This window comes from Chenopodium quinoa, unplaced genomic scaffold (assembly GCF_001683475.1).
Source record: "Chenopodium quinoa cultivar QQ74 unplaced genomic scaffold, ASM168347v1, whole genome shotgun sequence".
In the NCBI taxonomy this organism is placed as follows: Eukaryota; Viridiplantae; Streptophyta; class Magnoliopsida; order Caryophyllales; family Amaranthaceae; genus Chenopodium; species Chenopodium quinoa.
The window spans coordinates 2,035,079-2,107,167 of NW_018742899.1; the positions used below are offsets into that span (position 1 = coordinate 2,035,079).

Sequence of the window (72,089 nt, forward strand, 5' to 3'; positions counted from 1 at the left end):
ACAGGCTTGTTCCATGTTAGCAGCTCGTCTTATTTTCTACTTTGCCAATCTAACGAAATGTTCAGGTCTTTGTGTGCGTGACGCCTAGCTACAAACTCTATATGATTCAACAGGTGCCACACAGCTTTGTGCATCAGCGCATATTCGCTTTAGACGAATTAAGATGTACTTCCGTGAAACTGTCTAAACTTCCAAGGATTGGAAGATCAAACCTCGAATGTGTTAGGATTTTATCTCCTTCAATCCAACACTCCAAGGGGCATCTCGTAAAGGCTAAGACCACTTATTTCGCATCATCAGAAAAAAGATTGGCATTTGTGAGCAAAAGACCAAGATGTACTATCTAGAGCAATCCTTCCTGTATCTATCAATTCCTTCAAACCTAAAAACAATTCTATCAGACACGGTAAATCGAGTATGGAATTAGAGCTCGAGTGGGGCATCAACCACATCACAAGTTGCGGACCTATCGAGATGCTTCCTTGCAGAACCCAACAACGGTTGTAACTCAATAGAGTGACCAGGAACCCTTGTAAACGCGAGCAGGAGAATAGAGATCGGTCTATCTTGTCTTAGACTAGCCCTACTACATCCATCTTGGCTATCTCGAGCTTATTCATCAGCTTGGGGCAGGAAGGTTGATAGACACAGAAAGATAAAATCTAGATTTCATAGCAGAGAAGCGAAAGCCGCTCACAAATTCTAAATTGGAGAGCAGAAGCCACTCGCTTCACTAAGGGCAAGGAACAAAAACCACTCAATTCTTTTCTTAGTGAAATTAAGGAGAGCAGCCAGCCCTTTTTTATTATATTGATTTTTTGCGGGTAGGTTAAACTTTTTCCTGAAGCATAGATGAGATTAGAGATGAAAAAGATGCTAGCATGAGTAGAAGATCATTGATCATACTTTCTTGCCTTAGCTACTGTTGAGTAAGAGGGATTTCTACTTGCCTTAGATCACTATCTAGGAAGAGAAACTCATAGCACAGACAATACTTACCCGTGAAGGTAGTTTACTTGCTTACTTGTTAAAGTAAGGAAGAAACAATACTTGCTATTAACAAAACGGAGTCTCAAAAACCTATTTATCGCACTGGTCTCAAAAACGAAATTCTCGTATTTTCAGGCAGAGCATCAGTAAAAGATCACCTAGAGGCCTATGAAAGTTACATTTTTTCTTAAGTTAAGAAAGATTGTGCCTATAAAATTAGGAAGGATGTCTTTAATTTAATCAGCAGCCAAGGCAAAGAGAGAGTCCTACCATCACGATGGATTTGAGATATAAAGAGATAGCAAGCCGAAAGGACGACGGGAGATAGATGATCGTTCGGACAGAAGATGTGGACTAGTTTTAGCCTAGCTCCAAGAATAAGGTACCAGGACCTCTTTGAGCACAAGATTTGAGCGGTTAATGGAGAGCACCAAACTCATGCGTTGGCTTTGGGTTGAGGATCAAGGAGGCCGGATTTCCCTCTATGAACCTCGGCGTGAAGTGGTCCTTTGATATCTCTGCCTGCCTTTACCCAGCGGAAAGACGTGACGTTTTGTCGGAAAGGTCTCTCGAGCCTCTAGGAGCCGAGGAATTGCCCCTGACTCTATCTATCGTGCTGTGAAATTGAAAATTGTAGTAGCCGTGGCGAAGCGAAATCAGTTTCCAGTTGCAGTTGACAAAAGAGTATTTCATCCAAAGAATTTATAAAAAGGGATTTGCTCAAACCTACGGATTATCCTTAGCAGAAGAAGAAGAGCTAACACGAGCAGGATACCCAGACATTCATACTTCCCTGAACACAAACAAAATATTTATTTTCAGTTGAATGAATTGTTCGATATCTCATTCCAATTTCAAGGATTGTATTCAGGCCTAACTCGCACTACTTTCAAGAGCTAGCTTTCACACTCCTTCTCTATCTAAGATCCATAGCTTGAACAAGATAACTGCACTAGGATACTCAGTAAGGAGTCAAGCGCATCCGCAGAAAGAACAAGAGCATCTATCCGAAAGAGCCACATCAAGAACAAGAGCAGGTACCGTATGTGCCGCAGGAATGGGATAACTATTTGAAGTCAAGGAGAGGACCAGATGAAAGAAGAGCCGACCGAGGTTGAATGAATTATTTCACCTAATAACAAAAAGGGTAGAGTTTGGCACAAGTCAAAGGGGAAAGGAAAAAGAGAGTTCCAAACGAAGGACCCAATCTCAAGGGGCAAAGCGCTCCACTTTTAGCTTAGTAAGTACACTTCTAGCCGGCTCCTTCCTTGACTTCCGAAGTGGAACGATCGAACAAGGCTGCGCCTATCAATAAGGGGCGTATGCTGACTCCTCTTTCCGGTTGGACTTCTACTTCTCAATCCTTAGTCGAGCCGTACGCGGAAAAGGCCTAAGGGTCAAATCTCTCCAACTCGGGTACATTCCGAACCTGGTCAAATCCATCGCCTTCCTAGATCCAACTGGCTTTTCTAGCTCTTTCTCTTCGGTCTTCCTTAGGGCCTAAACTCAATTTCCTTCTTAAGTCAGAAATAGCGGGCCATTAAACAACAGAACTCTAAATTCTCTTTCTGTCTGTCTTTATAAGGTATCAGAGGAGGGCAAATCATTCCTCAATCATAACCAGTTTGGTTTTCTAGTGGTTTTGGTGGGTTTTAGGGTTTCCGCGGTTGGCTCACAGGGGAGGGGAAGCGTTTTTCGTGGTGGTTTGGGGTGAGATTAGGGTCCGGCAGTTGGCAGTGGGGGAAATGAGAGGACGTGGGGGTTGGGTTAAAGAGAAAGAGAGGAGGTGGGGGACGGGGGAGGCTAGGCGTCACCGGTCGAGAATGGGGGAGACCAATCGTCGCGGACCGGGGTAGGGCTCCTGGCCGACATCAGTGGCTAGGTGAGGTGGTGAGGGGTTTGGGTTTTATGTTAACCATGGTTAGTGAATTTATATTAAAATAGCTACATATTCTCTTTGGTAATTAATAATTCAGGTTTACTAAAGATAATAAGATTTTTCGCAATTCACCACTGAGAAAATACAAAAGGACAGTGTTACCAAAGAGAATTTCCCTTTATTTTTTTTGTTTTCCCACTTCTCACTCCTCATTGTATTCCTCTTCTCATGCTTTTCAACCTTCCATGAGGATGATTTCTCTCTCCTACCTTCCATGAGGATGATTGGTACAACATTCAAACAAATTCATGCAAGAAATTTACACAAAGATCAAGTAATTTGAAAACCCCAAATCGATTTTTGGGGTTTTTATGTGTGATTTTGGCAAAATTCTCAAGCAACTCCACAACAAAAGCATATAAACAAGGTTGTTTGGTTTCTGGGTTGATTTGGTGGAGTTGGGGTTGCTTGTAGTCGTCATCGTTATCTTCTTTGGTGCCATTGGAGTGGCTTGGAAGGAGATATATTGAAGAAGAAGATGAAGAAAAGGGGTTACTTATAAAATTGGTTACCTGTTGAGGGGTTACTGTCTTACTGGTAGTATTGGTTACTTGAAATTATGGAAAATTTATTATATGGGTTACTTGAAATTAGTGGTTATTTTTGTTCAAAAAAATAGAAAATAAATAGGGGTTACTTATAATATGGGTTACTTGTTTTTGTCTTCTGTTTTAGGTATGTTATGAAATAGGTTACTTGAAATTAGGGGTTGCTTGAAATTAGGGGTTACTACTTAAAATTAGGGGTTACTACTTGAAATTAAGGGTTACTTGAAATTATGGGTTGATTACAAGGGGTTACATGAAATTAGGGGTTACTTGAAATTGTGCGTAAGTGTCAGTCTCCGTTATGCGCGTCAGACTCTGTTATTTTTGCTGAGTTGGCAGCAGACAACACGGTGTGGCCTGCTGCACCAAAAAAGTGCTGATGTAGGATATTTTGACATACTAACCTGAAATATATTTTATTGAACTGAAATTATATTTATTGAACTAAAAGTATTTTTACCAAAGAAACATTATTTTTCATGGTTAAAACATTTTTTCACCGATTCTCTAGTATTTTTGTAAAGAAATTATATATATTTTAAATGGATCTTATTTTAAAGAACTTTTTAAAACAAATTTTATGATGGAAATCGTATCGAATTATAAGATATTTACTAAAAGTTATGATTAATTTTGTATATGTGAAATATTAGAAGTATATCGATAATAAAACTCTATACAACATTTTTATCTTTAAAAATCTATCTACTTAGCATCATATGTGCCACAATAATACCTATTTGTCGCCTACGTGGCGTGACATTTGGCGAAAAACTGGAATGTCAAGTGTCGCTGTCTCATGGCCTGGCTACGAGACCGGTTTTATTTAATTATTAGTGATATGATATGATATGATATTAGATTGGTGAAATTATGTTCTCGTACGTGTAATTTTTTAATATTAAATTTTAGTACTCGACAAAAAAAAAATATTAAATTATAGTAGGGGTTATTTTTATTTTTATTTTTATTACTTTTTAATCATAATATAAATATTAGATGACCAAAATTTTGCATTAGGTAAATGTGTAAACTTTCGAAATTAGTTGGCCAAAGAAGCAAAAGGAGTATATTGCTCATGGTACTCGCATTAAAATATTAAGATATAAGGTCACGGGAGTCGCAACTTAATTTGTAGGTTTAGATTTTTGTTGGACCGGACTACCCTATCGTCAATCATGGGTTTTTATTCATTTGGAATCATCAATGCTATGGAAGGATTTTTGCTTAAATGGGAAACGGGTAGTGGGGACTGAATTCCCCCCATCCCCTCCCCTCTCCCCCACCCCCTAAAAATATACATATTGTTAATTACAGTCTTTTACATGTTGTCGATTACAGTCTTTTTAAAACAAATTCAATTATAACCAAAAATTACTATTAACTTGTGAATTGACACCCAACCCTATTATCCATTCAAACTAACCTCAATTAAAAGTTTGGATTAAAAATAGGATTGCATGTCAATTAAAAACTCAATAGCACACCTTGGTTGTAATTTGTATTTTTTTTTTTAAGGACTCCAATTGGCTTGGCAAAATCTATAACTATTACTAAAAACATAACCGCTAACATCATCTCTTCTTCTAACTATACACATGTCAAGATACGTGGTATAACATTTTTCTGCCCAAAATATATGTGATGTCATCTCTTTATATTTTATATTATTTTAGTTAAAATTTTTGTCATCTATTTCGCTATTCATTTTATAATTTGAAAATTTATTTTGTTAATTAATATCCAAATTTAGTCCAATAACTTTGTAATTGTGACAATATAACAAATTTTTTTGTCAAAATCGTGCATTGCACGAGACTACCTAATGTATACTATAAAGGGCTACAACTGGAAAATTTTCCTTGTTTTTTACTATATAGATCCGTGGTGTGTGTCACGAATAATGTTAATATATTCTCCGTTTAGAATAATTGAGACAGTTGACTTTTTTTGTCAATTTTGACCATCTTTTATTGCTGTTACATAAACTAATTTTTTAATTAAAACATGATATTTCAATAATATACATTAAGATAAATCCAACAACAACTTACTTATCAATTTTTAATAGCAAAAAGAAAAAAAAGAAAAAAAAAAAAGGTCAAATAAAGTTGACAAAAAAAGTCAAGTGACCCAATTATTCTGGGGTGTTGTGCATATTTGCATATCATATTAATTTAAGACCAATATATAGTTAAATATGATTTGTTTAAATTTCGTTGTTTAAACTTCTTTGTTTTTTCTTTTTTTTTTTTTTTTTAATTGACATGCTCTGATTTAGTACCATTTATACATAATGTAAAATATAACTATGTGGAATCTTGTAATAAATTTATCACAACATATAGTTTAAAAATATCTAACTTCTTATAATTTCCCTATCATATAATATAATTATTAATATTTAATTTATGTATAACAAACGCGATGAAAAATAAAAAATGTTAACTGAAGGATGTATCTAAATTAATTTAATTAGTAGTAGTTTCAAAATAAATCAATAAAGGAACGGGGAAATAGTTAATTATGATGCATGCCCAGGCCACAAAAGACTATCGAATGTAGGCAACTATTGTTGTTACGTTGATGGTTGAAAGACTTTAATTAATTTGTGTAATAAATAGGTCACAATTTAAAAATTTATCAAACTATCCAATAATTAGAAATAATTTTTGTAGTTGTGGTTCCCTTTAAATTTTTATTTATTATAATTAGGTTATTTGGATACATACATACTTCGTATTATTTTTTAGCCAAACAAATTGAGTGGTGGATGGAGAGTCACGACTTCTATAAATAGGATAATAATCTAGTGAAGGGATTACACAGTCTACATTACTAATCTTCTCTCAAAAAAAACACTGCACTATCGTACAGACGTGCATAGTGATCGAGCTGTTCGTTGATTGAGAATTTACAGTATGTAAAATGGAGTACTTTATTTTATACATTATATATCTACTAATCTATAAATATCTTTTTGTACTTTATTTTATACATTATATATCTACTAATCTATAAATATCTTTTTGTTGCATTTCAATTAAATTTTTATATTTAACTAATTTTATTTGAATTACACAAAAGGTAATAATATCTTAATTAGGATATACTCTATGGATTATTCGTTCAAGTAGCTTATATATAATGTAAATACTTGAATAGAAGCTAAGTTTAGTATAGTGGGAAAGATTACACCTTTAAACTCTGAGGTTGGAGATTCAATCTTAGTAGAGCCACTTTTAGGGTAGGTATCCCTTACCCTTTCCCCCTCACTTTCAAAGTCTATCTATTGTGTTATTACATCCGTTATATATTATTTGTAACAAATGAATAATTTACATCACCCTTTTATTGCCAATAATATGAAACTATTCTATTACGTACGTAGTTACTCGGCGCTTTTTTCACTAATTAATCATATTCTTTGGCTTATATAGGTTGCTGAATTGAAGAAGTGTGATCATACATTGAATATCATGGAAGCGCCTCGAAACCAAAATTCAGCGGCAGTCCTGTCACTATCCCATTGCATGCTGACATGGCATTTTGCGGATTCTACAAAAAAAGACGAGGAAATGAAGAAGAAGACACACTCAATAATCGACATTTACCGGCGCATGAGACTTCTGCGGTTGGCCATTCAAGGGATCGAAACCGAGTCGAAGGATATGATCATCAGCATCCCTGAAATGGCGAAACCCTTCAACTCCATTGTCTCCGGAATGCCGGAGGAGACATGGATTGGAGTGGTCAGTTCCTTGATACAAGAAGTAGTTTCAATGAAAGATGTTCTCAAAGACATAACAAAGTGTAGCACTAAAGATGGTTTGTTCTATGATAATGTCCTAGACGACGACAGCCAACCTAAACATCTAATTTTCTTACTAACCCTTTGGTATTGGTTAGCTGCATGGTCCTATCCCAACGAACCCGAAAATAGTGGTGCAAAGGATGAGTTCATTCAAGCTATGGAGGCGCACCACAAAACGTTGGGATTTCTTCTTGTTGACACTTCCCCAATTCACCCTAGTGAGAAACAAGAGCTTCAAGTTCTCTTCTCCAAGCTCTTTCAAATGCTGAAATAAGACCCTCAGTTTTGGGCTGGTATTTTGGATCTATTTGCTGACAGAATGGTCAATCTAGGAAAAATTCGTCGACAAGTAAAGACGCTTCTGTATACTCCAGCTGCTCTCAATGATGACTCAAGCCTACAACATAAGGTATACATATAAACTTTTAGAGGGCGTTTGGTATGAATAATGAAAATGGTTTAAAAAGGAAACAAATAAGAGAAAGGAAAGAAATTATTATTTAACACTTACATTTCTATTTGTTTAGTTTAACCCTAAAAAGGACTCACTTAAACCTAGCTCATTTTCTTTTCGTTTCAGTACGGTATGGGTAATTATTATCTTGGGTTTTAGAGACGTAACAAATATATAGAAACCATTACACCTAGACAATGATAATTGTTACCTAAACTTTTTAACCAAACACTTAGTAATGTTAATGGTTTAATTGAATCTATTTTACCTTAAAAACGCTCTTACCAAACATGCTCTTAGCTTTTACTATATCACTTGAACAACAATTTAATATTTTTCAAAAAAAAAAAAAAAAAAAAAAACCCATTAAAAAAACCGGATCTTTAATATTTTTATATGATTTTTATACTCACACACCTTATCACCTGCCTTTAATTATGTACTAATCGTTTTGCAGTCAGGAGCCATTGAAACTCTGGTGAAGCCTCCCCGGCATACCTTATCATTAGTATCAACACTTTGGAAATTTGGGAAATAGGTTTTGCCTGGCTTAGGAGTCGAAGCCGCTCTTCAGCTTGGCGAGAAGGTATATGATGCGGTGGCGCATAAAAACTTTGTCATGGTTGCACTGGACGATATTGGCCCGGAAGCTAAACGTCTAGCCCACAAAGTTGCTAACGAGTATGATAATTTGAAAGAGAAGATTCATGACGAAGTCAAACAACTAGTTAAAATTGTGGGAGAGGGAGCTGAACATCTTGTTTAGATATTAGAGGCTGCTAGGCATTAAGACAGGTTTTTTTTGTCACTTTTTCCTGTCTCGGCCAAGAAAGTGACCTAGATGAATAAGGCAGCATATATATCCCATATATCTTGGTGTATTATGTAGATCATTGTATCAACTATATATGTATGGTTGTGTTCTTTGTTTCATGCTATTATGTATGTGTTTATGCCATTAATTATTTTAATGTATGTCATGGTTTGTTAATGGGAAGTCAAAACCACCTAGTTCCCCTTTATCATTATATATATATATATATATATATATATATATATTATATATATATATATATATATATATATATATATATATATATTATATATTATATATATATATATATATATATATATATATGACCCGATAGAGGAGGTAGCATCGGATACTTAATCAAAACCAATGCTTGTGATGCTAACTATGCTAAATTCCTAGCCATTCTTGCTGCCTCTACTTGGGCTAAGGCTAAAAATTGGAGTGATGTTATCATTAGCTCAGATTCTAAGACAACAATGAAGTGAATTTCTGGAGGGCGAAAAAAAAAAAAGACATATATTTTAACATATCTCATGTTTGCATGGAGTTTCTATCTGGAAACCAGGTGAAGAAACTTCAGTGTATAACCAGGGAGCAGGTCAAGCAAGACAATCTCCTAGCATCCCAAGCTGGTCAGGTGCTTGGTGGGCATGAAGTGCATGCTTTGGAATCTGGCTGACAGCCCTTTTGATGGTAGTACAGGTGGTTTCTTCCCCTGCGTGGGTGTTTTAAGCTCTTTCTTTGTTGAGCCTATGAACTTTATGTATCAACTAGCTACAGATTTTACTTTAACTCTTATGGTCTGTAATAACTCTAACTTAGCTCATTCGGAGCACCCTTAATTAATCTAGCTTTTAAACTTCTTTAATTAAAAAAAATAAAAAAAAAATGATTGATATATTATATTAAGTAAATATATTGCTTCAAAAAAAAAAAAAAAAAAAATATTAGGTAAATATATTTGCCAAGCTTAAGTTTTTATACACTTTGTATAAATTTGTTCAGATTGGGTATAAATTGTGATTTGGGTTAGTACTCTGTAGTTAAATTTCTATTTGCACATATATATTATACGTCTACGGGGTTTGAGTTTAAATGATTTGTTGTGTAAATTTGATAGCTAATTCGTGTCCTGTACTGAATTTTATAGGTTTTTTTTTTTTTTTTTTTTTTTTTTTTTTTTTTTTTTTTTTTTTTTTTTTTTTCTCTTTATACTTTTGCTGATGTGAGACTATTACAAATGAACCACAACTTCACGATGCTATTACAAATAACAACAACTTCACAATGCTATTACAAATGAAAAACAACTTCACAATGCTATTACAAATGAACCACTTCACATTTCTAAATGAAAGCCACAAAAGTGGGATATAAACCACAACCTCACAATGCTAAAGAGAAAGCCACAAAGGGCTGGATGTAAACAAAATTCGATTTAATTAAGTTATATATTGAGTACCATCCCTGAGACTTTATCAATTGACATCCTCGTTTACAATTTATATAAAATTTAAAAAGTGCAAAATATAACATTTGGTCACTTTCCAAACGTCCTTTCCCTTTGCTGAAAGGAGCGCAAGGCTTGGAGGAACTCAATTTCTCCAAATTCCGGTGCGGAAACTTGGGAGAAATATAGCTCGGTTTGGGCTAGCTGCCACATCAAATAATCACTAACACGGAGGCGACCACCAGTTCGTATAAGCAAGTCAGGGTGAGGCCCGCCACGAGTCCATAGCTCTTGATCCAACATGGCCTCGTCGATGGCTTTGGGTTCAACCAATCCAGCCTTGACCTTTTCACAAATGTTCCTAGTAGCTTGCAATATATCTCCAGTCCCAGAATAACATATTGCTAACATCAACTCCAACTTTTTTGTGTGCTTTGTACTTGTTGCATTTTCCACTTGTTTTATAACGTCTTGCAAAGACTTGGGAAGTAGCCATCTTTCTCCGATCATCGACACTTTTATTTCTTTCCTGCAATTTCATAACATGCATGACTGCATGAGCTACATTTACTAAACTGTAAAACGATTCAATTTTACATAATTATTAGCATCATATTATTTGCAAACTAATTACAATTAGGCTTATTAGGGTTCTGCCATAATGGTTAATCATCACCTTATAAAATTCTCCAGATTATTCTCTAAATATCTTTCAAGTTGCCCAAATAATAGATCATTGGCTTCCTGCAATTGATTCAAATGAAAATATAAGTTCATTTTACCTTCTAGAAAAATGAAGCTGGATCAATTATATATAAAATCAATCGTAAAAGTTTAACAATAATACTTCCTTCGTTTTCTTAATTGCACCACTTTTTTTGTTTTTTGGGAATTTGCATATTAATTGCACAATTTTCCTATATGGTATGTTTTTTCACATTTTGGTTATGTTCATACACAAAATTCCCTACCTACCCTTGGTTACATGAGATTACAACCATTATTACCCTTTTTTTTTTTGGAAAGAAACCATTATTACCCTACTTTTTCAATTTTTCATTTGTTTATTTCACATGGGCACTTTTGACATACTCCGATCCATTTTTTACATTTTTTCTTAAATCCCGTACCAATCCAAATAGTGTAATAAAAAAATCGAGGAATTATATCCTAATCATCCCATTTTCAAGTTCAAAAACATATTATCCTTTAAACAAATTTCTACCCGTGAAAAATAAGCTATTATTCATCTTATCAGTTTCAACTAGTACATACCATAATTAGTTTCACATAATTTATTTATATATCAGTTTCAATTTTTTTTAGTAATAATAAACGGTATTATTTGTGAGACATAAAAAATTCGTTTGTTGCAATTAAAAAGAAACTAACAGAGGCAGTATAATAATCGTTGAAATAATCAGAGAAGATATTAAAGGAACACTCACTTGGCCTCTTTGTAAGTTTTTGAAAGAATACATAAAAGTGGTGGCAGTAGAAACTCCCCACTTAAGACAAAGGTCAGCAAAGAGGGTGTTAGATTGAAAGAAGGCATCATAATTTAGAGGTTTTCCTTGAGCCTTAAGCCACCTCCTAGTTCCATCTAATATTATTGCAACATGTTTCGGAATAAGCTCTTTTTCGAGGGTTGCCTCAAGGTATTTTTCATCAATTTTATGGCTCCCATTTTTCCTAACTATAGGTAGCATTGAGGTGCAGTTTGAGAGGTTGTTTTTGGTTGCATGTAAGTAATTGCTATACATTTTAAGGTTTGGCTTGAGCGGGAAAATAGAACTACCACAACCAATTAAACTTTGCATTTTCAAGGGGGGTGTGTATGTGTATGTTTGTTTGTGTGTGGGTGGGGACTAGAGAAGGAGTTGAGATGACCTATATATATAAGCACAATAATAATGGTCGTCACCGAAAAAATAATAATGTGTTATATTAGCCACCTTACGTTTTTGAATTGGTGTATTGAAAGATTCCAAAAAAATACAAAGTAAAACATTTTGTTTAGGTCATCATGTATGTGCTGAATTAGTGCATTTGTCTTGACTTCAAAATAGCAAAAGTTGTATGATGGAATAAAATAATTTAATTTGCTTAAGAGAATATTTAAGTCAAAAGAGTGTCGCCGGTTGTCACTTATGGCAGCCAATCGTAGGGGCAACCATGGTGTTCTATAAAATTTCTACCGTAGTCAAGTCAACTACAATCGACTATGGACGACTACGATCGATTATGGTAAACGTTAATGTATTATTTGTCTAATTTTAGTCGTCTAATTCGAAAACAGAGAAAGCGTGATTTGGGAGGGAATATATGATAAAATCTTTGCCTATATTTTAATTGTTTCAAATATGTAAATAAATAAAAATAAAATCTGAATATAAGGGAGGAATCTTTTTTATAAAAAAAGACATCACCCTAAAAAATATGTTTATTAAATATTGTTTAATATTTTTATCAACAATACATAGTTTTTATTAACAATAGTTTAAGTCCCATGCAACACACGATTTTGCTTAACCTAATTATGAGTTACAATGCTAATTTAACAATAATTTGCAAAATAAAAAAATAACTATGTTTTCAATTGAAACAAAATAACTTGAATTTGTTTTTTTTTTTTTTTGAAAAAATTAAACTTGAATATTATTTATATATTGATGTTGAAAGTTATTTATCATTGTTAGTTTTTATAAATTTAAGAAATTTAATGATTATAGATTTTTATTTTATAATGAAAATTTATGTTAATTACTACCCTTGCAATGTACTTATATATCTCATCCGCCCCTATTTTGTTGGCATACTTTGACTGGCACAATATTTTTTACAAATTTAATTAACTTTTTTTCTTTTTTATGGCAATAGTTAGTGTTCAATTTATATTTATAGATATTGAATAAATAGTGTTATTATTATTACAATTAAATCAATGAGTATATACTAAGTGTCAATCCCGGTTAGAGTGGAAAAAAAAAAATCCAACAAAAACATACAAAGTTTAATTGATAGTATATTCAATTGTAATATATTACCTTATACGTAGTATATATGAAAGATATGTTAAAAAAATTTTGTTTATTACAATATAGAATATACTTCATATATAATTGCCAAAAAAAAGAGATGAAGATTTGGCAAAAAAGGAAAAAAAAAAAAGGCGAAAAAGGCGGGAAATATTCTTGCTTCTTGGTTTCGCCTTTAGTACATAATTATTGATACTTAGTTTTTATAATTTGGGGAGGGCGTACAGGTACAAGTATTGACGTACTTTATAATATATATATATATATATATATGTATATATATATATATATATATATATATATGTATATATGTACATATATATGTATATATGTACATATATATGTATATATGTATATATATATGTACATATATATGTACATATGTACATACATATGTACATATGTACATACATATGTACATATGTGTATATATATATATATATATATATATATATATATATATATATATATATATATATATATATATATATATATTTATATATATATATATATATATATATATATATATATATTATGGATTGTTATAACTTCACAAGAATATTCTTTCTTGTTAAGATTATAATAACGTATATTGTTTAAGTAATAGAATACATCCTTTATAACTATTGTTATCATTAAAGGATATCTATTCTGTCCTTTATTATTATTGTTAACATTATTAAGGAATATATTTCAAACAAATGTTAACAAGAAATAGGTTGAAATGTGTTGATTTGAAACATGTTTACTTCGGTTTGAAAAGAGTTTCTTCTTTATCATAGTAAATGACAAGAGTTGACAAATTGAACCTATGATCAGTATTATATTAAATACCCTAACACATTGGGAATGTCCAATCATTCTTTGGTATCAAATTAAACATAATAAGATCTAAGATGATGATTTGATGAACTAGCTGATTAATGTATTTGTTATTTATAATGAGAAATACCACTTTAACAAAATAAGTATATGATAGAAGTATAAAAATTGAGTATATGATCAATCTCATGCATATAGTACATACCCTAACATATTGGGACTACCTAGTAGTTATTAGGACTGTTTAAGGGCCTTTTTTGTTCATCTTATTTTTACTTATTTCAGGCCTAATAAGGCCATGTTCACTTAACCTTAAAAAGATAATATTGAGTAATTATAATTTCAGTTCAGTTTAATTAATTTCAGTTCATTAAAATAAGTTTAGTTTAGTAAAAATAATTTCAATTCAGTAAAAATAAGTTCAGTTTAATAAAATTCAGTAACTATAAAGAAGAAATATAATAGAAAATTAGTAAAAATAATTCCAGTTCAGCAAAAATAATTTCAGTTCAGTAAAATTAATTTCAGTTCAGTGAAACTAATTTAAGTTTAGTAAAAATCATTTCAGTTCAGCAAAAATAAAGCGAAGTAAACGGGGCCTAAGTCTAAATACGTGCAATTTGGAAATAAGTTTTATAAGTTTAGGTAAGTTAAGATAAGTTCAGATAATTGCAATCAAGTGAATAAAAATCGCTATGCAATCATTTTACATCTAATATATATTATTGCAACAGGTTTTGGAATAAGTTCTTTTCGAGGGTCGCCTCAAGGTATTTTTCATCAATTTTATGGCTCCCATTTTTCCTAACTATAGGTAGATTGAGGTGCAGTTTGAGAGGTTATTTCTTGTTGCATGCAAGTAATTGCTACACATTTTAAGGTTTGGCTTGAGCAGGAAAATAGAGCTCTACCACAAGTCCACAACCAATTACACTTTGCATTTTCAAGGGTGTGTATGTATGCTTGTTTGTGTTAGGGTGGGAAGACTGCGGGCTAGAGGAGTTGAGATGACCAATGATACCACGTTAAAGGATTAACTCAACCAAAAAGTTTAATTGATAATTGAAGCCCAATTCAAGATTGGTTTATATACTCTATCATTGTCAAATCCTTAAAAAGAAGTAAACAGTGTGTCAGCCAATTAATCCTTGAAAGACTACTTCATATAATACTGGAATTATTTTAGACTTTAATCACTTCCACGTATTTAGTGAAGATCAAAAGTAGAATAGTTGACTTATATACAAATTAAAGCTTCATCGTGTGAAGTTGTGAGCAAAAACTTATTTGCACGACCTTCATTTCCAGCTGTATTTTTATTCATGGTATACAACTAATTATTTATACGAGTTAGCCTTAGGATTTAGGAATTACAATTATATTATGCAACTCTTTCGCCATTGTTAACATACCCATTACATTTATTTAGATGGAAACCTTAGAGCTTACAAACAACAAAGCTCAAGAAAATTTGCTGGACGAAATCAAAGAGCTACAACTCTCCCTTCCAAACGAAACATGGTTTGTTTGGCCAATGTACCTCTATCAAGGTTTATGGTGCCTAAGTTATATTTTGGAGGGTATAATCTCATTCAAAACCCACTTTCAAGCTCATGATACTGATATCATTTTAGCCAGTCTACCCAAAACCGGTACAACGTGGCTAAAATCCCTTATTTTTGCCATTGTAAATCGTACAAAATTTTCTGATGATTTCACTCAACACCCACTCCGCACCAAAAATCCTCATGCACTCATCGAACACCTAGAGATAAATGTTTACAAAGAAGTCAATGGAAATAAACCAGACTTATCTGAAATACCCTCACCTCGACTCTTTGCTACCCACGTGTCGTATTTATCACTACCAGATTCTATCAAGAATTCAAAATGTCGAATTGTTTATGTTTGTCGAAATCCTTTTGACACCTTCGTTTCAATATGGCATTTTTTCCTAGAGTTTGAGCCGTGTAAGGGCATTAAACCCGATCTAGTTATGATGGAGAAATATGTAGATAAGTTTTGCTCGGGTGTCTCTCCATGGGGGCCTTATGAAGATCACGTATTAGGGTACTGGAAAGAGAGCAAGAAAAACCAACAAAAGGTGATATTCTTGGAATATGAAGGGCTAAAGAAAGAGCCAGAAGCTCATTTGAAAAGATTGGCTGAGTTTTTGGGTTACCCTTTCTCTGAGGTAGAAGAGAAAAACAATGTAATAAACAAAATAGTTGAGTTATGTAGTCTTAAAAGTTTGAAGGAAATGGAGGTAAATAAGATTGGAAGGCTAAGTACTAAATTTGAGAACAAGATTTTATTAAGAAAGGGGGAGGTTGGAGATTGGAACAAATACTTGACTCCTACATTGGCTAAGCGTATTGAGGAAATGCAAGAAAAACTCAAGAAGGCTGGTTTTTCATCTTCATACTATCAAACTAACTTGATTACATCTTAATTTCCTACGATATGTAGTGGTTGATGCTATGTTAATGTGTTTTTTTTTTTTCTTAATACTTCGTAATTTCTAGTGAGGTTGTACATGCAACCAATAATTTCTTCAGTTATACGAAGTATTTATTTACTGTAACTTGGGTCTTTAAGGGGGCTTCCAAGTTGTAATATTTAATTATTGGTTGGAGCACACAGTTTTACATGCACCATGGTTAAAATTTGCGGTCTACTTTAGTCCATTGATTATTTCTTTACGGAAATTGGGCCTTGGTTTTCTTTTCTATTTTGGAGTAAGGAAGGGACAAGGCACAAGGGAGTGTAGGTTTTTCTATATAGAGTTTTGATTTATGTTCAAGGTGTTTGTTGAAAATTGTAAAATACGTTTTGACTTGTTTATTAGAGTTTTTGATTCAAGTAATTGATTTCGGATTTAAGTTAGGTTTCATGTTAATTTGAGATTAAGAGTGTTATTTCCTCCTATGAACACCTACTCCCTCATTTGTTTTTAGTTTTTATATGTAACAGTATAGTTTGATTCACATATGTCAAGTCATTATTTTGATCATTATAATATATGTTTTTTTTTTTTTTTTTTTTTGAGGCAAAGGGTAGAAGTAGATTAATTAGAGGACAAATTGTCCATGATTACATACGGCATAATCTCAGCAAAACAATGATTAGCCCATACTTGCTCAACCCCGAAGGGGACTACTCTAGCTAAGTGATAAGCAACAAAGTTGCCTTCACGATTGACATGCGACCAAATAACAAAATTAAAAGAAGAACAAGCAACTAAAATATCATCCAGAATACTATCTAAATCTGTAAAATAAATCGAAGGCTTTTCGAGGAGGGCGCCCCCATTACTCACTATGAGAAACGTTTCGTTTCTCACATTGGCAGTTTCGTAAATAAAAGGTACCACTTTAGTCACGGTGGTACAATTTATTTACGAAATGGATGATAAAATTGTACCACTTTAGTCATGGCGGTGCATTTTATTTACGAAACAGCCACTACGAGAAACAAAAACGTTTCTCACAGTGAGTAACAGAGATTTACTGCTTTTCAAGACGATTGATGATGCTTTTGCAGCCCGATTCAATCATAACATTTGACATATTGAAGCATCTGCCCAGCTTGGTAGCAAATCTGATGGCCATAGCTTCAACTATGTCAGGTGGCCAGTAGCCCCGAAGCCTCCTAGTGCCAGCAAAAATAACATCCCCTCTTGAGTTTCGGGCAATAGCACCAAGGCCTATCCACCCTTCCACATTTAGTGAAGCATCACAATTGATCTTTATAAGCTCATCAGGGGGAGCCAGATTTTTGATGCAATTCGTTGCTGCTTTGGCTTACCTCCATATATTTTGATAGTATAAGCATTGTGGTCAGTCAGGAACCATTTAACTCTATCCAAAATCAACTTGTGAGGGGTGTCTTTGTTATTAAAGACTTTATTATTGCGTCTGCTCCAAATTTGCCACAAGAGAGCATAGCATAATTGCCTTTTTCTTACATTAATCTTACCCCACGAGAGAAGTAAATCGAGAAAGCTGAAACTATGGGAATTCTCCACCATGTTTGTGCATTTACTTTCAGCCCACAGGTCACACACAGAAGGACATTCAAAGAGCGCATGGCTTTAAATTTCAGCACTGTTACACCATGGACAGCAATTGGAGTCATTTAAGTGACGATAATGTAGCAACATCTTGACTGGGAGAGTTCCTGTACAAGCTCGCCATAAGAAATGCTTAATTTTTGGGGAGGTGTCAGTTTTCCATATCTCAACCTAGGCTCTATGAAGGTCGTCCAAGTTACACCCTTTGCCAAGAAAATATGCTGTCTTTACAGTGTAAAGCCCAGTGTTGGAGAACCCCAAGTTAGACAGTCATCCACAGGACGCTCACTAAGGGGAATTGATACGATACACTTCATATCCCTCGCATTGAAAAGGGCTCTGATCAGAGTATAATTCCACCCACCACTCTCACTGTCAATGATATCATTCACCGTTGTAACATCCTCCGACTTCTCACTTGAAATAAAACGCCCTGCTTCATCTGCAATCCAAGGATCACTACAAGAATGCAGCTTGATTCCGACGGAAAAAATCCGTTGGAATCATCGGAAATTCCGTCGGAATTCCATCGGAATGAGTCTGTCGGAAAACACTTTGTCGGAAATTCGACCTTTTCCGACGGAATTTCTGTCGGAAGGCTAGTTTTCGACGGAATTTCCGACGGATTTATTTCTGTCGGCGCTGTTTTTGACTTTAATCGACAGTCCGTCGCAATTTTCCGACGGAAAAGATTCCGTCGGAATATACCTCTTCCGACGGAAATTTCCGTCGGAATCTTTAATAAAAAAAAAATATATATAAAAAAAAAACAGCCCCACCCACCTCCCCTACCACCAGCCCACACTACCAGCCCTAGCCTGAACCCACCCACCCATATTACCTGAACCCACCACCAGCCCTAGCCACCTCTAACCCACCCAGACCAACCCACCCCACCCAAACCCTACCCCACTAGACCACCACAACTAACCCCATCTCCACCCACTAACCGTACCCACCCACCACCACCCCACCTAAAACCGTACCGACCTAGTACCCCCACCTTAACCCACCACCACAACCCAGTACCTCCACCCTAACCGAACCACCCAACCACCCAGCCTAATCGAACCACACCCACCACCTTAACCCCCCACTTAACCCTAACCAACCTAAATCCAGATCTACCACCCAAACACCCTCAAACCACAACCACCACTATTACCGGAAATTAACAAAAAAAAATTATATATATATATAAAAACAGAGAAACCACAACCACCACTATCGCCGAAAATAAAAAAATAAAAATAAATAAAAAAAAAAAAAAAAAACAATCACAACCATAACCACATCCACAACCACCACTACTACGAAAACCACAATTACAACCCAACAATTAACATAAAAAAGCAAAAAAAAAAAAAGAGAAAGAAAATTAAAATCAAGAAAACATATCTTAACACTGAAATTGGATGTTAATTTCTCATCGAATTTGGTTTAATACGGCCAAATTCGATCATGAAACCTCCAGATTTTAGAGTTTTCATGATCGAATTTGATCATAAACACCATAATTATTTGCTTGTTGACGAAAACCCGAAACCCTATAGTAATTTGTTGTCGAAAATTTCTGGAAAAAAAAACCAAGAAGAAACAGAGAACGAAAATGAAGAGGAAAGAGAAGAAGGAGAAAGGAAAGAGAAAGGAAAGAAAAGAAGGAGAAAGGTGATGGAGAAAGGAAAGAGAAACGGAAAAGAAGAAGGAGAAGAGAGGAGAGAGAAGGAGTAGAGAGGCAGAGAGAAGAGGAGAGGAGAGAGAAATGAGAAATAAAAGAGGAGGGGGGAATCCGGGTTTTTTAGGTTTTTTTTTTAATTTAATTACATTCCGACGGAATATTCCGTTGGAATATTAATTTTCCAACGGAATATTCCGTCGGAAATTTCCGACAGATTTTAATTCCGTCGAAAATTTTATGTTTCGACGAAATTGAATAATATGTCGGAAATTTCCGATGGATTTTATTTCCGCCGGAAAATTAATATTCCGACGGAATATTCCGTCGGAAAGCCCATAAATTCCGACGGATTTTAATTCCGTAGGGAATCCGTCGAAAAATTCTGACGGAATGTAAATCCGTCGAAATATACGGGATTTCCGACGGGATATCATGTCCGTCGGAAATAGGCCTATTTCTTGTAGTGGATCCTCTCATATATTGATACTATTACCATTCCCCACAAAATAATACCCTCTTTGACAAGAGCTTTCGAGCTCCAAATACTTTGCCAAGCATAACTCCCGGCATAACCAAGGGACGAGTCTAGAAAAGTGGTATTTGGGAAATATTTACCTTTAAACACTCTGGCAAAAAGTGAGTTAGGAACATGAAGGAGCCTCCAAGCTTGTTTTCCAAGCAAAGAAGTGTTAAAAACACCTATATCACAAAAACCTAGTCCACCGACGACACACTTTGGAGCATACAAAGCCTCCCAACTCTTCCAATGTACATGCCTATGAGCTCTGATCTAGATGAACCCCACCAAAACCTTGCCACCATCGAGTGTATTTCTGCAATAATTCCAGTAGGAATTCTATACACACTCATGAGATAAGTGGGAATAGATTGAATCACAGATTTAATTAGGATTTCTTTTCAGGCCCGGGAGAGAAATTTTTCCTTCCAACCACTAAGCTTCTTCCATATGTGGTTTTTAAGAGCGGCAAAGACAGCTTTTTTCGATCTTCCCACAATAGTAGGAATGCCTAGATATTTGGCATGAACATCCACATGTTTCATATTTAAAAGATTCACCAGCTCTTCTCTCTTTGACTGACAAACACCCTTCCTAAATGAGACCTCCAATTTATTGAAATTGATTTTTTTTTCCGGAAGCTGCTTCGTACAAGTTGAGTAAATCAACAATCTTTGAGCATTCCACTCGGTTAATTAGCTCTAACAAACAATAAGTTGTCGTCCGTAAAAAACAGGTGAGGAATACTAGGACGATTCCTGCTAGCACGAACTCCATGTAAAGACTTTAATCATACACGACAAGGCATCGGCAATTAAGATAAAAAGATACGGGGAGAGAGAGTCGCCTTGTTGGATACCTCTAGTAGGCTTAACATCACCGCAAACAAAGCCATTTACAATAAAAGAGTATGAGACCGAAGAGACACATTCCACCACCATATTAACCCAGGGAGCAGAGAAACCCATTTTCAGAAGCAATTTCTCCAATAAACACCATTATACTCTATCTTAGGCTTTGCTCATATCGAGCTTCAAAGCAATAGACCCCTTTTTGCTTCTACTTTGTTTTTTCATAGAATGAAAAATTTCCATTGCTATTAAAGCATTATCAGTAATGACCCTACCCGGGACAAAAGCACTTTGGTTTTCTGAAATGACCAAAGAAAGGATCGACTTTAATCGTCTCACAACTGCTTTAGAAACAATTTTATAAATGACATTACATAAAGCAATAGGCCGGAATTGAGACATTTTGGTAGGAGAATTTACCTTCGGAATAAGAGCAACAACTGTATTGTTTATAGCCTTCAGGGAGATGTCACCATGGAGAATGCTGCAAACATGATTCAAGATATCATCTCCAACTATATGCCAAAAACATTGATAGAAAATGGCATGAACACCATCAGATCCCGGGCCCTTACATGGATGCATATCACATACGGCCTCAAAAATCCCCTCCTTAGAAAATGGGCGAGTCAGGGCTGCATTTTGCTCCAAAGTGATAACTTCCTCCACTGTATCAAGGACCGACTCAACAGCTTTTGTCATGGGGTGGGAAGTAGAAAATAACGTTGCATAAAAATTTGCAGTATCTCCTCAAAGTCATGCTCGTTTTCACTCCAGGCACCATTGGAGTCATAGAGTCCTTTGATTTCATTTTTATTTCTTCGTTGGGAAGCCTTATGATGAAAATATTTTGTATTTCGATCCCTATCCTTAATCTCCGATGCACGCGCGACCGAAGATACCAGGAAGCTTCTTGCCTATCCCATAACTCTTCCAATTTTTTTTTCCAGAGTAGAACACAATTTCAAGTTAGCAGAACTTGGATTCTTCCCTTGAGCCTCCTTCAAAAGCTTCTCTTTGTCCTCAATTTTCCCAATCAGATTTTTAAATTTTTTACCACTCCAAGCCTTCAAAGCTCCTACAAGATATTCAAGCCTGCACATCATCATACCACAAGCGGTTTCATACCAAGTTTCAAATTTTCTGATTTTCCTACCTTTTCTCTTTTTTTTCTTCACACGCTTAGCTCGAAGGAAGATTGGGGTGTGCTCTGATTTGAACCTTACAAGATGTTCTACAGCAGCATCAGGAAACAAGGAGCACCACAAATCCGAGCAACAAAACTGATCAAGTCTTTTTCTCACAACATTATCTTCCTGCAAACCCCTCTCCCATGTGTACCATTGACCTCTATACCCCAAATCCCTCAAGTGGCAGTCCTTTGAAGTCTCTCTAAACTCTGGAATAAATCTCCTTGCACCTTCCACCCCATCCTGCTTCTCTTCATTTCTTAATACTTCGTTAAATTCCCCTCCCACGAGAATCGGCCCTTCATATCCCTCGCATAGTCTTCTAAGCAGAGCCCAAGTCTTGTGTTTACTATTAGAGTAAGGCCATCCATAAATGCCTATGAACATCCACTTCAAGTCTTCACTTGTCTTAACTTCACCACAGATATGATTCTGTGAAAATGAGGAGAGTTCAAAAGAAATCTTCGTACTATCCCAATAGATACAAAGATCCCCCAGACAAACTAGCACTACTTACACCAAAAGCATAATCATAACCAATGATACTTTTTTTATTCTCAGCAGCAACATTATTTATTTTAGTTTCCGACAAAAGACAAGATCCGGACCTAGCTATGAGCACCATTTTTCAAGTGCTCTTACTGCTCGGGGGTTGCCAAATCCCCAGCAGTTCCAACATAAGGGATTCATGGCTGTTCGCGGGTTTGGTTATCACCAAAACCCGCTACTTTCAAAGTCAAGCAATCAACTTGCATATTTTCTGTAATTCGTGTTCTTTTTCCACTAGGCAACTCTTCTTCTTCCGTCTGGTTAAGCAAGTCAGCAGACCTCTTCTTCCGAGTGTTACTTAGGGTGGCCTCAGACATCTCCAAGTCAACTCTTGTAAAGGAATAACATTCCAACCATTAACTTCCCCCCTTCGTTTTCACAGTAGGTTTTACACCCGAGGGATCAATTAATTGCGGGTTATGATGTTCAGCACAAGTTTTATTCCCATCTTCGTAGACTTGATGCATCTTGCTGCCCTGGATAAGTTCTCACCATCAAGCTCTCTGGATTACCTACAGAAACCTTGTTAGAGCCAAAGGCATAGCAAACAGAGAATAGCCTCCTAGCAACCCCTAGTGGGCCTAACTTAACAGCACCTGGATCAGTGTGTATGAGGGTCTGCGCGCACTCTTATTTTCTTTTAACTTCAGTAACAAATTTTTCATATTTTCTCGTTCTGACGCAAAGGTTTTTTGTTTCTTTAATGGAGAAGCTCGTAGGTAAGGACCGTACTGAAAAACAACTTCATCTTTCCCCTCAGCATCCTCATCAGCAAATTTACAGTCTATTTCGAAATGATCGATACGGCCGCAATAATAACAAAATTCAGTCAAACGCTCATATTTTATTCCCAACCACTTTGATGAAGAAGCTCCAGAAGCTATTTTAATCCTCCTATGAAGAGGCTTATCTATTATGAGTTGCACTTTAATTCTCATAACTTCCCCCCAGCCAAGAGGGTCTGAATCATCATATTCAATATTTAAGAAAATCCCCCATACTTTTCCCGATTTCCTTTGTAACCTTGCTATTTCTCTAGTTAAAAGGCACATTCTCAAGCTAAATCCTGAAAGGAGAAGAAGAGAATATGATTTCAGAGGGTTGTTCATCCCCCTGAATCTTCTTAAGAACCAATAGTTTGTCATCGAAAAACCACGCGCTACCTTCAATTACCTTGTTCTTAGCAGATTCACTGAAAAACTGGAACAAAAACAAATTTGAGTCCACCATTCTAATTGCTACATCATCTTTAGCCCTCCAAATCGAAATTAGGGTTCATTTGAAGGCCTCGGTGTTGAAAGGTTTATTTGTCATCAATTTCCCTACAAGAGATAGGGAAATTTGGGTAGCAGAATCATCCTCATTCCAATCGTCAACAACTCCAACAATTGAATCCTCCTCTTCTGATAGTTTAAATTTCTCCCAATCTTTAATAAGGTCCGACTCCATTGATGAAAAGCTAAGGCAAGTAACGTGATTCGACAAACAAAGACACAAACATCAGCAAGAAAGCTTTAATCCCTAAAGCAAGGGACCAGGCACGATAGTTGACGAGGAACCCTAATCGCCAGGGACAAAACCCTCACTCTCCTATCGACCTTTTAAGTTTACTTTTAAATTGGGAAAAATCATTAATATATGTAATTAAATGTTTATTATCAAAAAATATAAAAATTAAAAATATGAAACATATGTTATAGTATATAAGTAAATATCAACAGTGTAAAAGTCAAAAATTACACCTTAAAGTAAATGGATGGAGTATTACATAAGGAATTGCAATTCCATATCAAATCTCAATTCCACCATTACATATTTTCTCTTAATGGTCCTAGATTCCTAGTATGACTTGTTCCTGCCTAGAGCTGTCGATCATTTTGGGCTTCGGGTATTCGAGTAGAATTTATTCATGTCAATGTAGATTAGGTCAACTCGAATCAAGTCACATGTCAAGTTGGTGGACTCATATATATGGGTTAATCGAGTTGGGTCATGTCAGACTGTCAGGTCATGCATGTATCCTATCAGGGTTTGGTTGGGTTCAGGCCAAGTTGACGGTTCGGGTTTGATACGGGTCTTTGGGTCGTGTAAGTTTTTGGTCGGATAATGATTACCGGGAATAATGTGATTCCATTATTTTAAAAACTACTATGTATATCATGATGTATAATTGTTTATATTGATATCATGATATTTTAAGGATGTCTACCATAGAATTTTGACATAAATAAATAAATAAAAAATCACCCAATAAAAAATTAGTATAATGGTAGCAAGGATAACTTAGAATTTTCAAATATTTAACGATAAAACGTACACAACTGGTAGATTAGTAATCATTAATAATTGCTCCAAAGACTTCATCATATTGAGATTGAAGATTTTAAATACTTCAACGTATTTGATGAGGATCAAGGTTGAATAGTTGACTCAGATGTTGACGAGGGATTGAGGATCCGCAAATTTTTTTATGTGGATTCTAAGCTTCATCATGTGAACAGAAAATCATTTGCTGCTTCCGTTTATATTGCAGTGGTTAAGGTCCGTTAGTATTTTTTATTTTTTTTATTTTTTATTTTTTATTCTTAGGTAATGTGTAGGGGTTCCGAGCATGAGTGTCTTGAGCGGAGTAATCGATCATTTAAGTTCCCTGAAAACAAGAAGTTCCAAAAGTTGGTGTTTCAATACAACTACTAGGGTATTATATTATTTCTAAGACATGCATAAAATATTAATTTGTTGTAAATAATAAGACACGGAGATAGTATATACAAATTAAAAAAATGGTTATATTGTGGGTTTTGTACGTGATGTGTATTAAACCCCAATTATTTAATCACTAGTTATCATGTAACTGTTCATTTAGTAAAGTATCTAACAACAACGGATTAAGGGCTCAATTTTAGAATGTTGCAAAAGGTTATTGTTATTATTAGCAATAATTTTCGGCCCACCTCTAAATAAATAATTTACTATTTGTGCGATTTAGCCTTAGCCCTTAGGAGTTGGTTATAATGTTATATAATGTAAGTTTTTTCCATTATTGTTAAGACACCCATTTTATTTATTTAGATGGCACCCTTAGAGCCCACCAAAGCCAAAACTCAAGAAAATTCGGAAGACGAAATCAAAGAGCTACAACTATCCCTCCCAAAAGAAACATGGTTTGTTTGGCCAATGTACCTCTATCAAGGGTTATGGTGCTTAAGTTATATTTTTGAGGGAATAATTGCATCCAAAACCCACTTTCAAGCTCATGATAGTGATATTATCTTAGCGAGCCAACCTAAAACCGGTACAACATGGCTAAAATCCCTTATTTTTGCCATAGTAAATCGTAAGAAATTATCTGATGATCTTACTCAACACCCATTTCACACCAAAAATCTGCATGAACTCATCTCACATTTAGAAACAACAGTTTACCAAAAAGTCAATGAAAAACAACCAGACTTGTCTAAAATACCCTCACCTCAACTCTTTGCTACGCACATGTCGTATTACTCACTGCCAGATTCGATCAAGACTTCAAAATGTCGGATTATTTGTGTTTGTCGAAATCCTTTAGAAACTTTATGAAAATCATGTGTTGAACTACTGGAAGGAGAGCAAACAAAATCCAGAATAGGTATTATTCTTGGAATACAAAGGCCTGAAGAAGGAACCAAGAGATCATTTGAGAAGGTTGGCTGAGTTTGTGGGTTGTCCGTTTTTGGAGGAGGAAGAGGAAGGAAAGGTTATAGATGAGATAATACAACTTTGTAGCTTTAAAAGTTTGAAAGAGATGGAGGTCAACAAGAGTAGTAAGGTTATATCAAGATTTGAGAACTAGGCTTTCTCTAGGAAAGGTGAGGTCGGAGATTAAACCAATTACTTAACTACTACGATGGTAAAACAATTTGATCAAATGCTAGAGAAGCTTAAGATGGCTGGTTTTTCTTTTGAATACTATCAAATGAACTCATGATTTGGAATCAAGTTATAGACCGGATCGAATAAGTGATCTTGTTTTACTCAAGCTAGATCTTTCCAAGGGTGGCTGATGTTTTCTTTATTTCTTTTTTCAATTTATGTTATTTAGGTACCATTATATTCTTGCTTCATAGTTCAGTTTTGAGGTTATTTGAAAAAGCTTATGTATTGCTATTTTCCAATTATTGCTTTCTACTTCAATTCAGTTTTTTCCCAAAGGTCAGTGAAAATTTACAAGGATACAAGTTAGACGTATGCTTCGGTAGAGATCACTATTTCGAATTGGCTCAACTTGAGTCTGAATTGTTCACGATTGTTAAAGCTCAACTTGATCAAAACTCGGTCAAACATCGACTCAGTAAAGCTTTTGGCTCTACTTTGGGTTTGGCTTTAGACGACCTTATGAGCAAAGCTCAACTCGAGAGCTCGTGAACGAGCTTATCTATCCTTGTATGAGTTGTATCGCATAAACGGAGTTCTTAAGATCTTTGGGTCCTTATGTTGAGTTATTGGTCTAGATTCTAGTTTCACTTTATTTGGGCCTTTGTTTCCTTCTCTTATTTTGGAGCAAAAATTAAAGTACGTAATGTTGGTTTGTAATAATAGAGTTTGTCTTTTATTCTCAAAGTTTGTTGAGAAATGGTAAAAGTTTTGACTTTCTTTTTAGAATGTCAAATTCAAGTGATTGACTTCAGATTTGAGTTTCGTTTTCCATTAATGTGAGATTAAGAGTTTTTATTTGCTCTTTGGCGATAAAAACATATCAAAAAGCTAAGAGGTATAGAGAGAAACTCCTTTAACCAAACATGCTCGGCGAAAGTGGTAGAAAACTCAGCTTATTCTTATCCATTTTCATGTTCTAACTTCAATACATTTTCATGTCAATCAAACAAACACTTTATTATTCTGAAATAGGATATGAAAAAGTGAGGCGTCACATAATTTTACTTAAAAGTGAAAGCTTTTTTTATTTTATTAAAAAAAAAAAAGTTTGACATTGGGGCTCTATTATTTCATGATTAATAAAAAATACTATAAGGTGTCTCGCAATTTTAAGAACAATCAAGAAGCATGCACCACAACCTAGAAATTTAACAACATTGGCCAGAAGAAACTGTAATATATTGCTCTCATTTTAACGGCCAAACAACCTATTAGTCCTTTGTTGATAGGAACGCAAAGCGTCAAGGAACTCATCTTCGCCGAAGTCAGGTGCACAGGTGTTGGTAAAGTATAGCTCAACATCGCCAACTTGCCACCCCATCAACATGCCAATGCGGAGTAGGCCGCTCGTTCGTATGTATAGGTCGGGAAGGGGTCGAGACCCACAAGCAGAAAGATGTTGTTCAATCAAATCTTCATTAACATCTTCTAATGTAATGCTTCCTTCACTTTGTGACAAATTTATCTTGTTGCTTGAACTATGTCGCTCTGTGAAGTGTAGCATACTGCTAAGATTAAATCAAGTTTTGTATTTTGTTTTGTTGCTTCCTCTACTTTCTTTATTGTGGCTTGACATGAGTCGGATAACAAGTACCATTCTCCTACTATTGACACTCTTACTCCTTTCCTGTTTCACAACAGTCGAGTGTTTTAATTTAAATAATTAAATGATAACCTACACCATCTATTTCATACTTGGTATCTAGACTTAGTTATTGTACGAGTCAACTGATCAGTACAAGTGAGTACACTAGTGGAAAAACGCTATTTGTAGCGCGCCCAAACCCCCCTTGGTTATTGTGCGGGTTGTGTCATAAAGAGATAGTGTTAAGTAGTAAAACGGGTCAAAGTGTGTTGGAATCCAATAATAGATCAGTATGCGATGAATTATCAAACAAGCAAAGAAAAATAAGTAAGAAAGAAGAGATAGAAAAGCAAGCACAAGTGGATACAACAATATTATACATGAAATTTTATTGTGTCACATCTATTTTGGTTTAATAAAGGCTACTGTTTTGGTCTTGTATTAACTATGTCCAACAATGACCATGTCCAAATAATAAAATTTATAATTGAAAACCCTTACTACCCTAATTCTATCGGGTTACTTTATCAAATAACCAGGCCTACCTATTGGTAACTCGATATGCCTATAAACATATGAAAGTAGACTTTTTCTTATCTTTAATACATCACTTGTCGTTTCTCGTTTGCATTAGCACCAAAAAATATAAAAATTCTTTCATTTGTTACGTTTGAAAGCTTTACACTGTATATTCAACTGTACAGAAAATATAATAATTATTTATATTTCTTTCGTTCTTTTAATAATACAACATGGAGGGAAAATAACACAGTATCAAAGTACCTTTTAAGATTTACCTTTTAAGATTTTCCATTTCTTCCTCTAAAAAAGTTTCAAATTGCCCCATACAAAAATCTACCGCTTCCTGCAATGAAAGAAAATTAATCCTTCTTTAATGCCTTTACTAGAAAAAAAAAAGTTACCCTAATAATAAAAAATCAGTTAGTCTTATGCAAGGGAAAAACACCAATAATATAATATTACTGATTACTCCATATTAAACAAATGTTAGTGGATCTTTTTTACATTAAAGAGATATATGGAGTGTTAAATTAAAAAAGTTATAATAAACATATCCTTAATTATAAATCTATTATATCACTTTTGTAAGACTTTTTGAATATATGAAAAATAAGATGGACCCGTATAGTGAGATAAGGAGAGTAAAATTAAAGAGAGAACTTTAATTGAAGGTGTCAATTCTGGTGTTCAGGCCAGTTTCGGTGAGGTCAGGTCGGATCGAGACTAATTTCAAACTTGAGTCATGTTAAAATATTGGTCCATGCAAATCGAAATTTGAATCAGATATTTTTCAAGTCGCTTTTGAGAAGGTCGGTTAAGTAAGATTTTGACACCTCTAATTTTCATAATTATTCAACTAAGGAGCAATAGAATGGAAATAAGATCTTCATTGATTGACTTTAAATGGAGGGACGAGGGACACATTATTCTTATAGATTTAGATAAATAAAAAATTTATATTTAAAATTACAATATTAATTATATAATCAACCCATCTTCGCCATAGCTCTTCATCCCACAAGGATTGGTTCTTAAATCTACTATATATTAAAAGCGTTCATAAAATCATGTGGCACCCTCCTACACTAAATTAAACTTGCCACATAATCTTTCAACAAATTAAGTTAAAAATGCTTCACATAAGGTTTGAATTCAAGACAACTAAAATATGAATCAAAAGCATTACCATCTCAACTATTGATTAATCATTTTTTTTTATCTCAATATATATATATATATATATATATATATATATATATATATATATATATGCATAAAATCGTTAGCGCAAACTTAATCGATCAAGCACTAGTAGAAAATAATAAATGCGCATCGAGTTAAACGCACCGGTTTATGAAAAACGGTGAGAAAAAATAAATGGCACCGGTTAACCAGCGCCCCTTTACCTTTTGTTTAAATTAATTCTCAAAAATATATTGGTAAAACAAAGTCTCCGGTTAATCGGTGCCCTATATGTTATTTTTATTTTTATTTTTGTCCTTTATTTACCCCCTTTTCTCTCTCCTCAAACCACTTTCTCTGTAGCCTCCTCTTTCCCACAAAGATCTCTCTTTAACTACCCCCCTCTCTCTCTTATTCTTGCCTTCACCGTCCACTCCTCCACCAGACCACCACTGAGTCGTTGACCCCTCCACCCTGGCCCTTGCACCGCCAACCCTTCATCTCTTGTTCTTTCACTTTCTCTCCTCGCCGCAACAGTGAGGAGTGGTTGCCTCCGTAATAAGAATCAACGGTTGCTTAATCTAATGGCGGCCAGGATTGATGGTGATAGACGGTCTTGGTCGAATGATTATACTATTAATGATGATCAAAGCTCCATTGATTGAAGAAGGGCAGCCACAAAAGGAGGGGATCTATAATTTCATCTTCGTACCTCGTGGCAATTTATTTCACCGGCGCTAGATCTTATCCAAGCGGCCGGATGCCGACACTCCTCCTCGGTTTGCCTGTTTCTCTCTCCTCTTTTCTTACATTTCTATCGATCGACATATTTTTTGTTTGATAATTTAGGTGTTTAGTTACATATAGATCTTGAATTTTGTGAGTTTGATTGTTTATTTTCGATTTATTAATTACATTTTTGGGTGATTTTGGAATTATATGATTTCATAGGTTTTGGGCTGAATAAAGATATGTTTCTGTATAAAATTTCAATTTGATGAGTTAATTAGCCTCCCTAATGTTTACTTTGCTGATTTTTTGCATTTAATAGTTCATTTTCTTCCTAATTTTACATTGAAATAACAAAATTCAGGCTGCATTGAGGATGCTCTATGGCCTACAATGGATGTTGCATTTCTATTCTGTGCTGCTGCTTCGGAGCTGCTGCTGTTTAGCAATTGTGATGCTGTTGTTCTGCTACTGGGCTGCTGCTGCTCTGCTAGTGATTGTAGGAAGTTGTTGCTGCTCTTATTATAGTGAATATATTCAATATTTTTTTTCTTTTTTTTTCAAGTGTAAAATTACAGGTTATCATTGAAATTATCAGTTTTAAGTATATTATTTATATATGTAACAATTTGCTGACAATTTCAGGTTAAAAAAGCAAAATAAAAAATTGGCATTAAAGGCACTGGTTAACCGGTGCCAAAGTAGTGAGTTTTTTTTTTTTTTTTTTATTTAATAAAAGTGGGTACCTATTATTAGCACCGGTTAACCGGTGCTAATAACAAGTAATGCCACCGGTTCTAAACTGATGCGAATATTTGTGGGTATTCGCATCCCTCAAATCTAGACCGGCTTAAAACCGGTGAGAAAGGCTGGTTTTGAACCGGTGCTCATTTCTTGTTTTCTACTAGTGAAGCCATATAATTCACAAGCAATCAAACTATCATATTCATTGGTTTTGTTGACAAACTGCTATAAATAAGTAGGAAAACCGTTGACCTTTGAAGGTTTTGATGATGAAGATGATTAAGAAACAACTTTAACTAATAAAGTTTCTCTAATGTTTTTAGGACTTGCAGGTGGAGTAAGCTTAGAGAGTTGAAGAAGAACTTGAAGCTAAGGGAATACAAGAGAGCAAAGGAAATCATACTAGAATAAAAGAAGAGTTCATAGAGGACCTAGATCAGTTATCCCTAACAACATTATATGAGCTTCCTAGCAAAAACTGGACAACAAGCTGATCATACTAGCTTGGACCGCGTTGAAGACAGCAAGTTCCAGAGGAGCTTGGGATATGAGTTCTAGCATAATGTTGAACTAGAAGTTACAGCAGGATTTTAGTCCTGTTCTGCAAAGAACTCAAATTCTAAAATACAATACAAAGTTCAATTCGAAGAGATCAATTTGAAAATAAACTCGAAGACTTTATTCTAAGGTTGAGGATAAGTTTATTATATTAGGATTGATGTAAATATATGATTGATTGATATGCATGAGACTTATTAGAAACATGATAAAGCTTGGCCAGCTAGTAAAACCAGAAGTTTTTATAAGGATACCTTTATGTTTATGAAAAAGATTCACTTGTAATTTTATCTTATAAAATGATTTTATCTTATAAAATCTGTTTTTCTAATTAATTATCTTTATCTAAACTTTATCTTTTTTACGGTTTTGCAAATGATTTTCTGAAATGAGACATTTATACTCAGGTTGTTAAAAAGATTTGTAAACGGTTTTTAATATAATGCTTATCTTGTATTTATCTTTTTACCAAAATCCCTACTTAGTGAACGAACGTTCTCTATAATAAGAGACTTCATTTTTTGGGAAAAGTGTGAGTAGTATGTGTGAAAACCTAAAGAGCACTTAGGAGTAAGTTTGCCAAAGTTAGAACTTTATCATATTAGTTCCAAGTTTCATGTGTAGTTTTCCCATCTTATATTAGAAGTTTGATTTATTGTGTTGTATTTGGTTTTGGGTTAGCGATTCATGGTGTAATCAAGTTAAATAATAAGAGTGAGCTTCTGGTGAGAAGCCGAGAGAGCAGTGTTCAGGGACTGTTGCTGGAGACTTAATGCTGGAGACTTAAGTCTGGAACTTAGGTTGGATAGGATAATGAAGTTTCTATCGAGTAGCAAGTTCGGATAGGAGCTTGTGAGAAAGGTTTTAGTATAATAGATTGTAATTCTAAGATTATTTTGGTGTTGGAAAATCCCTAGAGAGTCGAGGTTTAGATTGTAATTCTAAGATTATTTTGGTGTTGGAAAATCCCTAGAGAGTCGAGGTTTTACTTCCAGTTGGGCTCTAGAAAGTTTCTTTGTAAATCTTAAGAAAACTTCCAAAGAGGTCACCCATCCCAAGACTACTCCCAGCCAAGCACACTTAACTGTGGAGTATCTTAGCATATAAGCTCCCTAAAAGGAAGGTGCATCCTGTTGGTATGAGTAATATATTAAATCTTTTTAAAGCAATCATGAGGGGGTATTACAGCACGGAACACGCATTAATTAAACATAAGTTATTCTTTATGAGCATAATATCTAACTATTCTAAGTATGTCACTTTAACATATGTGGGTTTCATTTATTTATTTTATTTGCAATTACATAAGAGTTATTATAAAGAGATATGAGGCATTTTTGGTAGTATAACTAGACACAAAGAGAATTTTGTTACAAAGTATTAAATTATAAGCCCTTTCTTAAATTTTGCTATAAATAAATAACAAATTAAGTTGCGAGTGTGGGACCAAACATTTTACTACCTCCGTTTGGTATTATTTATAGTAAAGGAATATTTTATGTTTCACAAATAATATCACTTTGTTGCAAATAATAAGAAATAGAGATAGTATTTTATTTAATTAATTTATTTTTATTTTTTTTGGTTTTTTTTTTTATGATAGCTACGATATATACTTCTAGAGAGCAACTTGAAAAAGAAAAGAAAAGAAAATATAATATTAGAGATGGGTACCTTAGATCGGAGCTTAAAATTTCTAAGTCCATAGATGTAACTTGTGGCAGTGGCAACTTTCCATTTAAGACAATACTCAACAAACCTCAAGTTAGCCTGAAAAAAAGACTTATAATCAAGGTCTAGGCCACGGGCTTTATGCCATCTCCTGCACCCATCCAAGGTTATGGCGACGTGTTTAGGAATGATAAACTCTCCTTGTTGGAGCCTTGCCGTAGAATTCTCATTAACATCCTTTGATGAACGATTCAAAGCACAATTTATTGATGCCCCGAAATTGTCACTGTTTCTCAAAATGTTACTGCTTCTCCAGAAGCGATTTGGGTTGTATATGGGAACAAATAGGTTGTTTTTTGCTTGTGGTGTTACTAATATTTTGGAAGATGTCAAAAAAGAGAAGCCATTTACACGGAATAGACGTAGCATGTTTACTCGGGATTTTACTCTTTTGTAAAGATAGGTCATTAATTGGAGTATGAGTAAGCTTTTGGTTTTTTGAACCACTAAAATGATCTACTCATATGTCTAAGTAGGCGGCTCCAATAAAATGCCTGTTTTTGGCAGGGATATTTCGCTTTTTTTGTTAATACTCGTACTACACTGCTAAGTAATTTTAACTTTCTCATATGTGTTAGGATTTTTGTCAGAAACTACCTAATAAAACCTAATATATATAAAAGTATTGTAAGAAACTACCTATTAAAAGGTAAATGTTGTATCTTACAACATTTGGCCAAATTTCCACCATTAACCTAATTTTACGGTGTTAACCTAATGAAATTCCTTTTATTCTTGTCAAAAATAGTCTAAGATAATTTTAAAGTGGGAGGATTAGGATAAGGAACCCCACCCTAAATTGCATGTAGTACTCTTATTATTTTGTTGAGGTTGGGATAAGGTGCTATATATATAACTATGTTAGATTGTTAGGTTCGAATTTGGTATAGGTCAATTTCAAAGAGAGTGTGGGGACGGGAAATATAAGTAACATGGTCGTGATTCTCGTGAGGTAGAATGAATAATTGGCTACCAATAAGTGAAGCAATACTTCAGATTTCCTAAGATATGTTACATAGCATAAGTTAAAGAGAAACGATGGCGTAATCCACTAACCACCAACAACTATTATTTTAAAACACATTATATTTGATTGAATTTATATATATAGGGTTGTGATCCAATGAGAAGTATATTAAAATGAGAAGGATGAGAAGGAATCTCAACCAATTATATGAGCAATCTAGCGGCTGATATTAGAACAAAAAAACACGCTACTCTACTTCATCTCTCTCACAATCTCTCTGCGGATCAAATATATCCTTGATATAGAGCTTAGTTCCCACAAATTCACGTTACTCTTCCATTGACCGTCGTCCTCAATTTTTACTATTCGTCTTTTCTCTCTTCCTCCCACAAGTTTCACGATTATTTTTCTCCTTTCCTTCAATTCTTCCCTCCAGTAGAAGCAATCTGATCATGTTCACCATTTTAGACATAGATTTTCATTTTGAAGCTCCCTGTAACGATCGCCAATGAATGTTGTTCCACAACTATGTAATGGAAATAGAGGATGAGAGAGAAAGATAAGCAGGGTGTTTTTAGGTGAATGAATAAGAAACTAAGCAACTAAATTAAATGTAAAGGATAACTTAGAATGTCTACTGAATTGGTCATGCCGTGCCCTCTCTGCCCAGATACCTATTCTTAGGTGAATGAATAAGAGGAGTAAACAATATGCATATTTAGAAGTAAAATTATGCACATTTTGTTTAAATTTTATGCATATCGAATATAAATCGAAAAATATATGCACATTCAATTAAAAAAATTATACATATACATATACATATGTATATGTGTGTGTGTGTATATATATATATATATATATATATATATATATATATATATATATATATATAAAGCCGATCTCGCAACCACGCCACGAGGCAGCGATCTTTGGCATTCCAGTTTTTCGCCAAGTGTCGCAGCACGTAGGAGATAAATAGGTATTTTTGTGACACATATGATGTTATGTAAGCGATTTTTGAATAGATTTTCTTAGATAAAATTGTTGTATAGAGTTTTATTATCGATAGAATTCTAATATTTCATATATAAATATTTTATAACGCAATTATATTTCCATCATCAAATTCGTTTTAAAAATTTAAATAAGATCCAGTTATATATAAATGTTAAATACGGTCAAAATGCATTGTTAATAATAATTTTAGTTTAATCAGTAAAAACAAGTTTTAGTCAGTAAAAATAATTTTAGTGTGGTAAAAATAATTTCACTTAAGTGAAAATAATTTAAGTTCAATAAAAATAAATTCAACTCAATAATAACATATATATCTATTTACAAACAAAACTATACAAAGTACACTCCATATGATATCGTATGTCTAAATATCCTACATTATCGAAACGAATTATTTGACCGTATTTAACATTCAAATAAAAAATATTATCTTAAAATTTTACTCAGTTAGTATCACAAACTTTTATACGTATATTTAATCATAAACTTGTATATGTAGCTGGCCAAACCGTGTCACCAACTATTATATTACAAGAGTTACTTCGTTAGTGCTATAGGGGTTACTTGGCCAGTGTTATAGTGGTTACTCAATCAGTGTTATAGATAGGGGTTATTTAGTCAATGTTAGAGAGGTTACTCAGTTAGTATCATAGGGATTACTCGGTCAATTTTATAGAGATTATTTTGTTCGGCCAGATGGTGTGGCTAGCCGCATACAAAATGCAGCGTTATTTAAGTTATTTAAAAAAAATTAGAGAATTAGTAAAAATAAGTTTTAATCAGTTAAAATAATTTTAGTTTAGTAAAAATATTTTCAGTTTAGTGAAAGTAATTTAAGTTCAATAAAAATAATTTCAAGTCAATAATAACATATACTTCATATATATCTATTTACAAACAAAACTACAAAAAGTGTAGTATTACATAAATATAAGCCACATGATATCATATGTGTAAATAATAAATCATATTAACAGAACGAATTATATATATATATGTATGTATATATATATATTGTATATATATATATATATGTATGTATATTTATATATATGTATATATATATACATATATATAAATATACATATATATATATATATACATATATATACATACATACATATACATACATACATATGTGTATATATATATATATATATATATATATATATATGTATGTATATATATATATATATATATATATATATATGTATAGAGAAATGGGATCATGTTAGAACACATCCCTTATGTGAGAACCTGATATATGTGAGGACATATTACAACCGTTGCACTAGTAGAAAAATTGAAAAAGGCACCCCCCTTTTGCCACCGGTTTTTAGGAAAAGTTTTGTTTTATAAAAAAAAAATAATAAAAAAAAAATAAAAAGAGGGAAAATGGATTTGCAACCGGTTCTAACCAAACCGGTGGGAAAAGTGTTATGAAATAAAAAAAAAAAAACCGCTTATATTCTTCTTTCTTTCTCCTTCAATTCCTCGATATTTCCTCCTCTCTCGTCTACGCTACCTCTCTCTCCTCTCCCTCTCCTCCATTAAAATGAACCTCTCTGCACTCCTTCCTCTCTCTGTACTCCTTCATATCTTTCTCGTCGTACTCCTTCCTCTCTCCCTCGTCCATTTAAGCGTTTCTCACTGTACTCTTTCCTCTCTCTCTCCTCCATTTAAGCGTACTCAAAATTCTCCCTTGAAGGGGCTTCTGAGCTTTCTCTCCTCCATTGAAGCAGTCTCTAAGGTTAGATGCTTCTTTTTCTATAATCATCTAATATTAATTTTGACAATCTAGTGTTAATCGTGTATTTAATTGTTAGTATATACTCAATTTAGGGTTATTCGAAGTTGGAAAATTGAACTATTGGTTATACAAAGTCGAAGAATTTAATGTAATTTTTGGAGTCTAGTTTGATAATTGAGTCAATTTTGGTTGCTAATCTGTGAATTTTAGTTTATTTATTTTATTTTATAGGAAAAACACATTCACAAATTCTGGGGGTGGGGGAATGGTTTCAGGGGTAGAGTTTCGAGTCTACGGCGGTATCGGGTCAGGGAAAGGGGTGGGGGTTTCTGGTGGGGAAAGGGATGGGAGTTAGGGTGGTTTCGGGTTAAGGAATTCAAGTTTTGGGCGGTTTCGTTGGTAGGGCTGAGGCGGGGGGTCTATTGCGCTTATGTGGCTCTGGAAGGAGGGTGGTTTTGGTGGTGGTGCAGGGGGAGGGGGTGGCTGTCGGGGCTGGGTTGGGGAGTGGTTGTTGGGCTGAAACGCAGTCAAGAGATAGACAGGAGAATAGGGTTTTGGGAGGGTTGAAGGTGAAGGATGTTGTTAGTGGGGAGGTTAAGGATGTGCAGGTTTCTGGGTTGTTTTTTGCTATTGGGCATGAACCTGCTACTAGGTTTTTGGGGAATGAGGTGGAGTTGGATGCGGATGGGTATGTGGTTACGACACCGGGTACGACGAAGACGAGTGTGAAGGGTGTTTTTGCAGCGGGTGATGTTCAGGATAAGAAGTATAGGCAGGCTGTTACTGCTGCTGGGACTGGTTAGTGTTTGTTTATATGGTTTTGGTTTGATTTCTGTGTTATTGCATATTTGCGTTGTTGTGTTTATTATGTAAATGCTTGTGTCGTGTATATATTATTGTGGGATTTGTTAAGACATTACAATGGCTACCTAGTCGCGAACTCGAGCTTGAAGATTCTTGAGAGGTTTGGGGGCGTTTATATCCATAATCCATTCCTTTGATAGTTGTATATATTCATGTGGTCGAAAGCCTTGGGGTCCTATAGGCTATAGCCCCTATGGGCTGTAGTATGTGAAAGGGGATAATGGAAAGAAGCTAGAAATGGTAGAGTGTGCATAAAAGTTTGTTTACAAATCTAAGATTGCAGTGTATATAATATAGGTTAGAGGTGTAATTAACACTGGAAGAATAGGTTTAGTTGAGCCTTGATTAGGCATACATCCATGTCCTGTATTTTGCTAACAAGACATTGTTGATTTTTCGGGGGGTTTGAACCGGTAGGGAATGCGTATTTTCGCCTAGTGATTACTAATAGTCATTTCAATTGAAGATACTTATTTTTCGGTGTTTAGAGAGACATAAAGAGCAATGATATAAATCGAAATGATGACCGGATTACGGAATGCACATTGTGGATTTGTGGTACAATCGTATAAGTGTTGTGATAAGTTTTGTTGATGATGTTATCAGGGAGATGATTTGTGTGTTAGCTGCTACTACATTGATAGTGAGCTCAATGCTTATGCCATATCTTCTGCTCAGGTCAACTGCTTAGCTTGCTTATCTATTTTTATACAACTATTGTACGAATACACAAAGGAAGTACGGAATTATGTTGAGTACATTTGATAATTCGGTTCCATGGAAAGTCGAAAAACCTTTAAACTGTTGCCATGCTTCGGTGATTGTAAGTTGTAATTGCTCTGTGTAAACGGATCATTTGGTAAGAAAAAAAAATAAGTTGTTTGGATGAACTATTTTAATGTTAATTTGGTTTATGGAATGAGCGTTTTACTGTCAAGAGCTTTTATGATTTTTATTTGAGTTACAAAGAAATGAAAGGAAATCATATTGTTTTCTGTAGAATATGTTCACTTCTGAAGTTGGGGTTGGGAATTTAGGAATGCATTTGATAATTTTGGCAGAAAGATATATATTGTCTTTGTAGCATGCAAACAGCAACAAACATATTGAGCTAATCTGTTTCTCTCTTACTACTTGCAGCTCTATTCAAACACCCCTTCGGATTTTGATTTTAAGCTTGAAAGGTGTGTAGTTCTAACTTTTGTTTTATTTATCATCTTTCATGAGAATTTAGCGGTGATTCCATAAAATGAATTGTCTGTTTTTACTGTTGTTCTCAGCCTTGCTCAAGGTTTTCGCTGCTTGTCAGATTTTGTGCAACACCTTGCTGCTTCAGTTGATATTGTGTTTCCTGTCATCCATGGTCCTTTTGGTGAAGATGGTACTCTTCAGGTATTGCTCTGGCTGACCCTCTAATACTTTGAGGACCAGTTCATTGTAAGCATTTAATATTACCGATGATATTTCTGATTCTGTGACCTTGACACTTGTTTGTCTTCTACTATAAATTTTTAGGAGTTCATTTTCTGGGGTTAGTAATGAGTGTTAGGACTACGTTACTTTTTTTTTTTGGGGGGGGGGGTATTGAGGCTCTGAAGGTCTATGTTGTTTAATCTGACTTTGAATGGATTGAACCAGGTTCTTGCTTTTCGGGTTATCAATCCACAAGCTCCTGTACACATTTTGATCATTCCCAAAGTTAAGGATGGTTTAACCAGACTCGCTAAGGTACTTATGGTAGCATAGTTTTGCATTTCTGCGATGTTGTGTTCATATCCTTGCTTTTCTGGGTGTTTACATGAATGCTTCATTTCAATTAACTGAAAGTTCTTTTTGCTGGTTAATTTCTGTTTTTAGTGTGTCCCAACAGCTTTGACATTTTATTTTGCTTGTGATGTCCTTGGGATTTAAGGGCTTGGGAGTTTGGACTTGATGCTTCCTTTTGATTAAAGGATTTGATATTTGGGTTCCATGTGTTTATGGCTAATTATATGCATTTAATTTTCCAGATTTAGTTATCCCTGGATCATTTTGGCATTAGTTATAGTCAGGCCAATTTTGTTGCAAAACTCTGAATAGAAGTTAAGTTGTATTGTGCACAAAAGTTGAATCAAGTGTTATAAGCTCATCCTCAAGAACAAGAACTAGGAATTAAGTGTAAGTGTTCTGTAGGACTACTAATATATCAGAGTGATCGCATAGATCTGAATACTGCGCTTTTAAAAAGGATCATTTAAGATGCATGAGTTTTTTTCTTTTCATTTCTTAAGCAATTAGTTAGAGAGTTTATTAATAATGCAGAACTGAAAATGCTTAATACAGACCTCCAGAACAACAGAACCAAAAGCTTGCAGGCAGACAAAACCTGCTAAGCAACCACCTTACATCACTATCACTTCTCTAAGCTCATTTGAGCATCTACAAGAAACTTTCAACAAAATTTCATTCACAATAACATCAAAAGTTATAGCATTTACCATGAAATTTGCGGTATTATTATGAAGACATAACTGCTATATTGACTCAGTATATCATGTAATATACAGCTTTGATTGCGAGCTTTTCTTCCAGTTCAATATTACTGCTATCTTCAACTCAGCATCAAAACCAGTAAAATAATCCCAAGAGCCAACACTTTTAAAGGACAGGTACTAGATTCTTTCAGGATGATTCTTTCAGGATGGTGTGCAGATTCACCTTTTTCTAACACACCCCAGGATCTCTTTTCTTGCTTTAAATTGTTAGCATTACAAGTAGTAGGATCCTGTGACCACTATTCTGTCTGGCATGTATGCTCAGCTCTAGTGTTGATGGGTGTTCCTATTAAGGGTCACATTTCAGCTCTAATATCTGTATCTTCCCTGAATCGTTATATACTACTAGCATCAATGTATGGTATTATTCAGGATTGTTGAGTCTAGAGGCTTGTAATAGTTAACATTGAGCACTCACAAGTCACAAACCAGCCCGTATCTACAAGAGTTAGAAATGAGTTTCAGATATTTACAAGATTTGGTAGCTAATGGCTCAACTTATAAAAATAGAGAATTTTTAGATTCTTTTGATTTATGCCTGATGTTTATTTGTATTGATACAATTAGATGTGCACTAACGGAATTATCATGCTGTAGTTAACTCTAGAGTTAGCTTGAATCCTTCCCCTACAATGGACATCAATGCTGCCATCGGCAATGAGGACACCAGCTTGGGTGGGGAAATGACATTTGATACTACAAAGACAAACACCATTGCCACCAATGTCACTGTGCTCTGCTCTGCATCAGTTTTGCATTCTTGCCGCCCTTGAAGTCCTGAGTTCTATTAGTTTTTGTATACTGTCAGACAACATATGTTAGTGTTTATATGTCCAAAAATATATATGTTAGTGTTTATATGTCCATTTTTTTTTTTGTTTTTTAAAGTGTAATATTACAAGTTATTGAGGCAAATATATGTGTTTTATGTATATTATGATTATATATAAGTATTTGGTACAATTTAAGTGAAAAAAATGCAAAAAAAAAAAAATATTTAATTTTTTGGGGCACTTTTGCCACCGGGTCAGTGTGAAAACCGCTGGGAAATGTTATAGTTTTGCCACCGGTTCACTTGAAAACCGGTGGGAAAAGTCCTCCAGCTATAAGATAAATCACATGTTTTTGCCACCGGTTCACTCCAAAACCGGTGGGAAAAGTGGTTTTTGCCACCGGTTTTGAACCGGTGGGAAATCTTTGGGGATTTAGCACCCCCCAAATCAAGAACGGTTCAAAACCGGTGGGGAATGTGTGGTTTGAACCGGTGGGGATTGGGGTTTTTCGCCTAGTGTTGGATCAATTGCATCCAATAGCTACCATTTACCCCAGTCAAACATAATTTCAAAAAAAAATAAAAAAAAAAATTCAGCGTTTTCACTCTCCTCCTTCATTTTGCAAGTTATTTTCTCTCTCCTACTTCAATTTCTCAGTTCTCAGTTCTCTCTGCTCTCTTTCTCTCTGCTATTTGCTCTGATTCTTCATCAATTCTTCTTCAAACTTCATCAATTCTTCGTCAAGGTGAGTGTCAATTATGTTTTACTTTGTGTTTTTCGTTGATTTTAGTTTGATTTTCGTTTTTTCAGTAGTTATTAAGTTGATTTTAGTTTTATTTTTGCTTTACTTTTGTTATCTTAAATTTTTTTCGTTTTTTTAGAAACCTAGATATCACTGCTTATTTGTGCTATTACGTTGATTTTAGTTTGATTTTAGGTTTATTTGAATAATTATTAAGTTTATGTTAGTTTGATTTTAGTTTTATTTGAGTAATTATTTTTAATTTCTGTTTTTTCCTTCATTTTTGTTTGATTTTTCAGCTTAATTTATTCAATTGTGTTTAATTTTTCTGCTCAATTGTATCAATTTGTGCTCGATTGTTTCAACTTAATTTTATCAGTTTGTGTTCGTTTTTTTCAATTTCTTCATTAACTTTTCTAAAAGAGCCTGATTTTGAGAGTAGTTTGGAAGAGCCTTATTTTGAGAGTAGCTTGGAGGAGCTTGATCTTGAGAGTATGTTGGAGGAGGTTGTACCTGAGTAGAGAATGGAGGAGTATGATTCTGAGAATTAGTGATGAGTCATTATTAACTTTTTCCCACCCCACTCATCTGTGTACTTAGTTATTGTTTGCATAATTAGTGATGAGTCATTATTAGATTGTGTTAAAGACCGGTCATTTGCTTGTTCAAGTGACGGAAACAAGTAATTAAATCGAACACCTTTTCTCCGGTCAATGAATCTTTCCTTAGATATTCATGCCTTGTCCAAAATGAACAATCATTTAGGAAATATGTGATTCTTGGTAGATTTTAGGGCTGAAAGTTACATTTTCTCACTTTGTAAATTTCCAATCCCCCAAACTAGGTTACTATGTTAAGATTATCTTCCTTTGCTTATATGTTAACATTGTCACAACTCACAAGGTTCTTAAAATCGGTAGTTTTCTGATTCATAAAACCATTGTAGTATAGAAACTACCCAAATTTGTTCCTTTTGACTTACTTTTTCTTGGTTGGTAGGACACTATTTTCTCACATTTAGGATCCTCTACTTCTTGTTAGAAATGTGGTGAACCCCCCCCCCCCCTTTCCCCCTTCCCCCCTTCCCCCTCTTTATTTCTCTTCATATTATGAGATATATTTTCCCATGCATGCCATCCTCCTTTGCGTTGATATATAAATACTTTTTTCACACTGATGTGTGCTAAAGGACTGCATTGATAAGAATACAAAAGATTCACAGCATATTCATAATATTCTTTTCAGGGTTTTGTCACTAGTTGCATTACTAGAGGCACCTCATAAATAAGTGTTTTGCTTGTTATGTTAATCCTCGGTGGTTCGTTTATGACTTGATCCTAATATTCTTGAAGTGTTGAATTTATTGAAAAATTCTGTGGTTGCATTACACCTAGTGTGCTGTCAATCTTGTGGCTGAGGTTGTGTGACAGATTTTAGCTTGACCGGCAATAATTAGAATTAGTTAGAAGCTGTGAAGGATGATTACAGTTGCAGATAGTGATTGTAAATTGGAATGCAACTGTGATTATTAATTTGTTGAATTTTAAATCAATTCTTTCTATTTTAGACTTTTTTGTGCTTGTGTCCTAATGCTTTTGTTAGGCTAAGGGATGTTGTTTGGTTAAAAGCTGACTGGCATCATTGAAATTGATAATGACTCAAATCCATCTTAAAAGGAGAAATAAGCATATCATTCATATGTACCTTGTGATGATTGGGTTGGTTATGCAACCATGTAGGATCGAAACACGTCTCCTCATTTAGAAGATCTTGGTTTAAGGTTTTCTTACAAATTTGCTTCTTAATTTGATTTTTCCTTTGTTTTAGTTAGCTTACATTTTTTTTTCGGTTTTTTTCTTATAATTGTACAACTGTTCAGTGCTATAGATTCTTCGGTTGCTATGGATTCTACGAATGCTAAAGATTCTATGGTTGTACTGCCTTTGGAAAGGAAAATGTACGTGTTTTCTTATTTTTCTCATTTTATGTTTTCTTGGTCAGTATAATAGTTATTGTTTGGATAAAACTTGCTCATTTATGAAATATGAGGTTTTTGATTTTGTATAATGTATGTGATGAAATGTATGTTCTGTTTGGAGTTGTAGTCATTTGTTAAATTAGCACTAAGTATTTGCTCATTTGATAAATAAGCAACTAACTATTTGCTCATTTGCTAAATGAGCAAAAAATTAATTTCTCATTTCCCAAATGATCAAAGAAATGTTTGCTTATTTTACAAATGAGTAACTAATTATTTGCTCATTTGACAAATGACCATTTCACAAATGAGCAAAGAAATGTTTGCTGATTTAATGAATGATTAAAGAAATGTTTGCTCGTTTGACAAATGAGCAACTAACTATTTTCTCATTTGCTAAATGAGCAAAATATTGATTGCTTATTTTACATTTGTTCATTAGATAATTTATCAACCTATACTTCTCTATCATAACATACTCCAGACCCTCCCCTAATTAAAGTATCCTCTTCACTACACCTCCAAAAAAAATCTATGTGATATTTTACTTTTTTTTTTTATGATTTTGTATGAGCATGAACTTTATTGAAAAGGAGTGTGTTGTCGATGTTGCTTCATTAGGGGCTGCAGTGGCTGTAGAGTCTGAGAAGCTTAGTGCATCTATAAAGTCAGAAAACAAGCAGAAGAGATTAAAATCAGTCGCTACTAAGGGTAAAGGATAAATGGTTGAAAAAGGAGTGAAAGAAAAACAGAATGTGAACTTTGAGGATCCTAATGGTGAAGTTGGAGGATTAAATTTAGGGGATGCTATTGATGCAGTGTAAGGATCGAAGTTTGTTGTCTATGGGAAGTTGTGTAATAGGATGCTGCCTTCATCTGTCGTTAATGTTGCTATGGATTCGAAATCAGATACTTTGTTTGAATCGAAATTGGATCTTTGTTAGTCTTTGAATGATGTAAAAATGATGTAAATAATTAATTTAACAAGAGGCTACCCTTTTGATTATGGTGACTTTTGTGGTGATATTTGAATCGAAATTTGATCTTTTTTTATTTTTACTTAAATTACTTTGTCATTTATAACGAATGTTTATTTGAAATATTTTCTCATTTTACAAATGAGCAACGAAGCATTTACTCATTTGACAAATGAGTGAGAAAATATTTCTCATTGTCAAGTAAGCAAAGAATTGATTGGTCATTTCACAAATGAGCAAAGAAATGCTTGCTGATTTAATGAATGATTAAAGAAATGTTTGCTCATTTGACAAATGAGCAACTAACTATTTACCCATTTGACAAATGAGCAACTAAGTTGTTGCTCGTTTGTTAAATTAGCAACTAAGTATTTGCTCATTTTCTAAATGAGCAAAAAATTGATTGCTCATTTGCCAAATGATCAAAGAAATGTTTGCTTATTTTACAAATGAGTAACTAATTATTTGCTCATTTAACAAATGAGCAACTAAGTTGTTGCTCATTTAACAAATGAGGAACTAAGTATTTGCTCATTTGCTAAATGAGCAAAAAATTGCTTGCTTATTTGACAAATGATCAAATAATTATTTGCTTTGTTGCTCATTTATTAATTGAGAAAAGAAATAAAAAATGCTTGCTCATTTGACAAATGAGCAACTAACTATTTGCTCATTTAACAAATGAGTAATTAAATTTTTGCTTATATATCATTGATTTGCAACCAAAGATTCATTTGATTCAATGATAGAATCAATTACTGCAAGTTCATTCAATAGCTAATTTGCTCATTAAATTATGAGCAATATAAAATTAAAAATATATTATTAAATATAAAAATTCAACAAAATTTCTATATGTTCAATAAATAATGAGGGGATGTGCTAAAAATATAAAATCTTATATGTATATAAAAGTATCATTACATTTATTTTTAACAATTTCTAATATCATGATGACTCAATTCACCACAACCTCTACATATTCTCTTCTTTTTCTTGTTTTGTTCTATAGCATTTCTTTTTCTCCCTTTAGCCTTTTTGCACTTTTACCTCTTGTTGCAACATTTGACACATCAATCTCAGTCCGTCCCTTTCTTTTTTTAAGTCTTTTCATTTGATACATGAACTCCACTTCCTTTATTCTTTGAAATTTTTGGAGGTTTGACAAATATTTCATTTGGCACACTATTGTAGGAGTAATTGGCACATTTGTGATGGCACTAGAATCACTCTCAAGTTGTTCGTTGTTGCTCATCACTTCACTAGTAGAAAAAATGAATTAGGCACAGCACTTTTCGCACCAGTTCTTGAAAACCGGTGGTAAAAGAAATGAGCGGGATTGGGGAAAAGACTTTTCGCACCGATTTCTATCAAACTGGTGTGAAATCATCTTTTTCGCACTGGTTCAAACCGGTGCGAATTACAAAAGAGAAAAAAAAATATCAAAAAAAGGGAGAAAGGGATTTCGCACCGGTTCAGTCCAAACCGGTGCGAAATTAAAAAAAAAAAAACCGGGCTGTTATATCTTCTTCTTTCTTTCTTTCCCCCTGCTTTTCCATCTTCTGTTTTCCCTCAGCTCGTTTTCGCCTTCTCTTCCACCACCTCCGAATTTTCAACTTCTCCATTGAAGCGGTTTATGAGCTTTCTCACTCCATTGAAGCAGCTGCACCTCCTTCTTTCTCCATATCTCTCCTTCATTGAACTCGTGCTCTTTATTCTCCATTGAAGCGGATTTTGAGCTTTCTCACCTCCATTGAAGCAGCTTCGAGGTAAGATTTTTCTTGTGGTCTTCTTAATCTATCGAATTCCTTCGCAATCTAGGGTTTGTCGTTGATTTGCTTTTCAATTTAGTAATTTTAAGGTTGTGGTAATATAGGGTTTGTCTGAATTTACAAATCTTGATTCAACGCCAAATTCTAACAAACATGTCTGAATTTAGGGTCTTGAACAAGACTGTTCTACCCGAAATCGAATATGCAACATATGTAACTGAAAGATATTGGATCCTTAATTTCAACCAGAAACTGAACGATCCCAGATTATTGGAAATGAATGTGTCCCAATGTTTGACTTGTCTGATCTTGCATAATTGGAGTTGGGCTTTGATTCTTGTAATGTAGCTTCTCGATTGCATACTTAATTTCTGTATATCCTGTGCATATGAAATATTTCTGGACTATGTATGGCTTTTCCTTACCATAGTATAATAAATGTATGTTTGAAGGAGGAATTTCAGTTAGCTTTGTTCAAAAACAAGTATAAAGAGAATCTTTTTGCTAATCAGGTATGTTGCTACTGATGTTGTACATTGAAGACACTACACCTTCAGCTATATTCTTCTTTATCTGTTTTTAATTTGATAGTTTGTGTCTTGTAAATATTATGTTATACCCTTAATAACTGTGAACCTTCTGTACACAGATCTTTGATTTGTTCGATGTTAAAAGGAAAGGAGTAGTTGACTTCGGTGACTTCGTCAGAGTGTTGAACGTCTTCCATCCTAATGCCTCCCAAGAGGATAAGATAGACTGTATGTAACCTTGTTTTATACAAAGTCTCTCTAACATCATCCGACATATTGTATATCTGAAACCTGGGTCATGTATATCTATTCACACTCATCCTTTTTCTATTGCAGTCACATTTAAGCTTTATGACCTGGATGGCACAGTATATATTGAGCGCAATGAGGTATATTGGGTTTGCTATACCCTAATCCTCAATCCTTAACTTTCATTTACAATCTTTGATGTCTGAAAAATGTCTTGTTTTACTTAGCAATACTGTGGACCCTACTTTAAGGGATCATAAATTTGTGCAATATGGTTGTCAGCTTGTTGTTGGTGTTGTTTGGCTGTAGGCAGACATATCTTCATTCAATGCTTATTATCTTGTTCCTGTGTGAGGTGATTTTTGCCTCAAAGTTCGCAGTTAAGGTGGGGAGAGTTATGTTGGCATGTTTGTTTGATTTGCTCTTTTAATCTTATAACATTGCTCAATGTGATTTTACTTCTCTTGGCTGGTCATATAACCTTGTATGATCATTATGCTCTAAACTATAGTGATTGTGTAATTAAATTAAACTAGTGATAAAACAGGTGCTTCACTACCAACGTTTCTTCAATCCGCAACTGCTATTTGGTGTGATGCTTCGCTGGGTGATCCTTTAGGTTGTATAGTAGTGCCTTTATTGTCTTAGATGTTCTAGAACTTTGAATCAGTAACTAAATTCGATTATTGTCTGCCTTAAGTTTTGCTGGTTGACTATCGACAGTTGGTTAAGGAGTAATTAGTTTTGGTTTCTTTGTCTTAGATCGAGCTGGAATCTGCAAAGTCTGAAATTCAGAAATAGCATTCTTCATTTCAGGATGAGTCTTTTATATCCCCAGCTACTACTCCAGGCCAGTCTTATAATTTTTAGCTTTTATTTTGTATTTCTAATGTTTTGTATTTCTTTCCATTTAACTGTCTTGGAGATTTTATTCTGGTTGATATGAAAATCTTCATTATTGTTCCTGCAGAACCTAAATTGGTGGTTAACTATATCCGAACCTTAAGGTCATAAAACAAGTCACTGAAAGAGCAGGTTTGTGCTTTTTCCTTTCCTATCTTTATTACTGTATATTATTAGTTTTGGATGGTGAATAATTTGTTATTCCTTCTTACCAGCTAGAAAAAGCAAAGAAGAAAGAAGCTGCCTTTATTGTGACATTTGCCAAACGAGAGCAAGAAGTGGCAGAATTAAAGGTCAGTTTATATTCCCATTTGTTTCACCTCGAAAATCCTGACCGTAGTTACTCCGTTAGGTTAGAAAGGCAATCACCCTCTTTATTTGCTTTCATATTGATGATTGTAAATGTCTATAAAGATTTTTACTTTCTTTCACTTCTATGGAGCTAAGAAGTTGATCATTACCCCTCTCCATGCTCTATAATCTTGGATGGGGGCACAATCACGGAACCACTTTTGCAGTCAATGCGGATGATTGACTGCTATTGCAGCTTGATATGTCAGTTGGTTATCTCACAAACACTTACCATGCTGTGAGGTTTCTCAAATTCCTTTACAATGGTGATATGGGCATGCAACCGATTGTAAAATTGGAACACAATCAATATATAGACCCTAGCTTGACTATTTGTGATAGTATTGTCTCTAAAAATCTAATATCCACAATAAATATATTGACCTACCTTGACTGTGTATGATAGTAATCTCTTTGAAAATCTAATATTTAAATCCTACTTGAGATTGTCCTACATGTTCACAAGCACAGCACCACAGCAGCTCACCGATACCGCAACATAGAGGACCACGCAGCAGTAGCAGCAGAACCTAGCAAACACAGCAGCCTGACCCAGAGCAGCCAAACCAGCAAGCAACACAGCACTACAGCAGACCAGCAAACACCCAGCAAAGCCTGACCAAAGCAAAACAGAAACACAGCAACTCAAGAACTCAAACCAGTCACCCAGCCAGCTTGAACAAGACAAAGGGACAGCAGCGTAGCAGAACAGAAATAGCAGAGCAGCAGGTTAGCCTGAACACACAACAACACAGTAGCCAGCAGAGAAGCCACCAGCACAAGACAGTCTGAACAGAAGCCAAACCAAACACCCAGCCAGCCTGAAGAGCAGAAACACAGCCACAGAAGCAGAACATATGCCCAACCAGCCTAAACAGGGCAGAGGCACAGCAGCGCAGCAGAACAGAAATAACAGCACAACAAACAGCAGAGCATCTAGTCAACCTGAACACACAACAACACAGCAGCAAGCAGAGCAGCCACCAGCACAAGACCAGGACAGCTAGTTAAATGAAATGCAAGAAGGTACTCAGAGATAAGTATGGATTATTTAATTTTTTTTGGACGAAAATTGTAATATTACAGCCTTTTTTAATGAAAATATGTAGCTTTATGCATATGTTAGTGCTTATATATCAATTTAAGTGAAAAAAATGCAAAAAAAAAAAACCAAAAAAAAAAAAAAAATTTTTTGGGGCATTTTTGGCACCGATTTTGGAACAGGAACCGGTGCTAAAAGTTTTTTTTTAATTTTTTTTGGCCACTTTTCACACCGGTTCAAAGCAAGAACCAGTGCTAAAAGGTTTTTTTTTAATATTTTTGGGGACTTTTCGCACCGGTTCACATCAAGAAAAGTCTTGGGATTTGGCATCCCTCAAATCAGAACCGGTTCAACACCAGTGTGAAATGGGGGTTTTGAACCAGTGCTGATTAATTAGCAATTTTCGCCTAGTGTTTCTATGATTAAATATAATAGAAATAACAAGTCACAAACACGTGAAGAACAATTTAACAAAATAGTAACAAGTGAATAACACAGTAATATAGAAAACATAGTTGTAATTAATCTGCTACAATTATGCACCCCCTTAAACACACTTACACACACACACACACACTCACAATTAGAACTGAAATTAGATTTTTAAATAAGAACTGTAATCAGTTTCTGAGATCAGAACTGCAAGCAGAAGAAGGAGGGGGCAGGGGGGATAGGTTTGTGCAGGCAAGTGGAAGAAGGGGGTGGGGTTTGTTTGCAGACAAGTAGATCAAGGAACTCATAATATGTTTGCTCATTTTGAATATATTTGCTCATTTTAATTATGGTTGCTCATAATCTTTTTGCTTAGTTTAATAATATTTGCTCATTTTAATTCTGTTTGGTTATTTTAATTCTTTTTGCTCATTTTAATTATACTTTCTCATTTTAGTTTGTTTTGCTCCTAATCTATTTCCTCATTTTGAATATATTTGCTCATTTTACATACTTTCAATTCAGATTAGCAAATTTATAACAAGCAATACGTACAATAATTTTGATGAAAATCTTATATATTGAGATCAATGGATGTTCAAATTGCTCATTTTAATTATGTTTGCTCATTATTTTTTTCTATATTATTACACATATTTAGGTTTGCTCATTTTCAATTTATTTGCTCATTTTAACTTTGATTGCAAATAAGAACATAATAACATAAGAACATAATAACAGCAATCGGAAATAAGAACATTATAAGAGTATTAATTTGGAAATTTCACGACATGAATATGAAAATCTTAACAAAAATTCAAAAATAACATGCAATTCAAAGATTATCATAACAGTAAAATCCTAAATTATCAATGCAATAGAATCGAAACTTATCTGAACAATCAAAAATTCTCAATTACTAAAATCGAATATTATATCTTAATTTTGGATGATAAGTGTAATATGAGATCATTAGAATCACTATCAAGTTTTTCGTTGTATTCATGAAATTCTAAAATTTTCAATAATTGATGAAACCTTAATAATTAATGCAATTCGAAATTTTCAGAGTAGTAAAATTGAAATTGAAAGGATGAACAAACCTTGATAATTATCGAGCCTTCAAATTCTTTAATTGAAGTTATTCGTACTTGTGAAGAAGAAGATGAAATCGAAATTGTCAAGCCTTCAAATTGATTAATCAATCACCATTGATAATTATGGAGCTTCGTTGTGCAGAGAGAATAAATGAGAAAGTTGAAGCAGATCTTTGAACCAAATTTCTGTTAAGTGTGCAGTGGTTGTTAGGCAGCTTTGTATTTTAATCTCTGCTGTTAAATTTCATATAATCTAATGACTGGTATTGGTTCTCACATAGATGATGGTTCTCACATAAAGGGTGGTTCTCACCGTATCTCGACTATATATATATATATATATATATATATATATATATATATATATATATGTGTATGTATGTATATATATAGCGTTTTCTCTCTCCTCCTTCATTTTGCAAGTTATTTTCTCTCTCCTCCTTCATCACCATTGCTGAAGAAACCCATGAATTTCCCTCACTTGCAGCTATTCTCTCTCATCTCCCTCTGGATTTCCAGCAAAACCTACGATTCTCCCCCTCTTATTGTTCAAATTTCTTTTATTGTTCAAATCCCACACATTCTCTCTCTGAAATTTTGACTTAGGGGCTTCACTTTGATGAAGATCAAATCGGCGATATTCAATTATTCATCATCAAATTGTTGTAAGTTTTGCAATTTAATCACTTAATTCCTGTATTATTCAAATTTTTTTTCATAATGTTGTTCAATTTTGCTCTTTTTTTTCAATATTTTGTATGTTTTTTCAGCTTAATTTTTTTTTTTTTTTTTTTTTTTTTTTTTTTTTTTTTTTTTATCATTTGTATACTTTTTCATGCTGAATTACGGTTTTGATTGTTCCAATTGGATGACATTTCAATACATTCTTTGTGTGTGTTCAATAGTTTTGAGTTTTATTTATTTTCCGAATTTTGTGTTTGCGATCGATTTTTGATGATATTTTACTGAATATTATGTGTTATATAGAGTCACTTCCATGCTCTGATTACTGTAATGTTTTTAAGAAACCTTATATGGTGTTAGATACTGCCACATTGGAGAATCTAGAAATATTTGGAAGAACAGTAGAAATGGGGGCTCCTCTGGGTAGATACCTTTACACTTTTGAGTTTTGATGAAATCTTTTCTTGTTTTGGTAAATATGGCTTGGATTGAATTTTTTTCCCCATCTGTAAAGGACGTTGTACTCCTAGCTTAATCATTGTGTGACCGATTTCCGTACTTGTAATCAGTAACTTGTGCCTTACAGTCTTCATATTACCTCTGATATGTTTATATCTCGCTTGAATTTATGTCTCAATCGTATATTATGCTCTCACTTCGTTCTCTTTAATATGGTGTACTGTCTTCAACAAATGACAATTGATTTCATCTTTATTGTTGGAAAGAATTAGTCCCCTTGTATGTGTGCTTTTTGTCTTTCATTCTTTGACATGCTTTGTGTACTAGCTGGAATTCTCACTCGGAAAATGGAATATATGTGTACAATTGGTTTTGAATAACTCTTTGCTTTGCTTTGTACTGCTTATGTAGGCTATTAGAAATGGTTCAGGGAGCATGCGCCCAGTTCCAAGTACTCCTTGTTCCCTCAAAGAATCCAGTCTGCTCCATCCAAAATCCAAACTGGTCACGGGTCTGGCAGTCCAACATCTATCAACAGTAATGGAAGTCCATCACTTAGCAGTAATGGATCTATTCTAGAGAATAGTACACATGCATGCTAAACCATTTATGCGGGAAACTATCATCATCTCTGTTTTTCACATGCTTGCCTTTTCCTGTTTGCAGGTTGGATTGTTGCTGGAACATACTGTTGGCAACCTTGATTCTCTTCATATTGTAAATGGTGTGCCTGATGGACTGGAAATACCTAGGTTAGTACTGTTATGTCCTTGTATTACTTGTAAATGTAGATGTTCATTCGATATAAAGGCCCTTTCTGATCTTCCTCATGCTGATGGTTTTCAGACTGCATTTCGTGTCAATCATTGTATGTCTTAAGTAAGCACTATATGTCTTTTCCTCTCTGAATGTTAGAATGTCATCCATTCATTTTTAGTCTCTTCCACTTCAGCATCATATGCAACTTCCCATTTCCCATCATCAAATATCTTAAAATTCAAAACTTGCCTTCTTGAATTTTCTCCCGCTTCTCATCCTCAAGCCACCTTTCTGTGATTTCTAAATAACTCGAGTGTTGGATAGGAAAAACATTCAACATTTTCTCCACTCTTCCATGCTCCATAACTTCCAAGGCCATCTTTGAAAATCTGCCCTTAACTAATCTTGCAGTATCATCACAGACTTTGTACTTTAGGCATCTGTAACCACATTCGTCTTTCCTTCGTGATAATGAATTTCAGATCTTATTATAATATCTCCAAAATCTTTAAGACGCATTATAGCAGTCAATATTATTATTTTTCTTAAAAGTACTTTGGTTTTTGCTAATCTCTATTGTTGTTACTAATCCTTCATAATATGTTTATAGGCTCAGGGATCGATTGGTCAAATTCATAACTGAATATAGAACCGAAATCTCACTCAGACATGATTGTAATGATATTTTAAAGGTAATTCTTCAATTTAGTAGCCTTGATGTTTGAATCATCTTCACTTTGCACTGAAATTATTGGTTGTTTTGGTGGGAACAACAGGCTGATATCGTCAATCTTATGGTTAAGTACTACAAAGAAACAAGGCATGCGGTTTATATGAATAACACAGAGGATGAGGCTAGAACTAAGAGAGATGAAAAGAGGATGGAAGAGTCCTTTGCAAAACCACCAAGTTTCAAAAACATGGATTTGAAGACTAAGGTGGGAGGCAGATGTTGCATATGCTTTGATCCTTTTTCCATCCAAAATGTCTCGGTTGTCATTTTCTTCAGCTGTCATGCATATCACATGACTTGTTATATGGACTCAATCAATACATATAGTGATGAGAATGAAGAGCAGGATGGTTCCCTTGATTCTGATAATGATGAATTTGATGACGAAGAGAATGGTGAAAGTCAGTCAGACTCCTCTCGAATGCGGTGTCAAAAATTAATATTTATTCTTTACTAATTTGTCAAAATGAGCAATTAATTTTTTGCTCATTTGTCAAATGACCAATTATTTTTTGCTCATTTGTCAAATGAGCAATTAATTTTTGCTCATTTGTCAAATGAGCAAAAAAAGTCAATGCGCCTTTGTCAAATGAGCAAACTATTTAATGCTGATTTGTCAAATGAGCAAATGATTCTTGCTCATTTTGTCAAATTAATACTCATTTGTGAGTGTTTTTGGATGTTTTAAATACGTTAGCCTACTAGCTCAAGGGTAGAGCATTGTGCAAATGCACAAAAGATGTGGTTCGAATCCCACGTAGGTTCAATTGTGTAATGAGGAGACACAACTTTGTATGAGAGTTTAATTGTAACAAAGTTTATATAGTTATAAATCATTTCAAACCATTTTTTTCCTCATATAATTTTTTGCCAATTTGATTTTCTTTATTTTTAATTAACTTTTTTTGTTATTTATAGTTATAACCTATATAGGAATTGAACCTACATCCTATGCATTTGCATAGTGCTCTACCAGTTGAGCTAATAGGTTTTATCATATGTTATAAATAGTTTTTGCATATGTTCTAAAATTTACTGAATATGTTCCAAAATTTACTGCAACCATCCTAAAAATTTTCGCTTATGCTCTAGAAATTTTTACCTAAGCTCTAAATAAATGTCTTACATTATTTTTTTGTTCTAAATTTTTTCACCTTATGATGCCCAATTGATAAATTAAAAAGAATTGTTGCTCATTTATCAAATGAGCAATGAATTGTTTACTCATTTGATAAATGAACAAAGAATTGTTACTCATTTGATAAATGAACAAAGAATTGTTGCTCATTTGATAAATGAGCAAAGAATTGTTTGCTCATTTGATAAATGAGCAAAGAATTGTTTGCTCATTTGATAAATGAGCAAAGAATTGTTGCTCATTTGATAAATGAGCAAAGAATTGTTTGCTTATTTGATAAAAGAGCACGAAATTGTTTGCTAATTTGATAAATGAGCAAAGAATTGTTGCTCATTTGATACATGAACAAAGAATCGTTGCTTATCACATATTATCAAAACAAGCAGCGAAGTACCTGTGAGTTTTGGACAAGAACATTTTATCAAGAAAAAACTTTCACATTGATTTCAGAACAAAATTAAGCAAAAGCCTCCTCCAATACAAGATAGATATGCCAGCTGCAAGTACCTGTGAGTTTTTGACAAGAACATCAATTGCGGCAAGATACGGAGCTACAGTCAGGGTCATATTAATGAAGTGAACACGATTCTGAATCTTTTTCTCTGTAACAAAGCTGCGGAGCTTTGTTTCAGATTTAGTTTGTGCATTTATATCACTTCCTACTATTACTGCGTGAACAGGAGGCACTTGCAACTTCTTTTCTTTAATAATCTGCAGGCCTTCCTGGAATGCGTGCAGAAATAGATCTTGACCTTTTCCCCGAGATACACCTGCATGTACAGAAAGGGCACTGTTCATAAACCAATTTACCTTAGATAAAAGTCCCGTTGAACAAAAAGAAGCATACACTCTTTCCTAAATCAAGACAACACCTAAGCACTTCAAGAGAGCTCCTTGCCTTTTATATTTACTTTCATTCTAAACATCTCAACAGTTGCTATTATATAGCTAGTTCATGTAGATAACAGAAGAGCAGGAAAAAAAAAAGGGGGGGAAACCTAATCATATATTATCAAAGAATTGGTTGCTCATTTGGTAAAAGAGCAAGAAATTGTTTGCTCATTTGATAAATGAGCAAAGAATTGTTGCTCATTTGATACATTAGCAAAGAATCGTTGCTCATCAACCTGTTTCTGAAATTTAGTCAAATTCTGGGTTCTTTGAATATATCTCAGAATGCTACAATAGCTCCCAATAGGAGACGAGTTATTAACCCAATTATAAATCTGCTTCAAAAAAAGGCATTGCTAACCAAAAACACACTTGTCATCATCACACATAACCAATTTCTACAATCTGACCCGAGTCTTGAGTCTCATACACATTGCTAACCAAAAACAGAATTTGTGCTTAGGCACTAATAATCTGTTCCACACAAACTCAGCCCAGTTTCCTCAATTCAACCCTCCAAACAACTTGAATCAGCCACCTCCATCTCACATGAACCAACAAATCATACAACAATACATATAAATTTAGAATATAAGCATAAATATTAATTCAAAGCATGTCAAGCAAACAACAAATATTAATTCGAATAGATACAACACAATGAGACTACTATACAAAATATTAGTCGAAAATCGCCCAAAAAGTCATCAAAATCTTTGAAAATATTGGAGTATAAGTTACTGTTGCATTTCAGAACAAATTTCTATACGAATTAATTGTTCTTCGCCAACCTCCATTCAAAATTTTCTTAAATTTGTTCTTCCGCCAAATTAGGGTTCGCATTTGCAAAAATTCTAATTAAATTGCCCAATTCAACTTAATTTATATAAGTTTATGTATAAAATTCGTTGAATTTGAGCAAAAATCAAAAGGAATCGATGTGATTTGCTTTGATTTGGAGCAATTAGAATGGATTTTAGAGAAAATTTGGTGGTTTTAAGAGAGAAGATGAAGGAAAGTGTGAAACGTGTTTGATGAGAGAGAAAATCAGATATTTTGGGTAAAATATGAAGTTGGGCAGCTTCATTATTTACACTTATGCCATTACTTATTCTCCGTTGATCTTAACCGTCTACTTTAATCTAATCCTACAGCTTAGATTTGTTCTCATATACTAGGAGTGTTCTCACATAAAGGGTGGTTCTTACCGGATCCCGACCCTATATATATATATATATATATATATATATATATATATATATATATATATATATTTATATATGTATATATGCATATATATGTCTGCCTAACAGGTGAAATCAATCTTATGATGCAACAATATAGTCATTTGGAGGTTTCCTCCATATTTATTTGGTTATAATGTTAATTAAGGTGAGTTATTTGAATAGTTGTAAGTGGTAACATGATTTCCATGGTAAAGCTTACCTTCACGATTGCGAAGGTATTTCTTTCACCTATTAAAATTTGGACATGATCTTAATTAAGCTCATGAAATAAGAAACGTTCTTGATCTATATTGATCCTGGTTATTATGTTAAATGAGGTGAGTTATTTGAATAGTTGTAAGTGGTAAACATGGTTTCCATGGTATTAATTAAAAAAAATAAAATTAACATTGCATATTGTGCCTTTTAACTTATTACCACTTGCCACATATAGGAGGAAACCCTTAGGAAGCCACTTTGTGGCCGTGTATTATTGCCGAAAACTTTTGACAGCGTTATGCGAACAATATTTGGAGGCTTTTGTCTTAGACGACATTGAAATGAAAAACAAATAATTATCACATACACCACCATAAAGCTCATGATGACAAGATAACATTAAGGTAAATAAGTTAGTAAGAACCTGTTTTGAGTTAAGCAACTCATTTTTAGTGTTACATCTCATTTTTCATAAGTTGCTACATTTTAATATTATTATACTATATATTCTTTCTGTCCCTAAATGATCTTTCCATAGTCAATATTTGGGTTGAATTTTGAAAATTTTGACCATAAATTCCCGTTAATCATAAGAGATTATTATATGTTCAATTCATGTGGTATCTTGTTGAATTCATCACATTGTATATTTTATTAATATCGAGTTTTTATAAATTTTATGTGTATGGAAATGTAGATACTCCCTCCGTATTTTAATAAGTGTTACACTTTGACCGGCACATAGTTTTAGGAAAATTAGTTGACTCAAATAAAATAAGAGATAAGTAGGATAGTTGGAGCGTTAAAAATTGTAAAAGAAAGATAGTTGGGTTAATATGTTATTGAAAAGCAATGAATGTGAGAGGAAAGAAATAATAATAATAATACAAAAAAAATAGTGGATTTGGGTGGGGACCATGAAAGGAGAATTATATAATATTAAATTATAGTTTTTTGCCAAAAAAGAAGTGTAACACTTATTAAAACACGGAGGGAGTATTTACGTTTTAAGCTACATCTTGGAGACCGTGAAAAGTGTTACGACCATTAATGCCAACATGGCAAAAATACTATTCATATCTCTCCTTTCATGGTCCCTACGTGTTTTAAGACACGTCTTGGAGACCGTGAAAAGTGTTACGACCATTAAAAGTTTTAAGTCCATTAATGCCAACATGGCAAAAATACTATTCATATTTCTTTAAAATGAATACTAACATGGAATTCTCACTTTTGTATAGTATATAGATGTGTTAGGGTTGGAGAGTGCACAGCGAAATCAAGTTAAAGATGTAGAGATTGATAAATGATTAGGAGGTAGATGAAGGCAAGGAAAGTAGTAAATATATGGACACACATTATTTAATGTGGGAAAAATTATCAAAAAACCCACAACGACGAGCACCCAAAATAATCAAAAATAGGAGAGTACATGAACCCTTGAAAGAGTGAGTATTACAAGAGAACTCTCACTATATATAGGAGCTCACAAAAGAGTAGTACAGAATAAAGAGAGTGGATTAGGCAGATTGTGTGTATGTAGAAACTCCGATAATGATAAGTTAGGAGGGACACTCATATAGTGTATAGTATCAGAGTATTGGAGGATATGTAGGTGGATACATGCTCATAAATGATGCCAAACACCCCATATTTATAGGTGGTACGGTGTTCGAGGATTGAAGGTGGAAGAAGTGTGTGGAATCTTCAACACATGCTGTTTAAATTCTCCACACAAATCTAGAGCATTCACGAGCATTAACCAATTCTTCTTCCATAATTCTCCATCAATTTCTCAATATACGAGAAATTTCTAGAAACCATGAGATGTAATAAGTTGGGTTATGGAATTTGGCCACACTAACCCAACAATCCCCACCATGGAACAAATTCCTTCGCATGTACTTGTCGTATGAACTGAAAAGGTATGTAATATGTCACTTGAAATCCCAATAAACATTCAGGGTGAAGAGAATTGTCAGATACTCGAACTCGTTTGACAAGGAAGCAACGCCAAACCGAGGTTGATATTGCCATCGTGTATGGCTTTCACATATGCCATGCATCAAGTGTCCGATCCGCTCCAATCAAGAACGACCTTCATAAGAATCCTCTATATGTAGAAATTGATATTGCCATCGAACTTATCAATCTCGAATTTCATAAGAGAAGACATCTTTAATGTGTAAACATTCTAATCACCCTAGCACTGGTACCAATTGTTAGGGTTGTAGAGTGCATAGCTGAAACAAAGTAAAGATGTAAAAATTGATAAATAATTACGAGATAGATGAAGGCAAAATAAGTATTAAAGAAATGGACACACAATATTTAACGTGGGAAAAATCATCAAAAAAACCCACGACGACAAGTACCCAAAATAATCCAAAATAGGAGAGTACAAGAACCTTGAAAGGGTGAGTATTACAAGAAAACTCTTACCATAGGAACTTGCAAAGGAGTAGTACAAAATAAGGATAGTGGATTAGGGAGATTGTGTGTATATAGAAACTCTGATCAATAAGTTTGGAGGGACACTCATAAAGTGTATAGTATCGGAGTATTGGAGGATATGTAGGTGGATACATGCTCCCAAATGATGTCCAACACCTCATATTTATAGGTGATGCATGGAGGTGGAAGAAGTGTGTGGAATCTTCTACACATGCTCTTTAAATTCTCCACACAAATCTAGAGCCTTCACGAGCATTAACTAATACTAGATTCTTCTATAATTCTCCATAAATTTCTCAATATACGAGAATTTTCTAGAAACCTTGAAATGTAATAAGTTGGGCTATGAAATTTGGGCCCCACTTACCCAACAAGATGGATAGATTTGGTTTAAAAAAAAAAAAAAAAAAATAAAAGAAGGAGAAGATGCCATATCGAACACTTAAGAATCTCTCACATTTGAACATAGCTATGTCGCGTTAGCGAGCACATACAACTCCTTGGTAATGGAGGGAGAAGTGTATGGAAATCCACAACCAACCTCAAACTGCACTACACGATTTTTTTAAAAATATATAGGTACATAAAAAAACGCCCTATCGAATAGAAATCATATAGATCAACTTGGTCAGTGTTAATAGGCAAGATAATTTCGTTCCTTCTAGGATTTCTCATTAGGAAGGTTTTTCTTGGTTCCCTCTAGGGTTTCTTTTTTCTAGCCTCTATTGCAGGTTTGTTTTTTTTTTTTTCCTTCTCTCTTCTCCCCTTTCTCTCCATCTCTACCATTTCTTTTCCTCTTGGTCCCTATTGTAAATCTTTGTAGGGGCTTTCACTGGTATTCTTACCAGTGGTAATCCTAAAAAACCTTTTAATTTTTTTCAATAAATAGATCTCATCCTTGAGATGATGATTTTTCTCATGTTTTTATTTTTTTTTTCCTTATTTGTATGGTGAAAATTGAAGATTTAAGGTTTCATAACCTCCATAAGAATCTAGAGGACCACATTAGTATTTTCACTCAAACGACTACTTATCAGTGAAATTCAAGCGAATCCGTGCTAAATCACAGATTGTATTGCTTCAGATGGAGTTTTTTATAAAGGCGATTCTTGATCAAATCTCCGATTTATTTAATTTAAGGTGTTATGTACTGGTGTGGAAAATTCTTGATTTATTAGGAAATATATGTAATTACTGTTTGGCTATATTTTATTAATGAAATTCTTTTTCTTCTTCTCAAAAATAGACAAGATAATTTTAAAGTGGGAGGAGTAGGATAAGGAACTCCGCCCGAAATAGCATGTAGTACTCTTATTATTTTGTTGAGGTTGGATTAAGGTGCTGTATAACTATGTTAGATTGTTAGGTAGGAATTTGGTGTAGGTCAATTTCAAAGAGAGTGTGGGGGCGGGAAAGATAAGTAATAAGGTCGTGATTCTCGTGAAGTAGAATGACTAATTGACTACCAATAAGTGAAGCAATACTTCAGATTTCCTAAGATTTGTTACATAGCATAAGTCAAAGAGAACCGATGGCAAAATCCACTAACCAGCAGCAAATATTATTTTAAAACACATTATCTTTTATTGAATTTATTAATTTATATACTTGTGTTTATATAAATGTCCAATAATTGACTCTATTATAATGAAATGTAATGATATAATCCTTTCATGTCTTTTTTTTTTAAGTGTTACACTTTTTTAGTGTTACATCTCATTTCCTTACAATCTGCTACATTTTAATATTATTATACTATACTTCTTCCGTCCCCAAATGATCTTTCCATAGTCAATATTTGGGTCAAGTTTTGAAAATTTTGACCATAATTTCCCGTTAATTTATAAGAGATTATATGTTCATCATGTGGAATCTTGTTGAATTCGTCACATTATATATTTTATTAATATCAAATTTTTAAAATTTTTACGTGTGTGGAAACGGAGATATAAACGCATTAAGACACATCTTGGAGACTGTGAAAAGTCAAATGGAAAAATAATTTGGGGACAGAGGGAGTATATTTCTCCTTTTATGGTCTCCACACATATCTACTACTCCAACCATATTTTATTAGGAAAATTTGTCAATTGCAGCCATTTAAAGTTTGTATTTTATAAATTGCAGCAATTTAAAAAAACAAATTTGCAAATTGTAGCCCAAAAGTACTATATAAATTGTAAATTTCAACCCAATTTAATTTTTTCATCGATTTGCGTGCCGAATTTTTCATATATAAAATATATCGATTTGTGTGCAACTAATTTTTGCCGTTAAAAACGAGGCCCTTATATTAATTTTTTGCCAATTTCGAGCTCATTTTGGACCCTTGAGAATTAAAATGGACCCTAAAACCTTAACGGAACATTTTTCGACACGCAAATCGATGAAATAATTCAATTGGATCGCAATTTATAGTTTAATAGTACTCTTGGGCGACAATTTGCAATTTTTTTTTAAATGGTTGCAATTGGCAAATTTTCCATTTTATTACTTGCTATATTTTTCTGTTGCGGCCGTATTTTATTACTTGTTCCATTTCCTTTTTTTGGAAACTTTTGATTATATTTTACTATTGTTTCTCCCTACTTTCATATTCTCTTTTCTCCCCATTCATACCCACTTCTGTTTTTTCACATTTTTTTATTCTTCAACCAACCCCACTTTCATTATAAAATAATATTTTCTACTATTTCTTCTAAAATTCTATATTTGAAAAAATAGAGTAAGTTATAAAATACGAAGGGAGTACTATTGTCTAAAAGAAATTATCTGCTCTCTCTCTCTCTTTGTATTATGCTTGTCTTATGTCATGTTATTCGAATTTTCCTTCATCGTTTAGATAAACTTTTACTTTACTGAAAATTTATGGAATTTATCATTTGTATTTTGCATCTTTTGTGAAATAATTTAACTTAGAATTACATTGATATTTTGGCCACTAAAGCAACTTTATTGGTTGTAGTTATGAACTATCTTGCAATTTTAAATAATCCATAGCTATTAGCTTGACCCTTGGAGCTAGAAAATGCAATTAGTTTGACCAATAAAATTAGCTTTGCCAAGCGAGTGCATCTAGGTGCATAGCGCCTAGTTATTTTGCATGCATATAGGAGGGCAATTTGGGGTTTTTAATTTTTTTTTTCATTTGATGTTTCTCTACAGTGGTACATTTTTATGTACCATTATGCATGTAGTGGTACTTTTTGTGTACCATTAAAGTATAAGTTGTCTTAATAGTACTTTTTGTGTACTATTTTGCATGTAGGGGTACTTTTTGACATCCTATGTCGTTGAATTTTTCCCCCAAAATATCTTCCACCTGTCACCTAACCCTACCATTTGGCGCATTTTCCACCAGTGTTTTATTTTCTCATGTTCCCATTATTCACAAAAATATCATCCTTGATGTTTGTGAAGCATATAGGCGCTATGCGCCAAGAGTAATTCTTTCCAAGCTATTTTGTTTTAAAAAGTTGCCAAAATAGAATAAATAAAATGATATATAAAAAATTAAAGTTAATTCAAGAATTGGAGTTAATTTAAATAGTAAACTAATAGCTAGCCATTGAAACTCAAAATAGCTAAAATGACAATTAGCTTAAAAACTTATATAACATGAAAGTTAATGTGACAATTAGCTTGCCATTGGAGTTGCCATTTATGAAATTAATGTCAATGTATTTGATTGATTGACAAATTAATTGTACCATATTAAATCTAACTTTATAATTATTAATATAATGTCACGTATTAATAGTTTATGAATCATTAAAATTTGATTGATAACTATCAACTTAATTCTGTCGTTTAGTATTACTAGTTGTGGTCCCGCGCGCTTCGTGCACGGTACCCCAATGGCGGTGATTATTATTAGAAAGTAATGTATTCGGTGGTTCTGTTACACGGTAATTATGTTTGCGTAGTGTGTGCATGTCGTAAGAATTTAAAGTATTAAAGACAATCTAAGAGGGAAATGTTGCATTCTAAGTTATTATATGAGAAAGATGTAACTTAAATTATGTTATTAGAAAGAAGTAATTTGAATTATCATGTTAAAAAGAAGTAATGTTCTTAGAATCGGATCAAAAGATGTAGTTACAATAAGAAGTATAAATAGTTCTAATTTTAATATCATATTGGCTATAAAAGTATTGATATAATGTAATAATAATCATTCAAATAAGAGTTTTAAAATTTTTGTTGGTTTGTGGGGGTAAATGCAAAAGTTTGTTATAGATAATGGCGAAAGGGCTAAGGACGTATAAGATAAGGTGGTCATTTGTGTTTTTAAATAATTGCTATTATTTTCTTAAGTGTTCTTTTATTTCTTAAGCATTTTATTAAACCTTTTCCAAAGCTAATTGCCCGGCCGATTTTTCTTAAGTGGTCTTTCTCTCTCCAAAGCTAATTACCCTAATTTTCTTAAGTGATCTTTCTTAAGTAGTCTCTCTCTCCCCCTAAACTAATTGAATTGATTTTCTTAAGCGATCTTTCTTAATTAAGTAGTCTATCTCTCTCTTTCCTAAGTTATATTTCTCTCTTTTTGAATGATCGATCTTTCTTAAGTGGTCTTTCTCTCTCTCTCTCTCTCTCTCTCTCTATCTCTCTATCTCCTATTCTCTCTATAGTTTTTAGTAACTCTTTCTCCTAAGCTAATTTCTCTTATTTTCTTAAGTGGTCTATCTCAAATGATCTATGTTTCTTAAGTAGTCTCTCTTTCTCAAGTGATCTTTGATAAGTGTAGTCTCTCTCTCTCTCTCAATTGATTAATTAGCTTTAGTGATCCATCAATTTAGTGATCCATCATTTTCTTAGGTGATCCATCCTTTCTCTATTCATCTCTATATTTTGATCATATCTTATTTCTCTTATCTATATCCCAACACTAGGCGAAAAACATAAATAGGCACCGGTTCAAACCACCTAATGGGCACCGGTTTTGAACCGTTGGGTATTTGAGGGATGACAAATCTCTGAAGATTTGGCACCGGTTCAAAACCGGTGGCTATTAAGTGATTTGGCACCGGTTGACCGGTGCTAAATACACTCCAAAAATCCATGGCGCGCTTTTTTTTTTTTTCTGTACAATAGGCACCGGTTTGAAGCCTGAACCAGTGCCTTTAACTGTGTGTGTGTTTTTTTTTTTTTTTTTTTTGTTGGCAATAAATAATAATATTAATACTAATACTAATAATAATAATGAGAACCTGTACATCCTGCATTAATTCTACAAATATTATATAACAATAACAATAATAATAATAATAATAATTATTATTATAATATTATAATTAATAATAATAATAATAATAATAATAATTTGTAAATTGGAATAATAACAATACATAGATATTAATTAATAATCCCAAATACAGTACTATTTACAAACAATACTAAATTTATTACTTAGGCCTATTTGTCAACTAGGATGTCTATTTCCTATATTTCTTGTCAAATGAACTCATTCTTTCTCATAACATGTCACTATTACTTAGTTATAGGCGGCTAAGGCTTGAAATCACAAGAAAGGAGCAATTTAAGTGTTTTAGGTTTCATTTTCATCCAACTTGGCCCAAGTAAGGCCAGTTTGTCAACTAGGATGCCTATTTCCTACATTTATTGTCAAATAAACTCAATCTTTCTCATAACATGTCATTATTACTTAGTTATAGGCGGCTAAGGCTTGAAATCACAAGAAAAGAGCAATTTAAGTGTTTTAGGGTTCATTTTCATCCAAATTGGCCCAAGTAAGGCTTGTTTGACTACTAGGATGCCTATTTCCTACATTTCTTGTCAAATAAACTCATTTTTTCTCATAACATGTCATTATTACTTAGTTATAGGCGCCTAGGGCTTGAAATCACATGAAAGGAACAATTCTAGTGTTTTTTTAGGACGCATTTCTTGTCAAATCACATGTTAAGAGCAAATAAACTAAGTCAATGGCATACCTCATCAAGCTGTAGTGTGTCTGTACTACGTCAAACATGAATCTCATCACATATAGGCCACAATCAACTCCGTTATCTTGTTGTGCGCACTAGCATAGGAACAAAGTACATGAATCAAACATGCATATATAGCAAATTAGTAACTTTTTACGCATTGTTTATTACGAAAATCACAATATCATGTGGCATTACCATCGGTGATTTCCATGTGGGACCTTGAGGAGCTCGACAATTTATCTTCTTCATAACACTATAGAAAAACAAGGTCAAATATGATTAGTATGATTAATAAATGAGCTAGGTAATGATAATCAACACTAGGTAGCTTTATTTACTTTTGCAGTATGGTCTTCACGAGGAGCTTTTTTGGATGAGGCAATCGAGCTGAATCAAAAAGGAAGATTGTGTTACTGGAAACAAAAATCACCAGCAGGATCCAATGGAAACTACATAAATTCACAATAGACAAACAAATCAATTATTAGCCATGTACAACATATAATCAGGGGAAACAAATGAATTTGACATGGTTAGACATACTCCTCATAACATGGGGCCAATATGAACTTGTCTCCCGCACGCACTAATTCCTTGATACTCCGTTCAACATAGTACAACACGTCAGGGTGGTTGCCTAAGATTCTAGTAGTGGAGATCTGCTTGGGGCATAACCACCCAACTTGACACGGAGAATCAATGTCACGTAAGTGCTCCTGTAGTGCTCTGCATGCATGATAATAGAATATTAATGTAAAAATAAACGACAATAACCGCTAATCTGAATAACATACTTTGAGCGGCATTGAATTACCTCATGCATGTTTGAATGAGGGAAATGTTAAGCATTGATCCACTTAGAAATTCCTTCACATCTTCTTTGCTGAGCCATGCAATTGCATCGTCATCATAGTGGAACAATGCCTTAGGTAATGCAACTTGAACGGGAGTGTCACTAGGCAACATACTAACACGGTTGTGTAGATAAGTTAAATCTTTAGAGAGCGATTGAAGGACCGTGTTTGCAACAAGTGGAGTAGCTTGCTAGCTGAACCTCTGGAAGAGTTCTTCTTTGACGCTTTTTCACTCTCCGACCGTTGTTCACTCCTCTTCTTTGGCACCAGTTAATCAATGCTTTTAGGCTGCTCCACCCTCCTTCTCTTTGAAGTTTGGCTTTTCTTCGAAATCTGATAAAGCAAATCACGCAATTGGTTAGAAAATAAATCCATCCAACTCTTGGGAAGACAACCGGGCATAGAGTAAAAAGTGAACCCAAAATCTTACCTCGTTGATCAACCTTACCCATTTACATGGCCATTGCACTAAGCTATCTTTCGCTTCCCAAAGTGTAGTAATCCCATCCTCCTCTAAGGGCACCGGTACTTGGATGTACTCGAACCCTGCAATTACAGAATTGATCCCGACCAAGTAATGTTGTGGCCTAAGCGGTCGCGAATGGACCGTACCACTGGTCGGTTGTGCACTAGCATACGCAACCAACTGCAAAGGTCCACTGTTTGATAGCCCCGGGTGTAGAAGTGCATAACGGGTCTCTTCCTGCACCAATTTGAAAGAAGAAATTAACACTTTCAAAGCGATTATAAACAACGCTCACACCGAAAACAAAACCGGAAACAAAATAAAAAACAAAACCGATTTTATGATTATGTTAAGGTATCATTAGGGTTTATTTGTAAGTTGTTAATGATGTATTTTGGTTGAGTTTTAAGCATGTTTAAGCCTCTAATTTATGAATCATGTTTTTGGGTAAGTTTTGTTGTTATTATAAGCCTAAAACTAAGCAAAGGTGCTGCTGCCAGATCAGTTTGTGAACCGTGTGAGTAGAGTAGTTTTAAGTGATGAAATGCCAAATTTTCATGCCTAATCTTGTGCCTAACCTGATCTATTATGTATTTAGAGTGTGTATGGAAATGGGCTAAGGTGAATTATGAGTTTAAGGTTGATTTTGGGTGAATTTGTTGTGCAACAAGCAAAGGCCACTTAAAAGGCCTACAAAACACCACAACACCGAACACCACAACACCAAAACACCAAAACTACACAAACACCACAACACCGAACACCACAACACCAAAACACCACAACACAGAAACTGCTCTGCACAGCACAGGCACAGCAGACACAGCAGGCACAGCGGCAGCAGACACAACTCACAGGCAACATAGAAAGAGCACAGATATAGCACAACACAAAAATAACAGCAACACAGAAACAACATAGCACAGCAACACAGCACAGCACAGCACACAGCTCATAGCAAATCAGAAGTAGACAACAAGCAGACACAGCTCACAACTCACAGTAGGCAGACACAGCTCACACAGAAACAACAGGCAGACACAGCTCACAGCAGACACAACTCACAGTAGACATAGCTCATAGATACAGACACAGCACACAGACACAGCACACAGACACAGCTCACAGCAGAAACAGCAGGCACATCAGGCAAGCTCACACAGACACAACTCACAGCTCACAGCAGGCAGACACAGGTCACACAAAAACGGCACGCAGACACAACAACATTGAAACACCAAGCAGCACAGCGTATCAGAAACAGCACAGCAGCATAGCAAAACAGAAACAACAAGCACAACAGAAATGAAGAAACATCGAGCTATCTTATCAAGTCAGTTAAAACAAGTTGATTAATGCAATTAACAATCATTTTTTCTCTATATTTATCGAGCTATCTTATCAAGTCAACGCTTACAAAGAACTAACTAAATTACAAAGAACTAAACAAATTACCTGTAACTCTAGAAAGTGAACCGGTGTTGGATTATGAAGCTCCCTCGAGTCCGCATGTGTAGGAGTACGAACCTGCAATAGTAAGTTAATAATGCCACGTTAGATCTCACGTAACTCAATATGCCAAAACTAATAGATATGAAACTACCTCATCATCGTCTCCATGTATCTCATCTTCTCCTTGTCCTTGTGGGTGACTACATGAGTCGACCGGTGTAGTCGAGGGGAAAGGCAAGCCCGGCAAGTTCAGTTGCTTCGCCCAAGCATTGAATTCTTCTCACATCTCGTTGCACACTTGTTCCTTAATTGATGCCACCGTGGCATCCAAGTCAACCGGTGAGTTCACACTTGCTCGGGATCTTCCTGATTTGGTATATTCTGGACTTATCACCTTTTCCCATCCCAGCAAGGTCCCTCCCGCACCTTATACCCGTCCTGGATGGTAGGGCTTTCCCAAAGCCAAGGTGAAAGGGTCCTTCTCTATTGTTGGGACGAGCTTGCCTTCAACCAGTTCTTCAGTGTACTCAAGCTATAGCAAAACCAAAAAGGCAACATGAATATAGTTAATGTTTTTGTAAAGTGATATTTATGCTAAAGCTTCATAAAGTTCACTAGTTCATAGTTGCTTACGAGTTTATCTTCCATTTCTTTGGTTTCCGGAGCGTTGATGACCCATTTTCCGGTTTTCTTGTCACGCAAATGTAAAGAGCAAATGAAATCGCCAGCACGACTCACCAACGTAATGGTCGTGGAATCAGAGGCTTCTTTGGAGGACCCTAGAAGCGCAGTGGGGTATACTCCCTCCTTCACCAACGTTTCCCTCCATTCACCAAATGTTTTAGGCCCCATACGATGGGTGTATTGCCCTTGCAATGCATTTTTGGAATTTTTCTCCCTCAGTTCCTACATAATTAGACATGTTAGTATCATTACTTAAAAAAGAGTTAATATATTATACAATTATCATCAGATTTACTTAAACTTACAATTGCTTCCTTTTTACTTTTTTGAAGAACGAAAGCTTCCCAATCATCCTTCGATACGTTTGGCCATTTTTGCTAGGGGAGTTGCTGACAAGCGCTAAATCGGTCGCACAATCTAGGCTAGGTCAAACACATTTATAACAAACACCTCACTCAAACAAGTATAATGGCAAGCAAGGGTTCGGTCCACGGAGAACGGGAATCAATTGCTAAATAATCTTAACGCTCAAGCTAAATTGAAATAAAGGTATAAGTGGTGATTAATTAACAAACTACAACTAAGGATCGAATTCAAGGAATTAAAACACTAGGGGAATGGGATTCACTCAACCAATAGCAATTAGGCAAAGAGGGAGGAGCAAGGATAATGGATTAGCAAAGACCACATGCAAGACCAACTTCAAACGATATGAAAACAACTCAAATCACTAAGCTTAGATCCCTCATTAACTTAGTAACAAAAGATACATAATCATATTGTAATAGGTAATGAAACATTCAACTCACATTTCCATGTCGAACCAAACATTTCATGTCATCAAGTTCAATAATCTAGGTTAATTACTCCTATCATGAAGAACTAACAAGCAATCCCATATAATCCATTTTAATCGCAGTCCATCATTCAAAATAACTCCCAAACTCACAAAATCACCATTAGGTTGGGTTTCACCCAACCCCTAGCTAAGGAACTACTCACACATCATATTGAAAAGCACAAAATCAAAATCTAGGGTTCTATCTTGCTCAACAAACTTGGAATAGTAACTTGCTAAAAATAGAACTAACATTCAACAACAATCATCAAAGAACTAAAAGGGATTCAAATAACAAGGTATAACATGATAAATAAGAAACCAAGTAAAGTGGAAAGAGAAAAGTTACTAAAATGAAGCTAATATGTTGAATAATTGCTGAAAATATGAGAATAATCCTTGAAGTTTGCTTCTACAATGATTAAATTTTTTTTTTTGAGTTTCCAAACTAGATCATCAACTAATTTAATGAACTAAGGTGCTAACTAAGAGAAAGTTTTTGTTGAAAACTATTCTACTGTTTTTCTTCTCTGCTAAAAAACGATCTAAAAAGGACCTTAAATAGTCCGTACAAAATTGGCTGAGATCGGGAAAAGGTCCGACCGAACTCTGGGTAGGTTCGGTCGGACTCAGGGTAGGTTCGGTCGAACTCTGGGTAGGTTCGGTTGAACCTCCCTGATCCTTGTTTGGTCGAACTTTTGAGGTTCAACCCCTCCTGCAAAATTGCTGAAAACTGGTTTGACACTGCCTTCTTTGCACCTTGGAGGTTCGGTCAAACTTTTCAAAAGTTTGACCACACCTAGGTTCGACCGAACCTTTCAGAGGTTCGGCCACACCTCCTCTTTCACTTCCTTTTCTTGCTTCCTCTCCTTCCCTTTTGCTCCTCTTGCCTTTGTCCATGCCCCCATACTTGGCCAAGGGGCCTCCCACCGTGCATAGGACCGCCATGGAACCTGCAAAAGATAGCAAAGTTCACGAGAGCATGGGGATGATAAAATAATGCATAAAGATTATCAAAACAAGCGCAAATAAGCATTACTTTTCATCAACACATAAAGAAGCCACAAGAGGAGAAATGAGGTGGAAAAACCTAAGAAAAATAGGAGGAAAAAGACCTAAATACTATCCCTAAGTGTGACATAAATGTCTTCATCAGTTGCTCTTCCTCGATGACTTCATCATCATTGCCACCTCCTTTTTTGTTCTTTGGTCTTCTCACCCTTGTCTTTGTGATCCACGTACGAACTAAGAGGGTCTTGAAGCCTCTAAATCTTTCCGCCAGGAAAGATTCAAACACCCTTTGCTTGGCGGCATCATTAGGAATGTTAAACACACTCTGCAAGCACAAATAAAAGCGATTATTAGTTTCCACTTTTAAATAACAATAAAGTGAAGGTATTCATAATTGTGTACAAACAAAACACTTGCCCTTGTATCATTCCAAAATGTGTCAATCAAGCCCGGAGATACTTCCCGCCAACCAAGAGTAATGGGGATTTTGCGCGAACAAATCCCAACGTGAACAACATACTGACGACGCCATTTGCTTGTAGGTTGGCCTGCCTTGTCGTACTCTAGGACCATGGGACCGACGGGTTTCTTGAAACT

At 34.4% G+C, this 72,089-nt stretch overlaps 4 protein-coding genes, 3 long non-coding RNA genes and 1 pseudogene across 9 annotated transcripts; 6 read left to right on the top strand and 2 right to left on the bottom strand.

The window, feature by feature from the left end:
• Positions 1–9,710: 9,710 nt before the first annotated feature.
• Positions 9,711–11,856, bottom strand: LOC110726992 (dehydrodolichyl diphosphate synthase 2-like). The gene is made up of 3 exons (XM_021906528.1): positions 11,458–11,856; positions 10,686–10,753; positions 9,711–10,538 (listed from the first exon to the last, which is right to left on the bottom strand). Exons 1-3 carry the CDS (start codon positions 11,827–11,829, stop codon positions 10,100–10,102), a joined length of 879 nt encoding a protein of 292 aa, XP_021762220.1. The 5' UTR covers positions 11,830–11,856; the 3' UTR covers positions 9,711–10,099.
• Positions 11,857–15,298: 3,442 nt separating this feature from the next.
• LOC110726993 (cytosolic sulfotransferase 13-like) lies at positions 15,299–16,847 on the top strand. Its single transcript, XM_021906530.1, has one exon. It carries the CDS (start codon positions 15,299–15,301, stop codon positions 16,319–16,321), a length of 1,023 nt encoding a protein of 340 aa, XP_021762222.1. The 3' UTR covers positions 16,322–16,847.
• An 8,951-nt stretch (positions 16,848–25,798) lies between these two features.
• Positions 25,799–27,272, top strand: LOC110726994 (annotated as a pseudogene).
• A 279-nt stretch (positions 27,273–27,551) lies between these two features.
• LOC110727119 (dehydrodolichyl diphosphate synthase 2-like) lies at positions 27,552–34,490 on the bottom strand. The gene is made up of 3 exons (XM_021906661.1): positions 33,636–34,490; positions 29,024–29,091; positions 27,552–28,268 (listed from the first exon to the last, which is right to left on the bottom strand). Exons 1-3 carry the CDS (start codon positions 34,098–34,100, stop codon positions 28,103–28,105), a joined length of 699 nt encoding a protein of 232 aa, XP_021762353.1. The 5' UTR covers positions 34,101–34,490; the 3' UTR covers positions 27,552–28,102.
• Positions 30,052–32,051, top strand: LOC110727120. Its single transcript, XR_002512481.1, has 2 exons — positions 30,052–30,709; positions 31,024–32,051. It is a non-coding gene; the product is annotated as an uncharacterized LOC110727120 (long non-coding RNA).
• A 2,392-nt stretch (positions 34,491–36,882) lies between the features above and the next one.
• Positions 36,883–41,734, top strand: LOC110727121. 3 transcript variants are annotated; one of them, XM_021906663.1, is made up of 7 exons: positions 36,883–37,429; positions 38,900–38,971; positions 39,434–39,477; positions 39,574–39,685; positions 39,932–40,021; positions 40,840–40,941; positions 41,425–41,734. In XM_021906663.1, the coding sequence occupies exons 1-6, from the start codon at positions 37,235–37,237 to the stop codon at positions 40,843–40,845; spliced, it is 519 nt and encodes a 172-aa protein (XP_021762355.1). In that variant the 5' UTR covers positions 36,883–37,234; the 3' UTR covers positions 40,846–40,941; positions 41,425–41,734. The 3 variants fall into 3 exon arrangements, with proteins under 3 accessions (XP_021762355.1, XP_021762354.1, XP_021762356.1); XM_021906662.1 differs by lacking the exon at positions 40,840–40,941; XM_021906664.1 differs by lacking the exons at positions 38,900–38,971; positions 40,840–40,941.
• A 5,855-nt stretch (positions 41,735–47,589) lies between these two features.
• LOC110727122 lies at positions 47,590–48,697 on the top strand. The gene is made up of 3 exons (XR_002512482.1): positions 47,590–47,827; positions 47,936–47,988; positions 48,611–48,697. It is a non-coding gene; the product is annotated as an uncharacterized LOC110727122 (long non-coding RNA).
• Positions 48,698–48,812: 115 nt separating this feature from the next.
• LOC110727123 lies at positions 48,813–49,777 on the top strand. Its single transcript, XR_002512483.1, has 2 exons — positions 48,813–48,883; positions 48,967–49,777. It is a non-coding gene; the product is annotated as an uncharacterized LOC110727123 (long non-coding RNA).
• The last annotated feature ends 22,312 nt before the right edge of the window (positions 49,778–72,089 follow it).

What these genes read in the sequence shown, in the direction of transcription:
- LOC110726992 (XM_021906528.1), bottom strand. Translation starts at nt 11,829, where the DNA reads ATGCAAAGTTTAATTGGTTGTGGTAGTTCTATTTTCCCGCTCAAGCCA. An exon ending in AAAACTTACAAAGAGGCCAA is followed by an intron (nt 10,754 to 11,457) that starts GTGAGTGTTCCT and finishes AATCAATTGCAG; the next exon opens with GAAGCCAATGATCTATTATT. An exon ending in AATCTGGAGAATTTTATAAG is followed by an intron (nt 10,539 to 10,685) that starts GTGATGATTAAC and finishes ATGAAATTGCAG; the next exon opens with GAAAGAAATAAAAGTGTCGA.
- LOC110726993 (XM_021906530.1), top strand. Translation starts at nt 15,299, where the DNA reads ATGGAAACCTTAGAGCTTACAAACAACAAAGCTCAAGAAAATTTGCTG.
- LOC110727119 (XM_021906661.1), bottom strand. Translation starts at nt 34,100, where the DNA reads ATGACCTATCTTTACAAAAGAGTAAAATCCCGAGTAAACATGCTACGT. An exon ending in ATTTTAAGCTCCGATCTAAG is followed by an intron (nt 29,092 to 33,635) that starts GTACCCATCTCT and finishes CTTTCATTGCAG; the next exon opens with GAAGCGGTAGATTTTTGTAT. An exon ending in GAAATGGAAAATCTTAAAAG is followed by an intron (nt 28,269 to 29,023) that starts GTAAATCTTAAA and finishes GTTGTGAAACAG; the next exon opens with GAAAGGAGTAAGAGTGTCAA.
- LOC110727121 (XM_021906662.1), top strand. Translation starts at nt 37,235, where the DNA reads ATGAACCTCTCTGCACTCCTTCCTCTCTCTGTACTCCTTCATATCTTT. An exon ending in ATGCCATATCTTCTGCTCAG is followed by an intron (nt 38,972 to 39,433) that starts GTCAACTGCTTA and finishes TACTACTTGCAG; the next exon opens with CTCTATTCAAACACCCCTTC. An exon ending in GTTTAACCAGACTCGCTAAG is followed by an intron (nt 40,022 to 41,424) that starts GTACTTATGGTA and finishes ATCATGCTGTAG; the next exon opens with TTAACTCTAGAGTTAGCTTG.